The sequence below is a fragment of the Enhydra lutris genome, unplaced genomic scaffold (genome assembly GCF_002288905.1).
Source record: "Enhydra lutris kenyoni isolate GAN:26980312 unplaced genomic scaffold, ASM228890v2 scaffoldscaffold25, whole genome shotgun sequence".
Classification (NCBI taxonomy): Eukaryota; Metazoa; Chordata; class Mammalia; order Carnivora; family Mustelidae; genus Enhydra; species Enhydra lutris.
The window spans coordinates 196,588-268,676 of record NW_019154109.1 but is presented as its reverse complement, the minus strand read 5'-3'; the positions used below and the strand labels follow the sequence as shown (position 1 = coordinate 268,676).

The following is a 72,089-nucleotide window of genomic DNA, read 5'->3' as shown; positions in this document are numbered from 1 at the left end:
AGGTGTGCTGAGCAATAGGGAGCCCACTAGCCGTCCTGCAAGGCAGAGCTGGGATATGGGCAAGTGGCAGCTGGTGACCAGTGTACAGGCATGCAGATGGAGTGCTGGTATGGTAAGAGGCCTGAAAAAGCACCCCTGTCAGGAGAACCACAAGAAGGGGATGGCCAGACCACTTAAGGGCTGCAAGGCTGCCATGGGCCATGCATTATGGGCACATGACTGGGGCAGAGCGCCACTGGATAACCTTATCGTCACTGGGCTATCCTACCTCTCAGGAGCAGGAAGAGGTACGGAGAGTTCTTTCTTCCTACAGTGTCCCTCTAGCCCTCTCTGTTGAGAAAGCTTAACATCATGCTTACTGTAAAGGAGAAATGCTTAAATTCTTCTTGATTTCACTACCTCAGAGCTGTAATAAATGGTGAACTTGGAGCTAGAAGGCCATGTATCGATAACAGGTACAGCATGACAACTTACAGTTGCTAAACTAAAAACGCAAACTCAGAACCACTCAAGGATTGCTCAGAGTTAGACCTATGGGAGAAAAAATGCCAAAGAGTAGCAGCCAATGTATTAAAACTTAGATTGACTTATTTCACTCAGCATAATCTCTTCCAGTCCCATCCATGTTGCTACAAAAGGGCATCTTGGTTCTTTCCACAGTTTGGCGACCGCGGCCATTGCTGCTATAAACATTGGGGTACAGATGGCCCTTCTTTTCACTACATCTGTATCTTTGGGGTAAATACCCAGTAGTGCAATTGCAGGATCATAGGGAATATATACAATGGAATATTATTCAACCATCAGAAAGGAGGAATACTCACCATTCACATAAGCATGGATGGAACTGGAGGGGGTTATGCTAAGTAAATTAAGTCAAGAAGAGAAAGACAATTATCCTGTGTTTTTACTCATATGTGGAACATAAGCGATAGCACAGAAGACCATCGGGAAGGGAGGGAAATCTGAAGAGGGAGAAATCAGAGACGAAGATGAACCATGAGAACCTATGGACCCCAGGAAACAAACTGAGGGTTTCAGAGGGGAGGGGTGTCAGAGAAGGGAGTAACAGGGTGGTGAGTATTAAGGAGAGCACATGTTGTGATGAGCACTGGGTGTTATGTGTAATGGTGGATCTTTGAACACTACATCAAAAATTAATGATGTACTATAAGGTGGTCAATAAACATAATAAAAAAAGAAAAGAAAAAAAGGACTTTTTTAATATGAAAAAAATCGAATGTTAAATCTTCACAAAAGAATGTTTGTTCAACTACCTTGGATTGCAAATTCAATGCACTCTGGCTTTGAAATAATTTTCTTTCCATAAAATTCCAAAATTTTCTTTTTCATACTTTTGAACTGACTCAACATTATTGTTAATTGTATTGTTGGAAACATGTAAATATAGGAACAGTGAAGTATTATCTAGAGTAAAAATTGTATTAATATCTGGTTTCAAAATGTCAAAACTATAGTGAATAAATTTCCTCTGATGTCAATACCCATTGTATTATTTTAGCTGGCATTTTTAACAGAGTGGAAAATAAAATCCCAATAATATCTCAAAAAAAAACCAACTTAGATTTAGATATAATTTTGTTTGAGTTTACTTTCAGTCAAGGAAAAAATTGGAAAATATGATGATTATGTATTTTTATTGGTTGAGAAAAGAAACATAGTTCTGAGAAAGGACCTCATTTGGTTTTATTAAAATATATAATCTTAAAGGCGGAAGTGGGTGCAGCGCTGGGTCCAGTGGGGAAATGACAAGATCAAAGCTGCAGGAGAATGGACAGTGAGGCTCGGAGAATGGGAAGAATCTTGGATTTGATTGACAGTGCTCAGTGAGAAGACAAGCTGCCAAATGAGGCCGTTCAATATCACTGAATGAGCTTCCTGGACTGGAACAGGACGATGGTGGCACCACAGAACCTGTTAAAGAACAAGAAATGAAATGGACAGAGTTAGCCTTGCTACCTCTATGCGAATGTTCCCCCAAATGGCTCCTTTCTCATGGACGGATTTTTTAAAAATACAGAAATACAACATGTTTCCTTACAGTCCCCTATTTCAGAGCTGTAAGATAAATCCACACTCAAAAATGTACATCCACTGGGGCGCCTGGGTGGCTCAGTGGGTTAAAGCCTCTGCCTTCAGCTCAGGTCATGATCCCAGGGTCCTGGGATGGAGCCCTGCATCAGGCTCTCTGCTCAGCGGGGAGCCTGCTTCCTCCTCTCTGTGACTGCCTCTCTGCCTACTTGTAATCTCTGTCTGTCAAATAAATAAATAAAATCTTAAAAAAAATGTACATCCACTTAGTTTGTGGCTGCAAAATACAATGTAAAAATACTCACCAGAATGAGAAACTGATGGAGATTTCTCAGGAACGCAGACTATTTGGCCGTTTGAACCTGAAGTTCTTTAATTACTAGCTTGTTTGAACGTGACTGGTTCAACATTTTCCTAAAACTCTGATTGGCTTTACTATCAGTGTTTAACACTTCTTGCAACAACTTCTTTAACAACTACCTGCATGTGTCCTGTGACACAGGGGAATGAAGATACAGAAGGAAGGGCAGGGAAAGAGGAAGCCAGACAGAAGGAGACTGATACCTTCTCAGGTGCCCCCATTCTGAGAAGCCTTCTGTGTGACTGTGTATGGTGCCTGTGGGTATAATAAGTTTATAGATAACCCATTCACTGATTACCAGGATTCCTAATTATCACATAAACAGGAAAGAGCAGATGAAATTTTTCTGCCTTTTTGTCATTATTGTTGTTATTGTCATTAATCAACAAACATGCATTATCAAGATTCCTCACTGGGTTCATTGAACAGTGGAATAAAAGAGTTTTGATGGAAGAGGAAAATCATGGTCTACCTCTGTTCTAAAAGCCTTATGCTGAAGCATCGCTATCATTGTGTCCCAAGCTCTACAACTTGATGCTCGTTGTCATTTTAGTGTCCAAGCGATTGTCCTCCACCTGATTTTCCATTTGCTTCTCCAATAAACAAGGTGTATGAGACAGACTTCAAATCCAGAACTGCCCTGTCAGCCATCCTGGTTTTAGTAGAATCAGTTCAAGTTGAGTACTTGTAATGCCAGAGGCTCATAGGACCATAGTGTTTTTTGTGTCAGGATCAACATTTATTTTTCTCACTTGCACTTTTGTGGTATTTGGGGATGTTCTTTTAGGAACTTAATGAATCCTTCAATTCCAAAGAAAATCTTTGATCAAAACAGTCTTCAAAATCATTATCACCTATACTCTTTAGAAGAAGGCAGTTAGGAATTCACACTGAGATAGTTTTCTAACAGTAAGGATATTGAATAGATTTCCCCTTTTCTTGTTTCCCTGTGAGCAAGGGCATACATTTTTGAGAACTTACATTGGTATGAATAACTGGTCCATGTATCACACCCTTTATTATCACAGCGATCTAACTCTACGAAAAAATCTAAGTACATTTTTTTCTCTCATCTTAAAATGTATCAGACAAATGGGATAAATGTTTGCACTTATTTTTCCTCAGAGTAAAATTCATGAAGTCAGGATCAGAAATAAGCATTGAAAAAAAAATCTCTGCGTTCATCTAGAAGTAGTAATTCAAACTCTCCACCAGATTTTCCTTCTCATGTTATATTTTATAAGTAATTTTAATCACTAGTCATCATTTTAATTTTCCTCCTAGAGAAATCCAGAAATCCAGGAGACATAATCAATGGGAAACTGGAAGTGAAAGGCAGATTTTCTTTCTGGTTCAACTATAGAATTCAAGTATTCAGAGTGGTAAGTATAAGGCAACCCAGAAGAATACTATTCTTTTCAATTTTTATGAGTAGATTAATGCACTCTTATGTTTCAAAAATAAAAGTGATGTAAAAAGGTATTCAAATGCCTGCAATTAACTTCCTTGGTTTTTTGTTTGTTTGTTTGTTTGTTTGTTTGTTTTTTGTACCTTGAAAGAATGTAGGTCAGGAAATTCAAAATGTGTTTATACTGTTATCTTTGCCTGGATGACTTTACTCCACATTCCAACATATCTAAAACCTCCTACCTTTTCTTTACAGAAGAGGGCACAAAAGTCATCAAATTCTTAAAGTAAGCATACTTCTGTAACTAGAAACTAGGTGAGGGTGTGTAGGGAAAGAACATTGCCAAATTTGCAAAAGCCCTTGGCTGTCCCCTCCCAGTTAGTTACTAAACTACCCTTCTCCCCCTGTGAAGAATTCCACTATCCTCACTTTTAACGATATGGATTGGTTTTAAGTTATTTGACTTTATAGAAATGGAATCATACATTATGCATTCTTACTTCCATGTCTTTTAAATTTTTTTGCTAACCATAATATTTGTGCAATTTGTCCACGTTGTCTACAGTTGACATTCATTCATTTTAATTTCTAAGTATTCCACCGTTGTAGGAATCTACCACAATTCACTTACCCACTCTACTGTTAAAAAACATTGTGTTATTTTCGATTTGTTTTTGGCTATGAACATTTTTGCACATGTCTTTTGCTAAGCGTGTTTATTTTTTCAAATGATTTTATTGTTAAGTAATCTCTACACCCAACATGGGGCTTGAACTCACAACCCTGGGATCAAGAGTTGCATGCTCTACAGACTGAGCCAGCCAGGTGTCCCTGAGCACATCTCGTTTTGATGAACAAAAACCTAAGAATAGAATTGCTGGATCATAAGAGGGATATATGAGTCTGTTCAGCAGTTTTCCACTGTGGTTGTGCTGCAGGATATCCTCCCATCCTAATTGTGCAGAACATGCAAGTTCTTTATAATACTTGCTATGGTTTATTTATTTGAGAAATTCTGTTGGGTATGCAGTGGTATCACATCATGCTTTTTAAAATAATTTTTTTAAATTTTATTTATTTATTTGAGAGAGAGAAAGCACATGAGCAGGGGGTGTTGGGGGCCACTGAGGCCCTGATAGGTAGCCAAGCCTCTCAGGGTTAAGGCCTGGTTTGCACGGCTCTTGCCATCTCTGCTGACCTGATATCTCTCCCTTAGACTAGATACCCCTGACCCACTCTCATGGGCTAGAGACTTGGGGGCATAAAAACTGCAGGGCAATGACTCCACATGAAAAATCCTGGAAAAATCGTCAGTTATCTCCAGACTCCACGAAACAAAGACTAGATAATTTCAAAGAAAAACATCATATTCCTGCCTTCTCAGGACTCCAAGGACCTACTCGTATCTTGTAATCAGACCACAAAGTCCTTGCCTGTTTTATGGCTACATCAGAATGTAGTGTGCCTTATATATAAATTTTTCCTATTGTACTACTAAAGTTTAAGAACAATGATTAGCGCTACCCTTCCTCTATATATAACTACTCATTACTAATCTGGGTTTGTTCCCTTTTATTCCATTAGTCACTGTAAAATACCTTCTGTACTGATGTAACCCTAGACACTGCCTATGTAAGAAGTGTACTGATCAAATAAACGGGAGATGCCTGATTGCAAAAGTCAAACTGTTGAGTGGCTCTCTCATTCCTCTCGTGACACCGTCCATCTTTTGGGGACCCTTGGACCTGGCGAGGCCAGACCCTGGCACAGAGGGAAGGGCAGAGAAAGAGGGAGATGTATCCCCACAGAGCAGGGAGCCCGATATGGGGATCGATCCCAGGATCTCAGGATCATCACCTGAGCTGAAGGCAGACACTTAGCCAACTGAGCCACCCAGGTGCCCCTCACATCATGCTTTTAATTTGCACTACCCTCATGATTAATGAGGTTAAATAACTTTTCATAAATTTGTTGACCATTTGGATATTTATTTATTTATTTATTTATTTATATTTTTAATTAACATATGATGTATTATTTGTTTTGGGGGTACAAGTCTGTGAATCATCAGTCTTACACAATTCACAGCACTCACCATAGCACATACCCTCCTCAGTGTCCAACACCCAGCCACCCCATTCCTCCCACCCTAATCCACTCTGGATATTTTTTTTTAACGTGCCATGCTAGTTTAAGTCTTTTCCTATTGGATGGTCTAGCTAGTTCTAATTAGTTGTAAGAGTTTTTGACATAATCTGGAAAAAACATCCTTTGTGAGTTATGTATTGTAAACCCCTTTTTCTTGCTCAGTAGTTTGACTTTTGTTTTTTGTTTTTTGTTTTTTTTTTACTTTCATAAGGTGTCTATGGTAAACATAAATTCCTCATTTTAAGGGAGTACAATTTATCAAGTTTTTTCATTTGATTCGTGGTTTGGGTTTTTAAGGGAAATCTCTTTCATTTCATTTAGTGGTTTTTTAATTTGTTTTTGCAGGGTTTTTTTTTTTTTGTTATTTGTTTGTTTCATGTTTTGTTTGGGGGTTTTTGTTTGTTTGTTTTCTGTTTAAGAAATCTGGCCTGGGGCCTTGGTTTCTCTCTTTATCCCTTGCCTGGTGGCCTTGGCCTCTCTCTCCATTGCTTGGAGGCTCATGTGGCCAAGCCCACTGAGTGGGGCCCCCACATGGTCAGGCACAGGGCACATCCCAGGGAATGTGTGGGCTCATCCCTGAGGCTGGCCTACCTCAGGTAGTTATCCAAAGCTGAATGCTTAGCCCCTTGGGTCTCAATCTAGCCTGCTTGAACTACTGTTATAGCCAAATAGTTTTCTAGAATTTAGTTGTTCTGACCCCAATAATCAACATTCTTTGAGGGTCTGCTGTGTGCCAGGGACTGAGGGTACAGCAGGGAATAGACACAAACTCAGATTTTATTTTAGTTCTTCTTGATAAAACGAAGCAACCATGTGGTGCATTTATTTACTTTTCCTTTCTCTCCAGGAAGGAAATGAAATTGTGTTGCCATCAAGGCCCAGGCAGGAGCCAAACACTAAACATTAATTTTACAGATAAAATGCCCAAATAATGATTCTATTGTAAAGAAAGGGAGAGTCCTATGTTAGGGATGGAGTGGGATGGCCTGGAAGGAAGGGCCACTGGAATTATCAGTGTCCCAAATACTGAAGAATATTTTTTTTCCAGAGATCATCCTTACCACATAAAATGGGATTTCATAGTACAGAGATTCTCCTCTTTAATGTCTGCTTGTATTTGAAAACATTCTATCAGATTGTGACTTTAGAAACTTATCAAAACATGGTAGTAAGTGGAAACTATGCCACTGACTTCCATGAAGCCCAGCCTTTCAATTTTTCAGTCCTGGTGAGGCAGCAGAAGCAGAAGCAAACCAAGTGCTGAGCCAGCCAGTCCAGCCACTTGGCACTTGCAAAGCCCCCACAAAGGAAAGCAAGAGAGAATAACCTTATACAGATGGCAAGAGGTGGGCAACAAGGTGAGCAGGGATCAGAACTTTGTAGAAATGCTTGAAAAACAAGAGTTAAATTCAACAGAAGAAGAGAGACTCTGGTGAGGATGACGATTTTGGAATTTACAACGTTTAGAGACCAAATCTTCATGAAACAATTTTGGAATGGATAATACTTGGCAGAAGTTAAGATCAGAGTAAATGCTGGCTTTGTTTATTGCCTACATAGCTTTTAGAGAATAAACCTGTTGTGCCAGGAATATATAAATAAATAAAGAGGAAAAAAAGAGAAGAAATCTATGCCTGCCCCAAGGTCACAAATATATTTGCCCATCTTTTCTTTGAGGAGACTCATGGTTTTACGTTCACAGTGATACCCGTGACCATGACAAAATTGTCATGGTGTGAAGCAGAAAACCAAGATTCATTTTCTTCCATGCAGATAGCCAACTATATGGCACCTTTCACTAAAAGGAGCTTCCTTTCCCCCATTGCTCTGTAGCGTGTTAGTTTGTCATAAACCAATTGATGATGTATATCTGGGGCCTTTTCCATCACAGGAGAAGCAGAAGGTTCCAGGCATGCTGTCCTAAATAATGAGTTCAGGGTCCTGCATAAGAAACGTTTGTAGGCCCATCTCATTAAATGGACATTCGCTTGGCATTGTTGGATGGCAACACTCCTGGGAGCTTCCCAGCTGTAATTTGAAGCCACCCCCTCTATTTGGAAGGCAGGGAGAGACAGAAGAGAGAGAGGCAGGCCACTCCAGGTTGGTCGGTGGCCAGTGTAATAGGCAAAGGAAACTTACCTGTGAGGCTTGTCTTGGGCGGTGAGAAGACAAAGGGATGCCGATACTTGCCCATCTATAAAGAGGCCTAAGCTGGGCTCAGTCACATACACCGTGCAGGTGTTCTCAATACCACATCACTGTCTCAAAGATATGTCCTGGAAGCAGGCTGGGGGAGTGAGAAAGAGAGAGTGGAACCCACATTCCAAGGGCAAGGGGAGGAGTCAGGAGCCTTCGAGTGCCCAAGTCCAGCTCACAGGCCAACTAGTGGTCTCATCTTTTTGATGACATTCCCTAAAAGACCTAATGGAAAGAGCTTGGTATCTGAATCAGATTTGGGCTCAGAATCTGACATGGCTGCTGATGAGAAATGTTTGGGGAGGTATACTCAGTCTTTCTCAACTAGTTCCCTCATCTGTAAAATGTAATACCAACGTTAGAGTTTTGTTTGAGGAAATTAAATGCAATTAGAGTTAGAGTTTTGTTTGAAGAAATTTAATACAATGATTTATGTAAAAGTTGGGAAAATGGTTAATAAGCAGAAGGACTTTTTAAAAAAAGAAATCTTCTGTTAAACTATTTAAATGACCTCTTTTATCTGACATACTCAGATTGTATTTTAGTTCCTCTTGATAAAATGAAACAACCATGTGGTACATTTATTTACCTTCCTTTCTCTCTAGGAAGGAAATGAAATTGTGTTGTCATCAGTATTATAGGGGGATCCGCTCCCTTATTTCTGGGCAATGTTCCTCTTTATTTTTGAGAGCTAAGCACTTTGGCTGTTAAATGCTTCATACAGCTGTCACTAGAGTTCAGCTATGTGGTGTGGGTCATTTTCAGACATTTTCCAGTATTTACCATTCTCTATGGGTGAATATCGATATATCTTCAAGCAACAAATATCCATGGCTGGTCCAAGAGGGAAAACATGAAGGTCAAGTCAATATCTTTATCTATGCTCTTTGCAGAGACTAAAAGAAATAATCTGAGTGGAAGACAGATTAGTTATTAAGGGACCAGTTTTAACTCAGGTAGTTATTAATAAATGAAGTCTTGAAATTGACAAAGATGCCTTCTACAATTTATAATTTAGTGCTTTTGCCAGAAATATAATGCTGGGCTCAAGGTCCTTCACTCTGATCCAGTGCCACTGAGAAATTCTTGAATTTGTCATGAGCCCTTGTCCCTTTATGATGCTTGATCCTCTACCATTTAATTTTCCATGCACACTCTATCTGTGCTATAAACATCCCTCTGGGAAATTTCCCTTTACTCTCCAACTGGTATAATCCCAAAGTCAGTTAATTTAGCCTCACTGATACTCAAGGAAACTAAATATTGGCAGAATAATTGTGTTGGGACTATTTTTTTGTCTTTTCACAATATAGACTTGCATGCTTTCTCTATTCCAGTTAGGCTGTGATGTGTTTGGAAAGAAAATTTAACTACACATCTTTTTTATTCCTGCCTTCTTATTGGGAACTCACCCTAGTGAATGAAGACAGGGCATCCCTGGAAGATGGCAGAGAACATACCTCAGCACTGTGCCCTGATCCCAAAAGAAACTGCCACACACACACACTGTACCATTTTCCTACTTTTTCTCGAGTACTCAAAGAGAAATGATGTCTGTATGTGGACAAGAAGCTAACAAGTGCCCCCACAACAGTGAGAAGTTCTCAGGGTTATAATTGTGAATACAGAATTCCAGAGAGCTTTCACGTCAAGTTCATGTCATACTCCCAGGACTTGGAGCTTAATTGGAGAGCCTCATCAGACCTTGCCCCTCCCCTTTAGTGACTCGAATCTATGGCATTACCAAGACTTAGTTCCTTGGTTCAGATCTCGATTTACTACTGACTCAGAGCCTCTCTTCCGCCTGATTCAGAGTATCTGAGGACACAGAGTCCCAGTGCACTGTCTCTGAGATGCCCCACCATGTCCCCCACAGTGCAGAGAATTTTCCCTGCAATGTTCTTCCTCGGGCTCCTGTTTCTACTGCAATGCCCATCTATTCTGTGTGGTGAGTACACGAGTGGCAGGGGAGGGGAGAGTTTAAACCAAAGTATGGAAAAGAATTCCTGGTTAAGAATTAGTTAAATATAACCAAATGACGATAATTCAGTACAATTTTGGAGAAGTACAACGGGGTATTTATTAAGAAATATATTTAAATTAAAAAAAAGAAATATATTTAAATCATTTTAGTCCTTCCCATAAAGGATATAATGACTCAGAAATCAGAATATTAAAACCCATGAGGGGCTGATCTAGTCACAAAAAATCCTTTTCGTCTTTATATTAATGTATTATATTTAAATGGATGATTTCCAATTTTCAAAGAATAAATTCTTCCATAGGGTTCATGATTCTTCTATTGCTTTAATAACTGAGTAGAATTTTGCCATCTGGAAAGCAAAATTTTATATTATTATAAATAATGAGTGAATTTATCAGAGTAAGATTTCAAAGCATGTATAAACTGAAAACATTAAGTCTAAGGTATTATATTGCAAGTCAAGGAATAATTGTCCCACTGAAAGGGTTTGCAAGGACCTGCAGGCCACTAAGTTAGTGCTGATTATGAATGCAGACATGAGTACTTCTTTCCATTTATAAGTGGAAATATGCCAATGAAAGTAACATTTCTTATTCATCTGCTGATGTGATTTCTTCTGTAAAAGAAAGAATTTCTAAGACTATAAAAATTATTTACATATCTGTGCCTTAAACCATCTGTCAGAACATTTGACATAGAGCATTTTGCTCAGAATGGCAAAATCAGGGACGCCTGGGTGGCTCAGTTGGTTAAGCGACTGCCTTCAGCTCAGGTCATGATCCCAGCGTCCTGGGATCGAGTCCCACATCGGGCTCCTTACTCAGCAGGGAGCCTGCTTCTCCTTCTGCCTCTGCCTGCCACTCTGTCTGACTGTGCTCACTCTCTCTGACAAATAAATAAAAATCTTAAAAAAAATAAAATTAAAAAAAAAAGAATGGCAAAATCACTCGACAGAGAAGAGCTTTTTCCCAAGAGCTCTGTCTTTTTCAATGGAGATTTATGTATCCTACTCTTGCGATATTGGCTATTTCCCCAACTTCTGATGCTACAAGGATTCTATGGCAAGCAGAGAGAATGTGGAGGTCCAAGGGGCCATCTTGTAATCCTTCATTAAGATTATTTTTTGGGGTCCCAGAATGATCCCATCCTCTTCAAGCTTTATGAGTGTTCTTAATATCACAGAGTGACTTCAAAGTTGTTTTTCTTTTCTTTCTTTATTTGTTTGAGAGAGAGAGAGCAAGCATGAGAGGGGGAGGGTTAGGTGGAGAAGCAGACCTCCTGCTGGGCAGGGAGCCCAATGCAGGAGTCAGTCCTGGGACTCCAAGATCATAACCTAAGACTGAGGCAGTCACTTAACCAACTGAGTCACCCAGGTGCCCCAGAGTTGTTTTTCTAAGGGGAATACTAAAGTTTTTTACTTTGGAAGTTTTCTACATCATAATGATAGTTATTTGAAGGAAAGTTTTAATGTTAGGTTAAAAAAAAATCAAATATCCTGGGTGATTCTCCTCCATTGGGAATTGAAATGGCTGTTATTCTTCCAAAGCTTAACTGCACGGCAAAACTCTCATTGTCTTCCCGGAGCTCCATTAGCTCCTCTTCCTTTATGAGTCAGGGAGGGTAGATTATGTCCAAATCATAGAGACTTGTCACAATTCCTTCAGGTTTTTCTCTATTTATCCCCTTCTCTTCAATTCCTTCAAAAGCCCACCTGACTTCTGGTCCATGTTCAGGATAAGATACACTCCAATCTGTCTCACTTTGGTCTCCGAGGTTATCTCTTCTTCATCCTTAGTAATAGGAGCTGCTGCCCCTAAACCCTTGCTCACATCATCACTCCAACACAAAATGCCTGCCCGTATCTCATCCATCAAAGCAGCTTTTATCCAAACCTTAAGATAGTCTTCCAGTCTCTCTTAGAAAATGTTACTTTATTTTTTCTCTCTTGGTTTTCTCTCCTTTTTTTTTTCAAAAGGGAAAAAATGTGAATATGGATAGTATCAATTAACTTAAATAATTACTAGAGAGTATAGACTGAAACCATACAGAACATGGATTTTGAGCAAGCCAGATTTCAGTTCTATCTTTACCACTAAGTAGCTGCCTCATCTGAAACAAGAGACTTACCCTTTCCAAGGATCTGTTTTCTGCCATAAAAAATGGGAAGATAATAGCGTGTATCTCTTGGGGGATGTTGTGATGATTGGAAGATATAATAAAGGAAATGTCCAGATTATGTGTACATAGTATCATAATACATATACTATGTATACACTATGTATACATAGTGTACATTTTGGTATAGTATACATGTAACGTATACAGAGTGTCCAGATTATAGTAAAATCTCAGTAGGTAATTGGTTAAGATATATACTTTTTCCCTAATAACTGCTGTAGGACCTCAGAGATATAAATGATGACTATTTGCTGGGCCAGTAGAAGAAGCCTTCACAAGCAAATGGAACTGAATAGCAAATAGATAAGAAGAGTGTCATTCTAGGTAGGAGAGAGGACGTGGGGGCACCTGGGTAGCTCACCTTGGTTAAGTGTCTGCCTTTGGCTCAGGCCCTGACCCCAGGGTCCTGGGATCAAGTCCAATATCAGGCTCCTTGCTCAGTGGAGAGCCTGCTTCTCCCTTTCCTCTGCTGTCTCCCCTGCTTGTGTTCTATCTCTCTCTGTGTCCAATGAATAAATAAAATCTTTTAAAAAAAGAAAAAGGAGAGAGGATATGAGCACAGATACAGCTGTGGGAATGTCAGTGGCATGTTTGCCTAGATGGATTAATTAGCATACAGGAGAGCGTTCATATAAAAAAGTAACAGCAGTTAAGGTTAAAGGGTTGGTGGGAAAGGCCAGGAGGGTCTCCTAAATACACACGGTTAGCACATGTTCTTAAACTTTTGTTTCTAGAAAATATACAATTCTAAACTATCATGATTTGATTCCAGTCCCAGTGAGACCATAAGGAGACAGACTTTTTGTCATTGCTTTGGAGTACTTCTGAAAATCTACATTTTCATGCAAGTTTCATCCAACTTCTTAGTTTGGAGGCTCCTAATGAAATTATTTAGTTGGAGGGAATGACTGGGTTGGAGGACTTTAGCAATCAGGGGCAGGGAGAGCAGACCCAGAGTGTCCTTTGTTCCCCCCAATCTCTCTTCAGTGGTGAAATCTTGAAAAGCAGAAATGAGTTTATCATCCAAGGGAGTCTCAGTGCGGTGATTTTACTAACCATTTGTCTCACTTTTTATTTTTTCGAGCCGTGTTGCCCAGTACCAGAGCTGGAGAATGGTGAAATCATTTCACAACGCACTAGCTCTGTGAATAGCTGTGCTTATTTCTACAGAGATGTAGTTTATTATAAGTGTTATAAGAAACATCGGCTTGAAGCTAGATGCCAAGAAGATGGCACGTGGTACCCCAAAACACCAGCATGTGATGAGAGTAAGAGCTTATGAAATTAAGAAGCTTCTTAATTTAGAAGTTTCTTTGTATCAAAGTGATGGAGATTCTTAAGGGAAGGTTTCAAATTAGCTAAAAGAATGTGTATACCTTGCTGGTTCTTAGAGTGGATAGATTTGTGAAAAATCACTGCCCCAGAATTTGTTGCCAGTCTCTTGACCTTCCTGGTTTTCTTTTCCTTTCTGAATCAATGAAAATAGACCACATTTAATAAATCAGCTGTAGTTCTCAATTATTGCTTTCTATTTCTTGGTGTTTGCTCTGTCTTCTTCCCTTCCTTCAGTCCTTATGCATTAACCTGCAGTCCAAAATGCACACACATCTGTTTGAAACCACCTTTCTGAATTTACTTCCTTTCTTCCTTTTTTTTTTTTAAAGATTTTATTAATTTATTCGACAGAGACATGGTGAGAGAGGGAACACAAGCAAGGGGTGTGGGAGAGAGAGAAGCAGGTTTCCCGTTGAGCAAGAAGCCTGGTGCTGCTCTGATCCTTTGACCCAGGTCTCCAGGGATCATGATCTGAGGTGCAGGCAGCCCCTTAACCCCTGAGTCACCCAGGAAGCCCCATTCCCCTCTACACCCCTGCCCCGCTGTTTTTTTTTTTAAACCATGCGTACCATATAGCATTATCATGTTAGCTACTTTCTGCTAATTCAGTGCAATTAACATGAGACCATTGGCATACTGGATCAATGTGGATGTCCAGATAATCATAGTATCATCAAACTCTATTATGACAGGGACAAGTGAGTTATCAGACTCCAGGGCTAAAACTACAAATACGTGACTTGATCCTTCTGTGTGTATGCAAACTGTCTCTGACCCTCTTTTTGTATAGGGATGGAAAGACGGCATCTGCTAAACCAGTGGTCATCATTTCCCTGAAAATACAAAAATCTACTCTAGCAAAGATATCACATCTGAAATGAGAACGAAAATGTTGTTGAGTTTTTGAATAGTCGACTATAATTCCCCAGAATCCTAACTTCTCTTGTAGACTGGGGAAGTAAATGGCAATGGAATGGGGAGGCAGCTTCAGTTCTTTAAGAGTGGCACCAATTCCCCCATTTCCCCTGACACCTTGGTATATGATATGTTTTGTAATATGCTGTCTTTGCTTGAAGGGGGATGGGGATGAGCAAGATCAATGGCTTCTACTTGACTTCTTGGATATGACAGGTCTTACCCCAAAAGGCAAGAACTCAACGTGGGGGTTGAACAAAGTATTAATTTTAACCATTCCCATTATCCGTTTGAAGATATTAGATGACCACCAGGTGGTCTAATGATGGGGCCAGGATGGTTCCTCAGCCTGAGGCTTACAGGAGGGCAGCCCAGGTCTTGGGTTGGGCTGAGTGTTCCCCTGGGCAGAGAAGATGACAGGACAGAATGGAGCCTCCTACAAAACACACAAATTAAGGAATGAGTTATTTTTTACATTCGACAAGCTCATGCTTTCTCACTTTTATCTCTCACCGTCAAGACTGTGATTTCCCTCCTGAGGTTGCCCACGGATATTACGAAAAAATGAGAGGACTGCAGGCATTAATCAAAACTGAAGTGATATATAGATGTGACAAAGGATACACTCTGGTTGGAGAGGCCAAACTCTCCTGCAGTTCTTCACACTGGACCCCTGAAGCCCCTCAGTGTAAAGGTAACTCCAGCTCCCTTTTCAGTCGGGTGGGTGGAAGGGTCACAAAAGCATGGAAGCATTTGATTTGATTTGATTTGATTTGACTTGACTTGATTTATTTGAAATCATGACTGTGTTCGGGACACAAACAGTACAAAGGGAATACATAAACATCAACTTCCCTTCCTCTTTCTCCCAGTCACAAAATCCAGCCCCTATGCCCAATTTCCTGTATATTTCCAGAAAAATTCTGTACACGGCTCATTTCGTCTATGGCTTATGGCAAAATTTTCATGCAAGCTTGCTCTAGCATGAATGTGAGTTCTCATGGGCTAATTGCAAACATCACGAAGTGGCAAAGACTTCCATTACAGCCTCGTGCAAGGCCCCACCAGCACATGCTGCTGGCTGCAGTGGAGGAATCCTACTGTGTTGTGGGGACAGGACAAGTCAAGGTCAGGTCTGACTTTTACAGGCACACAGGTTAATAGCACGTTGCCATCAGCAACTCTGTGGATGACTGGCCACCATAGTCTCCATTCCACACAGAGGTCAATCGGCAGGAGGGAACATTTCATAGCTCATGTCTTGCTGGGATCGAGAGATGAGGGATACCTGCTTTGATAGCTGAGGACCGGGGGTCACATGCTTTTTAAAATATCCTATCATGTTCTTGAAAAGTATGAAAACCTTCGGCAAGTTTCTTAACCTGTCTGAATATCAACTTTCTCCCAGAAAAATGGGAGTGATAACTGTCCTTATCTCACAGAGCTGAATCACATAAAATGTTCATCCCGAGGGGCGCCTGGATGGCTCAGTGGGTTAAGCCGCTGCCTTCGGCTCAGGTCATGATCTCAGGGTCCTGGGATCAAGTCCCGCATCGGGCTCTCTGCTCAGCGGGGAGCCTGCTTCCCTCTCTCTCTCTGCCTGCCTCTCTGTCTACTTGTGATCTCTGTCTGTCAAATAAATAAATAAAATCTTTAAAAAAAAAAAAATGTTCAGCCCGAGTCTGGTATCTCAGTGTGGCCAATGCTCAACCAAAATGCTAACAAATATTACTGTTACCAAAACCAAAGATAAAACAATTCACAGCACCTGTGATAATTAATTCTTATGATCCTAGCCTGTTGTCATGTCTCTTTCCTTAGATTTACATATTGCTTAAAACTGTGTTTCCATTGTAGCTCTGTGTCCAAAACCAGAAATAGCCCATGCAAAGCTGTCTGTGGATAAGTATCAATATCTTCAATCTTCAAATGTCATCATCCAGTGTGACTCTGGCTATGAATTGGTTGGTCCCCAAAGTGTCACATGCTCAGAGAGCAGAACCTGGTACCCTGAGTTGCCCAAGTGCGAGTGGGTAAGTGACATGATTCAAGAAAAGCTCCTGTGTTAGCCAATCCTAAAATAGGGGCCTCCCTCTAAACACTGTCCCAGCCCGCAGTGGTGAGATCTGACTTGTCAGGAGTCAGTTCTGAGTCCTTCAGAGGAACTTTCTTCTTTCTTGAACACTGTGTTGGGTAGGAGTGGCAAGCTTTCCTCTCTCACTGGAGGAGAAGGAAAAACCAAGCCCCTTAAGGAGAAGAGGGTCTCAGGTACCCGGGACTTTTTCTAGACTATATAATACACTGTGTTCCATTTCTGGATGGTATCAGAAACATCTGGACATCTCTGTCCTCACAGAAGCCCCTACGAGCTGTCTCAGAACAGATCCCTATCCCTCCGGGAAGGACCATGTTGGGACCCAAGATGTTTTCTGGTTTTCCTGCTCACCAGGCAGTTCTGGGCTTGGTCTTGGCTCTGAGCTATAGTCCTGTCATTGCCAAGAGTCACTCCTCAGCCCTGCTCCTTCTTGATTTGGAGAGAAGCCACTCAACCACACCCATCCTCTACTTCTCTTTCAGGTGATCCCCGAAGACTGTGAACGTGTCCGCAAAGGCAGAAAGGTCATGCAGTGTCTCCTCAACCCAGGGGATGTGAAAATGGCCATGGAGCTGTATAAGTTGTCTTTGGAGATTGAACTACTGGAACTACAGAGAAACAAGGAAAAGAAATATACTATGGAGACAACACTGTAATTTCCCCCAAAAGAGAGAGAAAAATGTGCCACCTTCAATACAATACAGATCGCTCCAGGTCACCAGCTCTACTATGCCCTTTTCACCATCATTTATTGTAGTAAATGTCTAGAAAGGATAATTTGTTCACATTTAGTGCTTTGTGACTGTAGAATTATTGATGATCTTGTAGCTGATGGTTTTCCTTTTCTGGACACAGAGTGCACACTTTGTTTCAAGTAAAAAAATTATGTGTCAGAAACGATTTTACCTTCGTGGTCATTAGGACTCTGTCCACAATGAGGTCCCTAAACACACCCATTCCAGAAAGTTAATACATTTCCTGAGTGTAAGGGTCTTGGACATGGATATGGGCTCATTTCCCGGGTTGCCTCACTGCACACTTGCACACGTGCTATCCCTCAGCTCCTTTATTTAGATTCAATGTCAACACACCCCACGTTCCTAGTCCGTTCTCCCTATTTGAAGGGAGTCCTGCCCTTTACAAACTCCCATGCCCCCTGCCCTTTGCCTCACTAATGCTACGTCTCGACTTCTGCCTGACAGGAAAGGGATTCGTATTTGTGTCTGGACCTCCTTCTTCCATTTTGAGAAAACAAACAGACTGATGCACGAGGTCCACATGGCGGCCCCCTGTGTGTCCCCAAGTCCTCCCTTGTCATTAGCAAGAAAAGTGAAATGGCCTGAGCAGGTGTCCCACACATGAGGAGAAACCCCCATCCATCACCCATACATCCTGGGGTACCCTGGACACTGCTGTTCCTTCTACTCGCCACGTTGTCCAAGGGCTGCCTTCTCTGAAATCTCTCATTTGTGTCCCAGCCCTTTTGCTTGTCTCTTCTCTTTTTGTTCACAGGCCTCTTTGGGGGAGCATGGGCCTCTTTTGTTCTTATTTCCCCAAATATACTTTGCACAGGCCCTGGGGGCTCAGAGGCTTTCACTAAACTTTAGAGGCAACAGAAACTTAGAGAATCCGACCCAACAAAGAGGTCTCTGCTGATGGTCCTGAAAACCATTTGCCTGCTCCCGCTTCTAGGAAATCTGTAGATTTTGTTTGGGATTTCCTCTTCAACGAGGATTGGTGGGTCACTGGTTTCCTTGGAGGATGACCCCGGAAAGCAGTGTTTAGCGAGTAGATAGTGAGATGACCAGATGAGACAGTGAGGATTGCTGAAGGAAGGAGATTGACTGGGGTGATTATTGTGTTTGGTGACGGGGGCTCAGGGAGGCTGACTGTGCTCCAGGAGCGTGGGGGACACATTCTGCGTAGTCCTTCCAGGCGTGAGGACCTGGGGCATCTTTCCACCGATTCTGTCCTCTCAGGGGTGAAGCTTGGCTCCAGCAGCTTTGGCGGCCAACCCTGTAGCCCCGCTGAACACGCTCAGGAGGCAGGGCTCAAGGTCAGGTGCAGAGAGGCTGGTAGAGGAGGGCACCCTGGGCCCAGCAGAAGCATTCTGTGTAGGGACAGGAGCAGAGCACAGCTGGCCTGGGCCATACTTCCCTCTTCTCTGTGGCTCTCTTTCGACCTCTTTTCTGGCCTGTCCCTCTTTCTCTACTCAAAACTCCCCCTTCATCAGACCTCTGCATTATTTGGTATTAGTTGGCTCTAACAGAATTCTTTTCATTTTCTTAGAGAGTCATTTGACTTTCCACCTACCACTAGACTCCTGGCTTATAGATGTCTTTTGTTGTGTACAGTCTCACCAAATATTTACTAAAGCTGCCTGAAAAACAATTTGATTAGAATTTATAAAAAAATTAAAAATCCATTATGGCAAATGTCGGGTTTCCCTGTTGGTTTAGGGCGTGAGGGTGCATCATGAGCCCCTGGTCTGCCTCAGGCATTTTCTCATGGGTAGAAAATCTGCTACTGGTCATTTAAATTAGTGGGCATTTAATTTTATGTTTTATTTTATTTTATTTTATTTTACTTTTTATCTATTTATCTTGACAGAGAGAGAGCACAAGCAGGAGAGAGGGGCAGAAAGAGAAGTGGGGTCCCAGCTGAGCAGGTAGCCCAATATGGGGCTGGAGCCCGATGCGGGGCTCGATCCCAGGACCCTGGGATCATGACCTGAGCTGAAGGCAGACATTTAACCTACTGAGCCACCCATGAGCATTTTAAATATTATTTTCCACTTTATTTACTGAAAATCTGATCCATGAATGTAGAGAAGTCTGCTAAGTTTCTAGGTGAGACTGAGAGACACAGAAAAGCCTTATCAGAAGAATTTATAAGGAGGAATTTGTTCTGTCGAATGCTCACTGATGTTTTGAGGACGAGGAAGGGAAAGAGCCTGAATAATTTTATACCACACATTAAGAATAAATTTTAGGACATAAAGAAAAATAGTTGCCTTTGCCTTATCAGGAGGTGGGCAGATGTATCACAGAAAAACAAAAATGAGAACAAAACTGGGTTGTCAGCATGGTCTCCTGTTAGCAGGGGCTTTATAACTATAAACAAAGGAAACCCAAACAGATGGCCATTTTATTTTATTCTATTCCATTTCATTTCATTTCATTTTTGTTTTACACATCACTCTTTATTTTGATAGCATCACTGGAAGTTCCCACTACCAAAAGTAGTTGCCCATATTATATGTCAGGCACGGATTTAAGTCCCTTATACATAGTTTTCTCACTTAATCCTTGTAATGATCCTAAGAGGTTAGAATGATTAGTCCCTGAAACCGATGAGGGAACCAGAAAAGCTCAGGGGCTTAATGAGATGCACGATGGAGGGTGGGAAGGACATTAATGCGGGAATCCGAGAATCCGTTTCTTCCCCAGGAGTCCACTCACAGTTCATGCCCTTCTTTCTGGCTCTAGAACTTCCTGGACACGGACAAACGGACGTGAATCATTGCATTCATTCCCCCCAGCCTCGCTGAGGAGCCCCGGTGCAGCAGGGGCTCTTTGTTCTGTCCTCCAGCATGAATCTGGTTGGGTGCGTGGGGAATTTACTCATCATCCCAGCCATCCTCTTGGACCCTCCCCTCCACAGCCTCATGTACTTCTTCCTTGGCAACACGTCTCTTCTTGATATTTTTTTTTACCCTCCCCACCATCCCCAAGATGCTGGGGAACCCCTGGATGGGCACACCAACAGATGCCCATTCTATGTACCAAGCTTCCTGCCGTGGTGCTTCCTATGAACTTCCAAGGTCTGCGTGGCCCGGAAAAGAGGATGTTAATGTTCCTTAGGGTTAGGTATGGGTAACTATCTGCTTCATGGACTTGCTTTCGTGGATCTTCCCTCACCTCCTCCCCCTAGTGAAAGTGTCAATACCCTCCTCATCTCCCTCTTGTTGCCACCAAGCCTCACTCAGAAGTCTTCGATCATTAAACAATAATTTTTAAACACACCACTTCTGCTTTTCTTTGTTAAGTGCCATTTGAATTAGTTTTATGTCTTAAACAAGGTCATCCACTCTTCACTTACATTAGAATAAACATTTGGGTGGGGGATAGAACGGAAACCTAATTTACATTTTGTATTGTATCATATTGCGTTCTGCTTGCAAAAACTCATTCTTGAGTTCAGTGAGTGTTACATAATTAGATAATTGATATTTTAAGTGCATTATACACTCAGAATACTTGTTGAATTGTTCCATATGTGCTCAAACTGTTTTTATGAATATTTGAGAAATTGAGCAGAGCAGTGAGACAGAGGAGGGAAGGCAGCCAATAAGGGATGCATTGTCAAGCCACAGACCTCTGTGGGTGACTTGAACCCATGGGGACACTATGAAGGATGTCAAAGACATACCAGAGAGTTATCTTATTCAAAGGGCAAGGGAGCTGGGGTATTGATACAGTAACTTCTACGGATATTCAGGATATTAAGGTCTGCAACTGGAAAGTGTTAATTACCTAGTATTTTTGATCTGCTGTCAAGGTGTCAGAATAACCTTCAGCAGTTCTTGAAAAAGCCTGGACAAACAAAGCAGATACTGACCATCTCGAAATTGTCTCAGAGTGTGTAGTAGAGCCCGAGTGATATCAACAGAACTTGGCAGTGTCTGCTGCACACTTCAGTATGGGTGGGGGCTCTCACGCTCTCACATCTGTACACTGGTTTTCCTGCTCTGCTTTTGCTTCTTGGCCTCACGTTCTCCACTTTTTGGTTTATTTCCTCTATTTTTTGGAGAACATCCTCAATGAGCTGCCTAGGAAATGATTATCTAGAAAGCAAAACATGAGTTTCTGCATATTTGAAACTGTCTTTATTTGAATACTTGGCTGGTAATTTCACTGAGTGTAGAAAACTGGGTTAAAAAATAACTTTTTTAAAAAACTTTTAAAGAGTATCTTCTTTGTACCATAGTTTCCAATACTGCAACTGAAAAGTCAGAAGCCATTTTTATGACAGAGTCTACAGGATTTTTTTTTTCTTTCTCTCTTTCTTTCCAGAAGGAGACTCATTCTTCTTTCCTGAGAAATTTTCTTGAGTATAGTTTTCTCCGTAATTTTCTCATCTCTATTTTTTCCTTTTTCTTTATGGATATTCTACTAGTCACATGTTGGACCTCGTTGTCAATCCTATAACTTTCTCTCTCTCTCTCTCTCTCTTTTTTTTTTTTTCTGTTTCCTGTGCCATCATCTCTGTTTTGACCCTCCCGCATGTTCTTTGGGAATATTTCCTTGCTTTTGTATTTTAATTGTCTTATACATTTTACAAAATCTTCACAGCATTTTTTATAAAAAATGTTCTGTTCTTTATGGATATAGTGACTATTCACATACAGAATATTAATAATAGTTTCTTTGGAATTTCTAGTCTCTGGAAACGTCTATTGTTGATGATTCTAGGCTACATGTTCATTTGTTTTTGTTTTTATTTTTGTTTTAGGATTTTATTTATTTACTTGACAGAGAGAGAGAGAACACAAGCAGAAGGAGTGGCAGGAAGAGGGAGAGGGAAAAGCCCAACACAGGGCTCCCGGGACCCTGGGATCATGACCTGAGCTGAAGACAGGTGTTTAACACACTGAGCCACCCAGGTGCCCTTTATACGTTCATTCTTAAGGACAAGACCCACAGAAGCTAATCTAAATTATATGTATTTGGGGAGACTAATCAGTAAGCTAGTTTTTCTTTTTGGGAGCTATAGAGGGGCTGCTAATTGTTTCCGGGTATCCATTTTCAGGATTTACCTGCTTTAAGTAATAGAACTGCACTCACCCCTTTAAATATCAGCAGGGCACATGTGGAGCAACTGCCTAATGGGTGCAACTTCCTACTCAACTTTCTTAAAAAGGAAGCTGCTTACCTTCACTTCCTCTTTCACACTGAAATGCTGACAGGGTGTTGGCCAGCCAGTTTCCACTATGGTGATGAGGGCAACGCCCTGGGGGGATGTTAGAGAGGCAAAGAGGGAAGGGACCCTATCCCTGGATGACCTCATTGGGCAGAGCAGATAACCAACCCGAATATGTCTCTACTTCTGAATTATAGCATAAGAGAGATATAAACTTCTGCCTCTGTTTTAGCAATCTACTGATATCCCTACACATTCAGAGGATTTCCCAAATAGCAGTGTTTGTCGGTGTCTTCTGTATTGCTGTTCAGTTTCTTCTGAAGAAGATTCTCCAGTTTCCTGCCTGCTTCTTTACTAACTCGAATGTTTACCATGCAAAATGAGACTACTGCCTCTCTTCTTCTCCCTAAACCCCTCGGCCGTTTTCTAATGCAACATTCACCCTGTCAGCATTGATAACCTTTACTTTCCTTCTTGAAATGATTTCTCCCACCCCTAGAAAGTTGGGGAGAGGGCAGTTGGTAGATCAGAGATTTCAGATGAAAATTTATGTATAAAAAAGAGAATATATATGAATGGAGACTATGGATTGAGCTGCCATTTTCTTTTCTTTTCTAAGATTTATTTACTTATTTTAGAGAGACAAGAGAGAGTGTGCAAGTGACGGGGAGGAGCATACAGAGAGGGAGAAAGAATCTCAAGCAGACTCCATGCTGGGTGAGGAGCTGGACCCTGGGGCTGGATTTCAGGACGCTGAGATCCACAAGATCAGACCCGATGAAATCAATAGTCAGATGCTTGATGACTTAGCCACCCAGGTGCCCTAAGCTGCTGTTTTCTAATGAGGGATGCAAATGGTCAGAAAAGGAACACTGTTTTCCAAAAATTTCTGATTCACAAATAGTCCTGTGAAGAGCTCTTGATCCTGTACTCGCATCATTTTAACAGATCAGCAACTGATGCCAATATTTTTAGGCTTAAAAATAAGATTATCATCCATTATGAATATTTACACTTAAATGATGCAAGTTTATGTAACTGAAAATTTTTCTTGCTTAAGAGTTTTCTTAAGGAGTTTTTTTTTTTTCCTTTATGTTTAGCTCAGGAACCAGGAGAAACACAATAATGTCAAAAAAATTAGAATATAGCAGCTTATAGTAGATATGCATCACTTAAACTTGCTAAAAATACAAATAAAAATTAAGATCATGAGAGATAGAAGTTAATTTTCTAAAATTTAATTTATATAGTAATTTATTTTTTATTTTCAGTCAAACTAAAATGGATTAAATATTTACATTGGTAAAACCAAATCTTAGTTCTACAGGAGAAGCTTTTTTTCTGTTATGAAAATAGACTGTGGAATACATAGAGAAATAAATAAATACTGTCTCTTTTAAACTAGTAGTTCCCAAATTGGCTAGTTTTACATTTATATCTATGATACATTTTGAGTTAATTTTTGCACATGGTGAAGGGTAAGAGTTGCCAAAGTTTTTTCTTTCTTTCTTTTCTTTTCTTTTTTTTTTTTTTCTCATATGGATGACCAATTGTTCTGTTGAGAAATATTTGTTGAAAAGACTGTCTTTTTTCCACTTAATTACCTTGGCACCTCTGTCTAAAATGAACCGTATGTGTGTTAGTGTATTTCTGGACTTTATTTTTTTCATGGATCCGTAAGTCCATTCCTATGCCAATACCACAATGGGTTGATCATGTAGTTTCATAACAAGTCTTGAAATCAGGAAGTATGAGTCTTTTAAATTTTATTCTGCAAAATTTGTTTTGGCTATTTTAGGGCCTTGGCTTATTCGTATACCTTTTAGGAATAGCTCATCAGTTTCTACAAAACATCTGCTGGGATTTGGTTTGGAATGCTTTGACTCGCTAGGTCAATTTGAGGAGAACAGATATCTTAATAATATTGAGTCTTTCAATTCAATTCACGAACACTGTACATCACTCCATTTAATCAGGCTTTCTCTGCTTTCTTTCATGAATGCTTTGGAGTTTCCAGCTACCAGGCACCATATAGAGTTGCGTCATTTTAAAAACTTTTCATTTTGAAATAATTACGGATTCACAGAAAATCACAAGGCTAGTGCAGAGAGGTCCAATGTGCCGTTGACCTAGTTTCTCCTGATGGTTATCTCTTAGAGAACTAGAATGATATCGATAATAGCAGGACATTGACATTAGCTCAATGCGTGTGGAAATTCTACACTATTTACAGATTCTTTTTATTCCTTCATCATAAAGATCCTCCTTGAACTACCCCTCTATATTTATATTTACCCCTTTCCCCTGGCCCACCATTCCCATAAGGATAACTAGTAATCTCTTCTCCATTACTATCATTTTGTCACTTTGACAAAGTTTTACAAAATGGAAATCATACAGTATGTGATCTTTTGAAAATGGTTTTTGTCACCTAGCAAATTGCCCTTGAGATGGTAGTACTTTTTAAATTTTGATTTCCAAGTTTTCATTGCTATGGCTAGTATGTAGAAATACAACTAAGTTTTATATATTGGCCATGTCTGTTGTGACCTTATGAAATTCTTTCATAGGTACGAACAGGTTTTCTATAAATTCTTTGGCATTTACCAAATAAACAATCATGTCTGAAAATAAACACAATTTTGTTTCTGCCTTTCCAAACTGAGTGTCCTTTATTTATTTGTCTTACCTTATTGTACTAGCTAGGACCTCCAATATATTGCTGAATATGAATGATGGGGTAGATATCCGTGCTTTGATTCTTAATCTTAAGGGAAAATCATGCAGTGTGTCAGTATTAATATCATTTGTAGATCTTTTTACATGGGTTTTCTTACTTTGATAGCTCTTATTTCAAAGGTCAGAGAACTAATGTAAGGGTCCTGCAAACTGCCACAAACTGTGTACACTTGAGAGCCATAGAAATGACTGCCTTGTGGGTCCATAAACTCAATGAATCATGGTGAGATAAACATGAACTAGGGATCATTTTATTGCCTGGCTCCTGTAGCTCCTATTTTAACTGGGGTCGTGGTGGTACTTTTTGTTCGCAGGAATCACAGACAGCTCAGATCCAACACGTCTCTAGAGGTCCTAGTGCACATTCACTAAAGCAAATCACCGAAGTTTCCTTTGGTAAAGGATTGGAGAAATATTACTGTATATACTTGCTATCGTGTTACATGGTCCTTCTGCAAAGGAATCTGTCTTTGGGAATGAGTGAGAAAATTGCCAAGTTAAAAAAAAAAACATAATTGGGCAAAAGGTCATGACTTTTATTGGAGCAGCTTATCTCAGGAACACCATATTCTATTAACCTTTTCAGAGATTTCTATAGGTCAGGATGTTCTCTCCCCTGGCTGCCTCCCAACCTTGCAGCCATATATGCCTCACCATTAAAGAGGCACTCATTTTGAGGGTTTGTACCTGCACAACCCTGAGAATGAGTGTCTTCCTTGATTTTGCATCCTAGGCGTATTCTTACATAACTCAGTCATGGCCCTCCACTACTTTTCACCCAGTCCACTTCTGGAGGTAGAGTGCTGTTACTTAGCCTTCCTATCCTGGGGTTCTCTAATCCCCACTCCTATTAGATAGTCACATTTGATAATATCTACTGCCAAAAATGCAACCTACAGTTAGCTAGCCAGAATAGAGTTTCTCTATAATCTTGGTCCTTGCTGCTGGGGCGTTCCTTATTATCCTGGTAAATGGTCATCCTCAGGGTTCTTATGAAGAAAATAGCAGGTAGGTCTTCTGGTTTTTATAAAATAAATCATTCTTTTATTTTTATTTGAGAGAGAGAGAGAGAGAGAGAGAGCACGAGCAGGGGAGAGAGCCAAGGTAGAAGAAGTAGACTGCCCACAGAACAGGGAGCCCAGCGCAGGGCTGGATCCCAGGACTCTGGGATTATGACCTGAGCCAAAAGCAGATACTTAACCAACTGAGCTACCCAGGCACCCCTAAAATGGATCATTCTAACATGTCTACTTCTCTGAGTCTTTAATCATTTCCTACTTAGTCTGCCTTAGCAGTTCTGGCATCTTTATACCATTTTGGACCATCATTTTCCCCGAGCTCCCAAAAGCATCCCAGAAGCACACAAGAGCTGATTCCCAGGGCACTTGCATTGTTATCTTGTGTTATGGAACAGTGTCCCTATCCTGACAAACTCTCCCTTGTCCAGCTTTATGATCCCCTCCAAGGCATACTCTCCCAGCTCCTACTACATGCTAAGTCTTGCACATCCTGCATATGATTTATCTCCTCTCTTAGTAGGCTCAGCATGTCCTTAGTCAGTTCATACTGAGGTTTGATTTCAGCTCTTGGCCTGGAGGTAAGATGGGGCAGATCTTGAGGAAAGCAGTTATGACCTTAGAAGATACCCAATGTATTTGATTCCTCTGCTGGTCTTCAAGCAGCAGGGGCACTATCTTATAACAAGGGAAACTGGGCCAATTTTATAAGCTCTTTGGGTTTAGGTAAATCTGGAGTTGAAAGTTCTGTAGTGCATCTACCTGCATATCCTAACGCCAAGTCTAAGGGTGCCCCTCCCTCCATTAGGGTCCTGACTTTAAGTAGAGACTTGCCAAGGCTAAGAGTTTATTTTTTTCTGAAGTTTTACTATTGTTTTATGATTAAATCCTGACCCTGGTCCTTAGCACAGTCTCCAAGCTAGCTGGCATAAGAGTGTCTTTAAATACTAATGGGGGCAGGGGCGCCTGGGTGGCTCAGTGGGTTAAGGCCTCTGCCTTCAGCTCAGGTCATGATCCCAGGTCCTGGGATCGAGCCCCACATCGAGCTCTCTGCTCAGCAGGGAGCCTGCTTCCTCCCCTCTCTCTCTCTGCCTGCCTCTCTGCCTACTTGTGATCTCTCTCTGTCAAATAAATAAAATCTTAAAAAAAAATAAATAAATAAATAAATAAATACTAATGGGGGCATGGAGGGGCTCCTGGACTTCACAGTTGGATTTGAATTGTGATTGAGTGCCTTGAACTTTTACTTTCAGCTAAGAGGTTGCTGAGCTTGCATCAATAGTCCTCAGGCACCCAATTTCACAGTCCTATTTCCACGCAACTCTCAGATGTTAGAGGTATTTCACTGGCCAATATGTTTTTCTCCATCTATGCTTCATGACAGTTTACCAGGTGAAAATATTCATAGTTGCAATGCTACAGTAAGCCAGGGCTACTGATACTTCACCCCTCCCCAGTGAGGGAGTCTTGATTGTCAGTTGGCTAGTGGGTGATCCAATTCTAGAATCTCGTTCTTAGAGTTTGCTTCCTAGATCCACTTGTGGTATAAACTGTCTTCAGTCAACGTCTCTAGAAGGTATTCAGGTGCATATGAAGTTTTGATAGTGTGATTTCGGGGAGGGGGCGGGGAAGGAACTCTAAGGGAATGAAACAACAAGAGGAAAAAGAACTGAGCAAAAACCTACTCTCAGGTTAAGTGTAAACTTCACCTGATCCACAGTGGGCTCTAGGGCATCAACTGTATCACAGAGTTGTCCATATTTGAATCAAGGAATCAGGGCTTTGGTATCCCAAGCTCAGCCAGGCATTGGTTGCTCCTGAGGGAGCACGGTATAACTTTCTATATCAGGAGTCAGGCAGCTCCGATCATCACAGTACATGCTTTGGAGGTCATGGGTCTAAGCCATTAGTTGCAGTTCCAGCAGCATCTGGAGGGTGGGTGTACCATTGGGTAAAAGCCAATGATGTTGATATACTCCCATATGGCTGAATCAGTGTCCTGACAGGAAATCATTACTGGCCAAAAAAATACGAATTATTTTGGTTTAAAGAAAAAGCTTGGATTTTAATTATCAGTCTTGGGTCAAAATTTGGCTTAGCCACTAATTATCCGCGGAGTTTGGGGGACAATTTACTTAATTTATCTGAACCTGTTTCCTCATCTATGCAACAAGGTAGGCAAGAGCCATGTCACAGGAGTTTTTCAGAACTCATTATAATAATTTATGTAAAGTTCTGTTACAGACCTTAAAGATTAAAGGCAGGTTAACAAAACATGTTGATTAATCATTTAAATTACATGAATCTCTTTATTGTAGTTCCTCTTTTTATTTTTATTTTTTATTTATTTTTTTCAAAGATTTTATTTATTTGACAGAGATCACAAGTAGGCAGAGAGGCAGGCAGGAAGGGGTGGGGGGGGGGGGAAGCAGGCTCCCTGCTGAGCAGAGAGCCTGATGCAGGGCTCCATCCCAGGACCCTGAGATCATGATCCGAGCTGAAGGCAGAGGCTTAACCCACTGAGCCATCCAGGTGTCCCTGTGGTTCCTCTTTTTAAAGGAAGCAACTATTCAGTGAATTTACTTGCTTTCTTTTGTTGAATTTTAATTGTGCTTACCTTAATATTCCAAAGAATTTTGTTCAGCTATATTTGGTAACTCTTATTTCTGAGAGAGAAGCATTTTGGCTATTACCGGTATGTAGCAATCATTCCAGTTCAGCTGAGTAGTGAAGATCACTTGAGGACAATTTTCAGAATTTGCTCCTTTGCTTAGACAACCATCTTTGTCTCTTCAAGGAACAGATATTCCCAGTTGGTGGGCAAGATATAGAATCCAGGTTGATAGTTTCATCCATCCCACTTAACTCTTTAAGTTGAAGTTCCCAAAGTTTAATTTCCTAAATTTAGGAAGTGATCTGGATGAATAACCTGGCAATCCCAGATGGTTATGGAACACTTAGTCTAGAGGTTACCAGTCTAAGAATAACAAATGTGCCTTCCATCCAGTTTTGTTTACTGCTTAGAAGCAAAATGCTAGGTTCTCCAGGATCCAGCATCATTCAGATATTCTGAGAGTCATAATAAATCTTCCTTTCTCCTTAATTAATCATCTTCAACCACTTAACTTTCAATGCATGCTTTTTCTGTGTTGCAAACACAGGCTAGAATAGCTTCTACACTAGAACAGTCAGTTTCACGGAGTGAATCATTTGATGTTTTATGTACATTAAAAACCCCAGGAATTAGGGAAAAGAGGTTCCCCCTGAGGTAGTATAATAATTGTAATTGTAATTATAATTGTAATTGTGTGGACTGCATTCTTGAGATTTTCCACACTTAGAGATTCATACTACTCTGTTCTGCCTAGCCTATGTACTATCTAGGAAGAAATTTAATTTTCAAGCTTAAAAAAAAAATCCATTCTTCTATGGGCAAGTTACACCTACTTCTCATCACAGAAACCACTTCTCAAACAGGCACCCTTTGGCAGACATTCTATTTTCTCTCATGCTATGGGTTCAAATTCCTACAGAACCCACCACATACACTGGCCATCATGGGCTGCACTCCCCTGTGCTTTTTTGCTCTTGTTTACTCAGAGGAATCATGGATATATCCAGAAAGGAACTCACCATGTGCCCCATCTGAACAGCAAGGGAGTTTTAGGATAACAACAATAACTACATACAGAATCCCAGAGGGCTCTCCTAACAACCTCCAGACTCTTGTCTCCAAGAATGGGGCCTTATCAGCTGACCCCTGTTAGAGCTGTGCTCAGCACCTGGTCTTCTTGTCACTCCCCCTGTCCCTCCCCTTTAGTGACACAGAACTGAGACTTTGCCAAGGCTGGTTACACTGGCTCAGGCACCATTTCAATTGTTACTGAGAATTCTTTTCTTCGGATTAATTCAAGGGTCTGAGAACACTGAGCCCCAGTATAGCACCTCTGAGACCCATGGCCTCCAAGTTGCAGAGCAGTTTCCCAGCACTGTACGTCTTTGAGGTCTTGACTCTACTGCTGTGCCCTTCTGGCTTGTGTGGTGAATACAGTAGTTATAGGGAAAGGAGGGTAGTTTCTCTAAGATATGCAGGACAAATACCCAATTAAGAATTAACTGAATATAATCAAATAGTGGTAATTCATAATCTTTTTGAGAGAGTATAATGAACTATGTATTAATAAAAATGAAGAATTTTAGAATAAAAAGGAAATAGTTTTAATTCAGGTAGAAGCTATTATTATATATAGAATAAAAATGTGTTGATATGCAAAATTCCTCGTGAGGAGGCTTTAGCAAAAAATAATCTTGAATTTTCAAATCAGTTTCTGTATTTCAATGCTCCAAGATACGTAGAACAAATTTACTTTCCAAATAGGTTAATTATACCATCCATAATCTTAGTTATTTATTGATTAGGAATAATTTCCGTCTGAAAAGCAAAACTATTTTCTGTTGTCAGATGGAGCTAGAGAGGATAATACTAAGTCAAATAAGTCAGCCAGAGAAAGATAAGTGCCATATGATTTCACTCATATGTGGAATTTAAGAAGCAAAACAATGAAAGAAAGAATAAAAGAGACAAACCAAGAAAGAGATTCTTCACTATAGAGAACAAACTGATGGTTACAGGAGGGTAGGTGGGCAGTGATATGGATGAAGTAGGTGATGCGGATTAAGGAGTGGCCTTCTGGTGATGAGACCAGGTTTTGTATGGACATATTGAATCACTGTGTTGTACACCTGAAACTACTATTGCAATGTATGTTAACTATACTGGGATTAAAAACTAATGAGAAATAAAAATTCTAAAATACATTTTCTGTTATCAAATACTGAGTAAATTTTCTGAGGTAAAATTATAGAGTACTTTATGAATTGTAAACCATTATATAAATGTAAGACATTGTTATTGAAACATAGGGAAATTTTTGTCAGAATGAGAAACAAAAGTGTCTGAGAGAAGTTGCCAGAACCAACTGAAGGCTTGCTGCTGTGGAAATTTATTTGTTGTTCTGTTATTTAAATGGAAATGTCCTTTAACCAAAGTTATATTGTGTTATTTTGTTAGCTGACATTATTTTTTATCTGAGAGAATTAATTTTCATACCTAAAAATATTTATTAACATATCCTCTGAAACAGCTATCATGGCATGAAAGTTGAGGATTTGAGATAGTTTAGAGGGAAAAACCCCAACCCTAAAATAATAACTGACTGCTCCTAGGTGAGCTGGCCTGTTGATTTAAAAATGTGGAAGCCATGCTTTCTTCAACACTGAGAGTGGTCAGGGGAAAACATGGGTTAATTAAGGAAGCAATGTTTGGAAAAAGATTTTTCACATCAGATGCATGAAAATTATTGAGTGGCAGTGTAAATTTATTATTGAGTGGCAAGATAAAGGACTTCATGCTCAGGAGACTTTTCTCAACTTCATCTCTAAGTTCCCCTCTCACACAGTCTGGGGTGATAGAGGAAGACCTAATCAAATTTGTCATGTCTTTCAATTATTTCTTCATGATCCCATTTCCCTTCCCCTTTTTCCTTCTGTTCCCTCACTCTTCCCATTTCCCATGGCCCCAACCCTCTGAAATGATAATGTCTGTGTGCTCTGATCTGAAGGTCCTTTCCCTCTCCGTAAGGACTTCTGATGCCAGACTTTTCTCATGGCCCCAGTATTGCTCTGCCTCACCTATCTTACCAACCACTTAACTTCCACTCATCCTTTGAGACCTGTCTCCAGCTTACTCCTGGAGATCTTCCCTCCATCCTGCCAACACCTTCTCCTATAGAACTAATTTCCTGACCTAATCTGGCACTAGAGTGGACTGATACAGAGTTGTAGTACAACTATGTATGTGGCTGATGCGGGAAACAAAGGCAGAAGAAAAATCATTAAGTTTCCTTACTACCTACAGCCCACTGACAAGTCCTTAAGACAGGCAGAGTGAGACTTCTCTAGGGACTCAGCTGCCTTGATGTTGACACTTTGCCATGGGGAAAAGGTAATCCTAGATTGACACCCCCCCCCAATGCCCTGATCCCGTAAGCCTACTTTAACATATAAAAATTCTTCTGGAAACTTCCTTAATCTCCAAACCTCCCAAGATACATGTTGGCACTCATCCCCTAAGCATATGGGCCACCGATATACATATGAAGGGTCTCATAACTAAGGTTTTATTAGACAGTAATAAATGACATTTCCCAAAAATAGCTAGCCCCCTCAAGGTCCTGGAAACCTTGCTTCCATATTCCTTAGAGTCTTATATTATTCCTAACCCCTTCCAACTTGGAAGTATAAAATTAGTCACTCCTCATGACCCCAATGCAGCTCTTTCTGCCCATGGGTCCTGTCCCCATGCTTTCATAAAACCACTTTTTTGCACCAAAGACACCACAAGAACTCTTCCTTGGCCATTGGCTTCAAACCCTAACGTCTTTCCTACACCAGGGCTACATCTTATCTTTTTAAGTACATTGCAATTATGCCTCCTTGATATTGCCTGAGAAGCATAGTACAGAACTCTGCATGTGTGTTCGGTCATAAAAATTAAGAGCTTTTTTTTTTTATTTCTGTGGAGGGGCCTAATCTGCAGTTTAAGAAATGCTATATGGAAGCTGTTGACTCATGCACAGGTGAATTCCTTTTCCTTGATACTAAAGCAGAACTTACTTTGGGATTATTGTTCTTATGCCTTCTGGACCCTTCAGAGTTAAAGCTTTGGGAGAAGCAGAGGTAAGGGAAACAGTGCTTGACCTGAGCTGATTCTTTGCATCAAGAGTGTTTCAAGTTTGCTTTCTCTCTTGTGTTTTGTTGTTGTTGTTGTTGCTGTTTTTTGATGGGTCCTTCCTCATCACTGAGAATCTGCTAATTGCAATCCCCTGGTCTGCTAGATCCCAGGATCCATCTCTGATTCTGGATGATCTCTTTCTCTTTCCTATCTCCTAAAGACCTAGGGACTCCTAGGGATTTATTTTCACTGAAGCTTTCTTCCAACCTCAGGAGGTCCTTTTGCACAGGTCTGAAGACAACACCACCAGGCCTGTCTTTTTCATGCAACCTGTTTCTAACTCACTGGAAGTGCTACTCATCCTTTGTTCCAAATAATGTCAGGAGTACGGGCCAATCTCAAAGCAGCAGAAATATGTCCTTCACCCTCACCAACAGAGCCACTAGACAGCCCCCTTTTGCATTTTGGATTTCCCAGGCAGGAGCTCAATACTAGGCCACTGTATCTAATATCCCTGCAAAGTGAAAAGAGATATATTGGCCTTTCTCAGTGAGCTCCTTAGAGCCCCTCTGTCAGTCTGAAGGAGAAATGCACCCACATATTTGCCTTACCTGGGACCAATTTGAATTTAAAAGATTAAATTCCTAACCTTTTAGTGCTTTTGATTTGGGCAAAGGAGTTAGGAGTTTTCTAAGGGATGCTGAGCTGCCTACTTCATCAATTATGGGATGTTACTTGACTGTGCAAGAGTACTGTTCTTTAACCAAAACTTCCATTTTATGGCCTTTGGATATCTATTGATGCCTCTATAAAGTAAGCATCCAATGATCGCTACAGACAGCAGAAGATAGCAGGATTCCAGAAAGTACCAGTTGAGTTTGATACAAACCTGAGCTTAATCCCTGAGGTTGATTCATGTTACTGACACCTCCTAGCTGTGACCTTATGTGCAACATCTGACCCCTCTAAGGTTAAGTTTCCTTTTCTCTAGAATGGGAATGATGATCGTACTGCCTCAGAGAGTTATTGTGAGGATTAATTGATTTAACATATCTAAAATGATTAACACAGTGCCTAGCAAGTAGCTAAGTTCTCAGTAAACCATTCCTACTGATTTTGTTAAGGAATTGAAATATACCTCTGCAGTGTAATTTAATTACTTCATTTGACAAAATAAGAAGAGTCCCTCACTCTGAGTTGTTAATTAAATTAAACCCTAGCTCATTGTCCCCCACCCTTCTCTTTTACCATTCAAGATTGCAGAATATTTCCGAGCATTGCCCATGGATCCCATAAAGACGTGAGTTCATTTTTCTCCTATACTACTGTCGTAAAATATGAATGTGATAAAGGATATGTTCTGGTTGGAGAGTCCAAAATCACCTGCAGGAACTCCCACTGGTCGCTTCCAGCACCTCAATGTAAAGGTAATTTCAACCTCACTGATGACCTTGATTAGAAATGTAGAACCTCTGTGATTGTTCTGACTCTAGTCTCTTTCCAGCCAGGGGAAACATTTAAAAAAATTTTATTGTACTATTTATTCATTTCGTGTAGTTAACACATGCATATGGTACACTATTTTCGAAGTTTGAACCATCACCCAGCTCATCAGTCTTGGAAGTAACCATTGTTACAGCGTGTATGTTTTCAGAGGTAATCTAGAGGACCACTTTTTGCTTTTTTTAAATAAAAGTTTTAATTCATGGTTTGTCTTCCTCCCAATCCCAAATGTAACATACTGCAGAACAGTGTACAAATCTTAAGGGTGAAGGTCAACAATTATCACAACGTGAACCTACCCTTGAAGCATCTCATGTCTTCCCTCAGTTACTCCCGACTCTCTCCCCAAAGAAGGTCATTCTACCAACACCATGTGTAGGAGCGCTGAAAATACTGGCTCTATCTTTGGCCCTCCATCTTGTTCATGTTCGCTTGATGACTTCTTTTGTGGTTATGTGCTCCAGACCCATTGGAGAGTAACATACATACCTCAGAAACGCCCACCAAGGCCGGTCGGTGTAGGGGAAGGTTCGCTTTGGCCTCGCATGAATCGGAGATAAAATAGTCCTCCCTCTTTTTGAGGTATAGATGGCGGCACAAGATCTAAATAAAGGTCAGCTGTCAATTAGGTACATGTGAGCCCCTCAGTCTCCCTGCAGTGTCCTGGAATACAGTGTCCCCTCGCTCTAAAAAATCTGTGAACTGAAGTCTAGACTTTTTGGAGAAGAGCTGTAGAGGGCCTGGGTCCTTGTCGGCCTGACTCTTCCCCTTCCCCCATCAGTAAGTTACTCTGAAGAAAACTCTGTGTAAACTGCATGGTGGGCCCTGCTTTTGTTTTTGGGTCTCAAAATGCCTTTTCAGCTTGGGGGGTACTTTATTGTCCCTCTTCCACCTTCTAACACCATGGATAAGTTTTGCCAACTTTTTAACTTTGTATCAAGGAAGTCATGCTTGCACTCTGTGCCTGGCTTCTTTCTTCATCTATGTCCTTGCACATTGTGATAGTTTATTTATTTTCATGGTTTTATAATATTCTTCTGGATATATAGATCACATTTTGTGTATTTTATAAGAGTTCACGTTTTTCGTGTTTCAGGCTATTATGAATAATGCTCTTATGAACACTTGTGTGTAGGTCTCTTGGTATTCATGTGCAAACATTTGTGTTAGGAATAAGCTCAGCAGTAGAACTGTTCTGCAGAGTGTACACGTTGTCATCTTTCGTAGATGATGCCAAATTTTGTTCAAAAGTGGTCATAACAAATTCTGTTTCTACAAGTAGAGTATGAGTGTTCTAGTTTTTTTTTTTTAAAAGATTTTATTTATTTATTTGACAGAGAGAGATCACAAGTCAGGCAGAGAGAGAGGGGGAAGCAGGCTCCCCACTGTGGGGCTCCATCCCAGGACCCTGAGATCATGACCTGAGCCGAAGGCAGAGGCTTTAATCCACTGAACCATCCAGGCGACCCAAGTGTTCTAGTTTTGACAAACATAAGTTCTAAATTCCAATTTATTTCAAATTACTAATATTGTCCTTGATGTTGGAAACTGTTTTGTCTTATTTAAGAAATATTTGCCTACTGCAAGGCAGTATTCTATGCAACAACAAAATACAACAAACATGTTCTCCTATGTTTCTTACAGAGCTTTATTGTTTTATCTTTTACAATGATATCGCGAACCCACTTGAAATTCCTTTGTATGTATGGTAGAAAGTGGGCATCAATGTTTGGTTTTCCCCAGTGGACAATCAACTAATTGTGTACCACTTACTAAATGGGTTGTAGTTCCCACTGCTTCCTTTGGCACAATTTGAGTGCCCATGTATGTATGGTTCTGTTTCTACACAGAGATAGCAATCTTTAATTTGGGACTGTCAGCGAGGGTTTAGCAACATTTTAGTAAGCACCTGCTTCATTTTAAATGACTGCAGTTATGGATAAATTCCAAACCTCCTTGAGGTGTCTGACATCTCCATTAGAGCCACATGCATACCATTCATATTCTCATGATGAAGTTGCCCTAATAAAAGATTTAGGGTTGACTACCAAGATTAGGTGTGCCTTTTTAAAATCATAGTTGCTATCAACTCAAGAGGTTAATTTCCCACCATTAACTCCATTTAACACAGGAAGACGTTAAGGGTATGTGAATAAAAATTATATACTTAGGATCATAGAAAGAGTGAGGTTTTAAAACATAGCAGTTTTAAAAACTTGGATTCTAGGACTATAATCCTTAGGTTAATATTATAATCATGTCACCTAAAAGTTATACATCCTTAGACAAGTCACATAAACCATCTGTACCTCATTTTTCTCTCTAGCCAAATGGAGATAATTATAGCATTTTATGGGGTGCTAGGGTGGCTCAGTTGGTTAAGCATCCAACTCTTGGTTTCAGCTCAGGTCATGATCTCGGGGTCATGAGATCAAGCCTTGTCTCAGGGTCCATGATCAGTGCAGAGTCTGCTTGAAATTCTCTCTCCCTCCCCCCTGACCTTTCCCCTGCTTGTGCTCTTTCTCTAAAATAAATAAATAAATAAATAAATAAATAAATAAATAAATAAATAAAACCTTTGGGAAAATAATAGTGTTTTATCTTGGGAATAGTTATGTAAAATAACATTATTGTTATTAATTTTATCATTACGATCATACAATCAATGGAGGTAGAGAACAACTCTCAGCATGCAAATATAATTTATTATCAGTGTTTCTCATCCCCTCAGGACTCTTCACTTTTGTAAGATTTTATTCTGAGAATCACAGCATGATCCAAACTGCGTTTCCATTACAGCTCTGTGTCTGAAACCAGAGATCAAAAATGGAGATCTGTCTGTGGATAAGGACCAGTAGGTTGAGCCTGAGAGTGTTACTGTCCAGTGTGACGATGGTTATGGTGTGATTGGCTCTCAAAAAATCACCTGCTCAGAGAACGGCATCTGGTTCCCAGCAGTGCCCAAGTGTAAGTGGGTAAGTGCCACACATTTCAGGATGTCCTGTCATGTTCTAAAAATTGTAGCTGGTATCAGAGCCCTGTCAACCAACATTAATGAAATCAGGCTTGTATCAGGACCCACGCACGAGTTGTTTAAATCACGTTGGAAATCAGCCTCAAAGCACTTGGTGAGCTCTTTTTTTTTTTTTTTTAAGATTTTATTTATTTATTTGACAGAGAGAGAGAGGGATCACAAACAGGCAGAGAGGCAGGCAGAGAGAGAGGAGGAAACAGGCTCCCTGCTGAGCAGAGAGCCCGATGCGGGGCTCGATCACAGGATCCTGGGATCATGACCTGAGCTGAAGGCAGAGGCTTTAACCCACTGAGCCACCCAGGAGCCCCACACTTAGTGAGCTCTTTAAAGCGAGTTCTAATTCTCTCATTTTATACTAAGAAGAACCAAGCCTCTAGAGAGGAGGGCTCCCTAGATCTAGGTGACCTGGCCCCTGGCCCTGTGTTTTCTATAATACGCGCTATGCTTTTGCACAGCCATCAGAACTGTTCCTTCACTTGTCCCTGAAGGAACCCCCTGGGTGTCTTCTGCAACCTTCCTCCTTCCCTGCTTCCACAGTGATCCGCCACACGTGAGGAGAGCTGGTGTAGCGCTGGGCACGCCGCTGACACAGAGTATCTTTGGGTTTCCTCCACCAGTCCTGAGGATGGGCAGGATCCTCTAATTTTCCTGTCATCGCTGAGGCATCCTGAAGACACCCTATACTTTCACAGCTGGAGAGGTCTCTACCTCTATCCTTTTATGTCTTGTAGGAATTCCAGATGGGCTGTGAGCAAGTGCTAGTTGGCAGTAAATTCTTCCAGTGTCTCCCCTACCCAGATGACGTGAAAAAGGCCCTGGAGATCTATAAGTTGTCTCTGGAGATTGGACAACTGAGCAAGAGTGAGAGTTGAAGAGAGCACCATTTTGAAACGAGCACATCCACCCTCCCCCACCTTCGCAAAAATAGAGAATTAGGTACATTTCTCTCATTAGCAACTCTACTAATCCTTTCTTAAGTACTGTTTATTGGGAAAAAAAAAAAACCGTGTTAGGAGAATCTGTTGATACCCTTAGTGCCACCGATACTGTGGAGCTGTTGATTTGTACCTTCGCTTAGCCTGTGCTTCTGCCGTCCTGGCCAAGGTACAATGACAGAAATAAATAATGACAAAAATCCAGTGTTTTAGGAAGCCTGTTTCCCTTCCTCTCTCTCTGCCTGCCTCTCTGCCTACTTGTGATCTCTGTCTGTCAAATAAATACATAAAATCTTTTTTAAAAAATCCAGTGTCTTTGTTTTCACTTTGATGCCGGTATAATGGAAAACTAGGGCCCTATACCAGTCACTTCCTGATGTTTCTCTAATTAACTTCTTTTTCTATTTTACTGTATCACAAGGTGAATGTAGTCCTTGCAAATGTAAACTTGTGCCTTGTCTAAGGTGTCTTTACCCCACATCTTCACGTCCTACCTGTCCCTCACTGCCTTGGCCAAATATCACATCTTCCTCCAAGTCTCTTGCTTGCTTGCTTTTTTTTTTTTTCTTTTTTAAATGTTTTATTTATTTATTTGACAGAAAGAAAGAGACAGTGAGAGAAAGAACACAAGCAGGAGGAGTAGGAGAGGGAGAAGCAGGCCTCCCACCGAGCAGGGAGCTGGAATCATAGACCCAGGACCCTGGAATCATGACCTGAGCCAGAGGCAGATGCTTACCAGACTGAGCCACCTAGGCGCCCCTCCTGCTTTCTCTATGTGATCACCAGTATTTCTCTGGAACAACTTCTTACTTCTTTACATTTGGTTTTGCCCAATATCCCTTCCACCCAATATTAACTACATCAAAAGTCTTTGAAAGCCTAATCTTTGTGTCACCCAACCCTTGAGTATGGCCAAGTCTTCCAACTCTTTTCTTCATATTTCAATTAAAACGACTTTAGTGTCTCTCTTAGACCAGATTCTCCAGAAGCAGACCCTGAGGAAAGGGTTCATGTGCAAGTAATTTATTAAAGAAGTGTTCTAAAGAGAAACAGGAAAAGGAGTGTGGTGAGAGGACAGGACAGGGAAGGAGCCTAGGACCATGATGGGGCCAAGTCCTAAAGGAAGTGGCTTAGCCTTGTCCCCAAAGGGGACTTTGGACTATGAATTTGCTTACATTTTGTCCCAATTCCAGGTAAAGGAACTGGGTGAAGAGCTACGTGGGGGGAGGGACACACAAGTTCCTAGGGCATCCAGCTCTCTCTGGGGGACAAAACTGTCTAGCAGCCTGAGAAGGCTAGACCAACAGAAGAGAAGGTAGGACCATGAGAAACCGGAACCCATGGAAACCAGCAGAGGAACACACAAAAATGGTAGAAGGGACTGAGGGGCCTGGGTGGGGCTCCTCAGGGCTTATCCCTCATGTGTCCCTCTTATAGCTCTGGATAGTCTTGGAAAACTTGTCTTTCTGACAGTCACCTCTTCTTCTAAACCTTCACCTCCTCTGAATTCTCATTTCTGTTCATGCTGACTTATACTGGCCTCTGCTTCTCCACTACACCTTGATCTATAATAGAGAAAATGGCCACTTTTCTTTGATTTCTTTAAAACAGTCATCACATGAGAAAGCTTCACAGCTGACTTATACTAAAGCTTTGGAGTTAACAGGGGGGCGATACGGCTAGGTACGCAAGACAGGACTTCCACATTGAATGTTCCAGAACTGTGATCTTAAAAGACCATTGCCTTGGGGCTCCTGGGTGGCTCAGTGGGTTAAGCCTCTGCCTTCAGCTCAGGTCATGATCTCAGGGTCCTGGGATTGAGCCCCACATCGGGCTCTCTGCTCAGCAGGAAACCTGCCTGCCCCCCAAACCCTCTGCCTACTTGTGATCTCTCTCTCTGACAAATAAATAAAAATAAAAATCTTAAAAAAAAAAAAGACCATTGCCTTTCCCTACCACCAGGAATATCTTCTGGCTGACTTTCTTTGCATGACCTTGTCAGTCTCCAGGCTTTTCCAGTCTGCCATTTTCCCTTCTCAAATCTCTCCTTGTCAGACTTCATCTGTTGTTGCTCCCGCTGCCCCAGAAACTCATTTCCCCTCACTTTATTAGGGAAGGCATTTTAACTCATCATCTTTCCCTAGTCTCAGGAATTTTATATCCAAAAATTCATTAATGTACTCAAATAAGCCAAACGCCATCCATTCCAGATCTGGACACCAAGCCATAGAGAAGATTCAGGAGAATCTCTGCAACATGAGTCTTTCCATATTTCCTGCCCTGCAGTTTCTGGAGGGCGGTGTGGAGACACTTTCGCACTGATGTGAATTATGCCATAATCTTTATATTCGTTAATTCTAGTTAATTACACATAATTATAATTATAGAAGTGATATATATGTATATATGAACAAGAATCCAAGCCTTACAAAGGTATATATAAAAAATGAAAATGAAATTCTTCTCTTCTTCTGCCTAAGTCCTATTGTTTTGAGTTTTTCTACTGGCTAGCTTAATCATTCTGAAGAGGAAGCACACACTATATCATTTGACTTTTTCTCTCTAAAGAATGTATTTTGATTTCCTGCTACACAATGATCAATCTAGCTCTTTTTCTCCACCTCTCTCTCTCCATTGGTCAGTCTCATGTAATTTTATTTTCTCTTATTGATGACTTATCTTTTTGGCTTTATTTTTTTTATCTTTATGGCTTTAAATAACTTACTTAAATCTCTACTATTTATGCAACTCTAATTTTTAGTAATTTGCTATTTTCCTAAAGTAATACAAGCAAATAATTAAAAAGGGTCAAATAATCCAAAAAGACTTGTAATGAAAACTCCAATAGTTTGACACACTCAATCCATCCCTTGGCCTTATGCCTCCAAAATAACCACTTTCAACTCTTTAAGGTCTTTCTTAGGATATTTATCTACAGATTTCCAAATGGCATTCTCACCCTTCTTATGTTTATTTATTATTTTTCAACATTATGTATCAACTTACTATCCAGAAAAAATCGAGTTTAGGTCCTTTGCAGTACCATCTTTCCTCAGTGTCATTGTTTCCCACTCTTGATTAAATTAACCTTCAGTGTTTGCCTCATTATGACTGAGCAAATCGCAATCATTGCTAACAGTGATTACTAACACAGTAAGCCAAGTAATGACTTCTGAATCTATTTCGTTATAAGCGAAGGCTTTAATTTTTATGACTTGAATATTTTATCTTGCTTTTGGCTTAGTTTCCTGCTCCTGTTGCTGACTCTTGCTACATGCCCCAATAGATCTGGCAATATATTTCTGAATATGCTGAGACATGTCAGATACGATTTCAGTTCCACTCCTCCCTGTGCCACCCCTCCTGGAGATTTCCTTTCCAGGCCCTCTAGTTAGTGGTTCTGAAATGAATTGTTGTTTACTTTTAAAATCTTAAGTCTTCCCTTGGCTGCACTTTTCATTAATTTGGTTCCAAGTTTTCATGTATTTTGGCTTATTTCCTCATCTTTTTTAGTGCTAAGAAAAGGTGCCTGGGAAGTAACATCTTTACAAGTGTTAAAATTTTTTTTTATTTTTTTTTTTCTACCCTCACAGTTAATTGATAGATTACTTTAATGTAGAAGTCAGGGTTCTTTCAGAATTTTGAAGGTATTTCTCCACTGTCCCTCACCTTCTGGTGCTGTTATGCAACAGTCCATGATATTCCAATCCTTAATACAGTGTTATTGACACCCTTCCCACCCCCTCAGTGATTTTAGTACCTTCTCTTTATCTCTGTGGCTTTACTGTGGGGTGCTTTTTATGCATTCACATGGGTACCTTCTGGGATTTTTTTTTTATCTGGAAACACATGTACTTCAGAATTTAGAAATTTTTTCCATTATTTTTTGGTTTTATTTTGTCTTGCCTTCTTTTTTTCCTTCCACCTCCTACCCCTGGAACTCACTTCAGTAAAATATTGTTTTCACCTTTTCTACCTTACTTCCAGTATCATTTTCTTTATGTTCTACTTTCTGGGAGATTTTCTTGACTTTGTACGTTAAGACCTATGTTGAAGTTTAAAATCTATTATTTCATTTTAATTTCCAATAGCCTGTAGTTGTCTCTACATGTTCCTTTTAAATGGTATCCTGTTCTTTCCTTATGGATACAATACAATTTTTTTCTGTCTCTGAAAATATTACATATAGTGTGGAGTTTTTTTATATTCTCTGCTTTCTGCTCATAAGAAGGAATGAGACCCTAACATACTGGCTAATGTTTCTGTATGAATGAGCAAGGTTTCTCTAATGGTGAACTTCTTTGTAGCAAGATGGGCAACAAGTTTTAACTATTTGTATGTTTGTTTTATTTTTAAATGAGACATGTCTTTTCTTTGGGGATGCTTAGTGTCTCCTGAGATTTCTGTAATCCCCTCTGGATTGATCTATCAAACTCACTCTTTTCTCTTGAGTTTCTTTCTTCCTTCCTTTCTTTCTTTCTTTCTTTTTCTAAGATTTTATTTATTTGAGAGAGAGAGCGTGAGCAGAGGGGAGGCGTAGAGGGAGAGCGAGAAGGAGACTCCCTGCTGAGCAGGGAGCCCAATGTGGGACTTGATCCCAGGACCCTGGGATCATGACCTGAGCTGAAGGCAGACTCTTAATTGACAGAATCACCCAGGTGTCCTTGAGTTTCCACTACTTATGTGTACCATGTAAAATAAAGAAATGAGTGCTTCTAAGTTTGTATCCAATTGCATTGGATACAACTTCTATCTACATACTATTATTTTTATACTGCTCATTTATAGCTCATTGATTCTTTTGAACATCTTTGACCACTACCTACTGAAGACAGAACTAACTTTTGCCATATAGTACACTTAATATTTCATTGTGGGCTTTGTTCACAATAAGTGTCCAATAATCATTTCATACAAGGATGTTTGAAGTTCCATGAGCTAAGACCTAGTACGAAAGATCAGTTCTAAAAATTTTCTGCTGAATGTAATTCCTTCTATGGGACCAAAAACAAGTGATCTCCTTCTTTACTGGGTTTAATAGGGAAATCCAGAGCCATGAAAGGGCCAGTAGTTAAGATAAACAAAACAAACAAAACAAAGCTGGAAGACTAATACTGGTAGATTTCAAGACTGGTTATAAAGCTAGATTAAGACAGTGTGGTGTTGGTACAAATAGAATCAAGTGAATTATGCAGTTGAATAAAAAAATCGAAAATGAAATATATTAAGGCAAATATAAATTATATATATTATTTAATATAATATTAAATTGTGACAAATTTGACCCTTCAGTGTGCTGGGAAAAGATTTTTTTCAATACATATTTTCTAGGTCAGTTGGAAAGCTGTATGGAAAAATTGTATCTTGATCCTTATCTTACCGCTACTTAAAAGAAATCCAAAGTGGATTATAGATCTACATGTGAAAGGTAACATATAGAAGATGTGATCTTAAAGTAGGCAAATACTTCTTATATACAGAAATATAAAAAGCATTATGAAAAAAGTTATAAATTATCCAATATTAAAGTAAGCATCTCTGTTAATTTAAAGACATCATTAAGGTTCTCTAAAGAAGACATAAAAATGGCCAAAAAAACACATGAAAAGCTACTCAGCATCATTAGTCATTAGGGAAACATAAATCAAAACCACAATGACACACCACCTCCCACCCTCCAGGATGACTTTCATACTTTGTTGGGAAGAATGGAAAATACTGTAACTGATAGGAAAAAGGTTTGGCAGTTCCTCAAAAAAATTAGAGTTAGTATATTCACTTCTAGCTATGAACCCAAGAGAATTGAAAGCATATCTTCATACGAACATAAACACACCAACGTTCATAACAGCATTATTCATAATAATAAAAAAGTGGAAACAACTCATGATGAGAGGATAAACAAAATGTGGTCTATCCATGCAATGGAGTACTATTCAGCCATAAAAAGGAATGAAGTATCACCAGCTACAACACAGATGAACCTTGAAAACATGATGCTAAGTCAAAGGGACCAGACACAAAGGTAACGATTCAATTTCTCTGAAATGTCCAAAACAGGCAAATCTACAGAAACAGAAAGGAGATTAGCTGTTACCAGGGACTGGGGGGAGAGAATGAAGAGGAACTACTAAGGGGCCTGGGGTTTCTTCTTGAGGTGAAGAAAATGTTCTGGAATTAGATAGTCTTGATGGTCACACAACCATATGAATTATACACTTTAAAATAGTGAATTTGTGAAATGTTAATTTGATCTCAAAAAAACAAAAACAAAAACAAAAACCAACCAATGAATTGGGCTAAATTGTCTCCCCCATCCCCCCCGAGGGGGGATGTATATTCAAGCCTGAGTTACTCTAATACCTCAGAACGAAACTGTATGCAGAGAAAAGGTTTTTGAATAGGTGATTAAGTTAAAATGAGGTATTTAGAGTGGGCCCTAGTCCAATATGTTTGGTGTCCTCATTAGAAGAGGATTTGGACCCATATACACAGAGCTTGGGCATGTGTGCATGCAGACAGAGAACTATATCCTGGAACAGAATTCTCCCTTCCAGCTCTCATAAGAAACCAAACCTGCTAAAACTTTGATCTCAGACTTCTAGCCTTCAGAACTGTGAGAAAATAAGTCTCTGTTGTTTAAGACACCCAATGTGTGACAGTTTGCTAGGGCAGTACTAGCACATTGGTATAGATACCAAAAGGCAAGCCACAGAATGGCAAGTGGTATTTGTACCCATGTCCAACCAAGGGCTTACATCCAAAATATATAAAGAATTCTTACAAATCAATAAGAAAAATATACTAGAATGGAACCCACTAGAGGAATGGAAAAAAGATCTGAAGAGCCTTCACAACAAAGGATATTCTACTGGCCCACAGACATATAAAAAGATGATCAATTTCATTAATGGTCAGGGAAATTACAATTAAAACAACAGTGTATGGTTGGGCTACCACCTGGATGATCGTGTGGCCATTAGCCCAAGTGAAATAAGTAAGACAGAGAAACACAAATACTGTATAATCTCTCTTATATGTGGAATCTAATATATACATAAGCTCAAGATGCAGAGAACGGTTTGATGATTCACAGGGGTAAAGGGCGGGGGTGAGAAATGGGTAAACTGGTATTTTTTTTTTAAGTTTTAAACCAATTGAATAAATTTTTTTAAAAAATAAAACAAAAGTTCTTTAATATGAAAGCATAAACATCATAAACTGATGAAACCCATAAATGTGCATGTAATCAGCAAAAGAACAGTATTTCAATGTACTACAAGGCATAAGAATTCCAGAAAACAAATTAACTGTCTAGAAATGCATTTGCTTATTAGACTATGAACTTTAAGTGTAATATAACTTTGCAGAAGTAAAGAAGCTGCAGCCGAATTTTGTTTCTTGGTTTGGATGATTTAAGTGGTTGTTGATTTCCCTAAGATTTAAAGTTGGTCAAGGAAACGCACACACACACACACACACACACACACACACACACACCACAGAGACAAACACACGCATGCATCCTCCTCACAAATACACTAGGGATCAGGCTTTTTCATGAGAACTTTCAAGTATAGATACAGTGGTTATGTACAGAGAAACAGTAAAAGAGCAACTATATAAAACAAAACAAAACAAAACAAAACAACCCCTCCCCCAAAAAAAGCCACAGAGCAATTTCAGGATATCCCCAGAAGAACTGCTAAAATGAGAAAACACCAAGTGTTAGCAGAAACGTATGGCGACCCCAAATCTGGAAAAAACTGTTGGTGAAAGTGCAAATTTGTCCAACTGCCTTGGGAAATTCTTTGGTTGAACGTGAGCCCATTCTGTGATCTAGCATTCCACCCTTACTCACTGCCCTTCAGATGTGCATGCATCTGTTCAACCACACACAAGTGTTACAGTGTTTGTAGCAGCCCTATCTGTAACAGCTCAAAACTAACCACCAAAATGCTCACGTGCAGAAGAGAGGATGAATCAACTGTGGGACATCACATGATGAAATATACAACAATGGAATGAAAGGTTATATGGATGGATTTCAAAATATAAAATGTTTACGGGAAGATGCCAGACACAGAAGAGCACCTACTGCTTTATTGAACTTATGTAATGTATGAAAGCAGGCAAAAGTAATCCATGGTGTTTGAAGTCAGAATAGAAATCCCTCTGAGGAAGGGGACTTGAGGAGGGCCGTGAAGATTCTGGTAATGTTTTGTTTCTTCACTGGGGTAGTGATACGTGGGCGTGACTCCGTGTATAAAAAGTCAACTAGCTCTATAAGATATTGCACTTTTTTTTGCATGGAAAATATATTTCAATAGAAATTAGAGACTGAGAAAAGAGTGGATTTTCCCTATCCTAGTGATCTGGGAGGTAATGGCAGATTTTCCCATTTACTTAGAATATTCTTAATAGTGCATTCTGATACTGGAGAAATTGCCATTTTCCTCACAATGGAGTTCGTATTTTCAAAGTTTATTGGCTGCCACTCTTTGCCACTTTACAGCTACACCTGATATCCAAGGTTACTATGCCACCAGTTTTGTGGGAACCCCAAGTCCCAGTATCCAGAAGTTTCATCTGTGCTGTTTTGGCTCCCCCTACTGGCTCATTGATTTTCACTAGTCCGGTAAACAATAGCCAGCATTTAGGTTTTGTTGTTAGTATTCTCCAGATTATTCCACCAGACCAGATCCTTAGGAGCTAGGTGTATAGTTTTTATGCCCTACTGGTAAGTTCTACCTCCCTTTATACACCTCAAGACCTTAGGTATCTCAAACGATGGATGGTAAAATAATCTGGGTGCACAATATTATACCACTACATTGTCTCAACTTTTTTTTCACGGAGATTTTGACCTACTAGAGGTGACAACTCTGAATCACCCCTACTGTTACCACTGATCTACTCAGTGAGAGCATTTACAGTATTGACAATTGTTAAGAGGAAGTCTAGATTGATGGGAAGGTCAAATACTTAAATAATCAAATCACGTGGTTTTAGAAAAGATACAGATATACAGAAGGAAGGCATCAAGATCAAGACATAGGGCAGAGAGGTCAGTTACATTTTCCAACTCAGGCAGAGGTCAAGTTTCCAGACTTCAAAACCATCACGGTGAGTGTACTGTTGAGATAATTTCATCTGAGTAGGATCTCATGAGAATTTCTGAGGATGAGGGACATTCTGGAAATGTTCCTTTCTGAGCATAGGGGAGACATTATAACATTGGAACAGTTCTCCCCACCATGGCTGCTTTTTTTTTTTTTTTTTTGTCAGAGAACAAGAGTGAGAAAGTGAGTGAGCACAAGCAGGGGGAGCAGCAGGCAGAGGGAGAAGCAGGCTCCCGGCTGAGCAGGGAGTCCAATCCAAGACTCGATCCCAGGACTCTGGGATCATGACCTGAGCCGAAGGCAGACATTTAACTAACTGAGCCACCCAGGTGTCCCTTCCCGACTTGATTTTAAGTTGAGGCATCTTTTCTCTCTCCAGTTTGGGATTGTTACACATTGCAGGTGGAAAGTCCCTGACTGAGGAAGAGTGGTGTGTTCAGTTGCTTTCCTTTTCTTTTCTTTTTAAAATTATTATTATTTTTTTATTTTTAAATTTTTTAATAAACATATAATGTGTTTTTATCCCCAGGGGTACAGGTCTGTGACTCGCCAGGTTTACACATTTCACAGCACTCATCACAGCACATACCCTCCCCAATGTCCGTGGTTGCTTTTGATAAATGCTGAACCTGCTCATTTGGGCCAGGTGCATCTCCTCAGTATACAACGCGACCACAGGTATAAAGACGGAGACGGCTTCCTTGGCTAACAGAGCCCTGCCTAGTACATTCCTGGATGGGAACAAAGGTTACTTACTGAGACCTCTTGAAATCAAAGGAAGAGGCCATTAGGGCCTATCCTGATATTCTCTGCCATCAAGTCATTATATTTCTCTTGTACAGTACCATTCTCTCCATGGCTAAAGATCACTGGTTGCTTGACCTCTTCTCTTATTCTTGCCCTCTACATCTCACCAGCCATGTGATTTGGTTGCTTCTTCCTTCCTTCTTCCTTCTTCCTTTGTTTTATGAGAAAATGGAAAAAAAAAACGTATGTTAGGATTATGGGAATTTTTCTATAATATGGATTTATTGATTATTTGTTATTTGCTTATTTGACTCAGGTTTCATAGTTTCTTTATATGTCGAGTAGTTTTGGATTGTATCCTGGACATTGGGAATGGATTCTCTTACATCCCCCTAAAAGGAAGGGGTTTGTTTGTTTGTTTGTTTAAGCAAACAATTAACTTATTTGAATCCACACTGAAAATTCTGTATTAAACAGCAGCTCAAATCTGAGTTCTGCTCTTTTTCCTCAGCAGGGTTGTTTTCAGTCTGTCCTGCTAATGAGCAATTCAGAAAGCAGTAGACATTTGGGCAGAGTTCCTAAACAGTAGGGTCGCCACTCCACCCAGCCCTCCTCCTGCCCACCGCGTCTTTAATTTCCAGATGTCCCTTCATTTTGCAGTAGCTGTTGTTGTCCCAAACTCTGTTTCTGTTTCTTCAGGACAAAAAGACCGCCGGTCTTTCATTAAATTTTAGCTGTTCCCCACCACACCAAATAGAATCTTCTCTCAGGTTGGCAGCCATAACAAATGGGAAACACACTTTGCTTTTGTCCACTCTCTGGTCCCTTCAGGTAGGCTTCCCCCTCACCTTCTATCTTTTCGAGAATTTATAATAGTTATCTGTGAGAGGATAAAGCCACAGAAACTTACACTGCTATATTCTCCACACTCTTACACACACACACAGTCTTTTTTTATTTATTTTTATTTTTATTTATTTTTTTAAAGATTTTATTTATTTATTTGACAGAGATCACAAGTAGGCAGAGAGGCAGGCAGAGAGAGAGGAGGAAGCAGGTTCCCCACTGAGCAGAGAACCCAATGCGGGGCTCAATCCCAGGACCCTGAGACCATGACCTGAGCTGAAGGCAGAGGCTTTAACCCACTGAACAACCCAGGCGCCCCCACACACGTAGTCTTTTAAGCTTGCAAGACATGTTGTGTTCTCTTCAGGTAAAATTTTCCCCTGGTTATTTGCATGGTTTGCTCCCATATTAATTTAAGTCTTTGCTCAGATGGCAATTATTCAGAGAAGTCTTCTTTGACCATATTATTTCATATAGGCCTCCCACCCCACCTCACACATGACTGTCTACCACTTTCTGCTATTTCCATAGTATTTCTTTTTCTGACTTTATGGTACATGCTAATTTATATTTTTGTTTAGATTTATCTTTCCCACTAGCCTATAAGCTCTATGAGTACAGGAATTTTTTGTCTGCTTGGGATCGTGTTGCATCTTCAGCACCTAGAATTCTTGGCTTGTAGTAGGAGCTCCATAAATACTCATTAAATTAGTACCCCATGCTAGACAATTAAAAATAAATCTACACACATATATGTTCAACTGATTTTTGACAAATATAAAAGCAGATCAATGGAGAAAAGTTAGCTTTTTTGGGCAAATAATGGTACAGCAACTGGATACTTAGGGGCAAAAACTAAGCCTTGGTCTAAACATCACATCTCATATAAAAATTAACTCAAAATGAATCTTGGACTGAAATGTAAAACATAAAATAAAAAGAAAAACTTTTAGAATAAAGCTCAGAAGAAACATTATGGAATCTAAAACTTAAATGGAAATTTTAAAACTATAACACATATTTATTTTTAATTGCTTTTTTAAGATTTTATTTATTTACTTATTTATTTGAGAGAGAGAGAGAGAGAGAGAATGAGCAGTGGGGAGGGGCAGAGGGGGAGAAAGAGAGAAAGAGAGAGAGAAGCAGACTCCCTGCTGAGCAGAGAGCCTGACACAAAGCTGGATCCCTGGGCTCAATCCCCGGGATTGATACCAGGGCCTGGAGATCATGACTTGAGCCGAAAGCAGACATTTAGCCAACTGAGCCACCCAAGCACCCCAAAACTATAACGCTTTTAGAAAAAGAACATAGAAGACGACCTTAGGATATATGGCTGAGCAAAGAGTTTTTAGACTTGACACCAAAAACACAATTCACAAATGGAAAAATTGACCAGTTGGACCCCATTAAAATGAAAACCTTTTTATCTGCAAAATACCATGTGAAAGGGGTAAAAGATAAGCTACAGTCTAGGAGAAAATATTCTCAAACCATATATCTGACTAAAGACTAGTATTTAGCATAGATAGAGAACTCTCAAAACTCATCAGTAATAAAAAACCCAAACAATCCGATTCGAAAATGGGCAAAAATCATGAATAGACATTTCACTGAAGAGAATATATAAATGGCAAATAAGCACATGAAAAGATGTCCCACATTATTAACCATCAAAGACACGCAAATGAAGACCCCAAGACACCACTACACACCTATCAGAATGGCTAAAAATAAAAATGGTGACAAGATCAAATGATGGCAAGGATGTAGAGAAACTGGGTCATTTGCACATCTTCATAGTAATGTAAAATGGTACAGCCACTCTTGAAACAGTCCAACAGTCTTTTAAAAACATAAACATACAACTACCACATGATCCACCAATTGCATTTCTTTTATTTATCCCAGAGAAAGGAAGACTTATGTTCACTCCAAAACCTGTACATGAATGTTCTTATTACCTTTATTCCTATGAAACAGTCCAGATGTCCTTTAGTAGGTGAATGCTTAAACACACTGTGGTACATCCATACTGTGGAATACTACTCAGCAGTTAAAAGGAACGGATGATTGACCCATAAAATAACTTGAATGGATGTCAAAGGAATTATGCTAAGTGCAAAGAACCTAATCCCAAAAGATTATGTACTGCATCCCTCTATATCTGTACACTTTTGAAATGACAAAATTTTAGAGAAGGAAACCAGGTTCGTGGTTGCCTGGGGTTAGGGCTGGGGAGATGGCCAGGAGGGAAGTGGACATGGTCATAAAAAGGCAACATGATGGACCTTTGTGGTCATGGAACTGTTCTGTCTCTTGACTGTGATGGTGGATACACAAACCTACGCACATGATAAAGCTGCACAGAATAGAACACACCCCCACACTGAGTGTAAATCTTTGAATAGTATCAGTAGATTTTATCAATGTCAACCTTCGTTCACTCAATAGCTCTTGATTAAGTCCTTTTGTGGTTTGGAGGAGGGAGAAATTGTTTCTGTGTTCTGGATCTTAACTGCATTTTCTTATGTTCCTTGTCTCTACCTTGTCTCTAAATAGTTACCTATTTTTTGACCATCATTTATATTATTTTAGAAGTACTAGGTTATAGTGGAAAGCATGGATCCAGTTCAGATTCTGACTCAGCCACTTATTGTTTGTAAATTTCTTGGCAGGTGTTCCTTAACCCTTTTTGAGAAGAGGATTTAAAAAATCACAGGATTGAGGTACCTGGGTGGCTCAGTCAGTTAAGCATCTGACTCATAATCTCAGCTCAGGTGTTGCTCTCCAGGTGGTGGGTTCAAGCCTCACATTGGGGACCACGTTGGGTGTGGAGCCTACTTTAAAAACAAACCCAGGATTGTTGTAAGATTAAATGAAAGCATTTATGGAAGATGCTTAGTACATAGTAGGTGCTTAACAGATAGAAGGAATAATTTAAAATAGTCTTCTGGTGAATATTTTTATTTGCTTGCTTTTTTCTTTTTTAAAGATTTTATTTATTTATTTGACAGAGATCACAAGTAGGCAGAGAGGCAGGCAGAGAGAGAGGAGGAAGCAGGCTCCCTGCCGAGCAGAGAGCCCGATGTTGGGCTCGATCCCAGGACCCTGGGACCCTGGGACCCTGGGACTCTGGGACCATGACCTGAGCCGAAGACAGAGGCTTTAACCCACTGAGCCACCCAGATGCCCCTGCTTGCTTTTTTCTAACTAATGTTTAGGATTGTCTTGAATTCTTTTGCTAACGAATCACCCTGTGGTGCTTCCCCCACTCTCTTTCTGCCTGCCTCTCTGCCTACTTGTGATCTCTGTCTGTCAAATAAATAAATAAAATCTTAAAAAAAAAAAAAAAACACCTCATTGTCTTCTTTGAATACAGATGAGCCTATCTTCAAATCTTACTTCCCATGAAACATAAGGATTGTGCATGTAAACACTTGTCATTTGCTGTTTTAGCCAGAGACATAACACAGGACTGGGTATATCTAGTCTCATGGAACTTTCCTCTTTTCTCAGTTCACCACTCCCAACCCCTTCAATGTCTGGGGCTTGCTTTCTCAATACTTCAGATACCACGGTTCTTTTTTCTGTTAGAAAAAAGAAGGGCACCAGAGTGTGATTCATTAGGTGTCTTAGGAAACTCAGGAATAACAAAAATGAATGTCCCACTCAAATACTGTCTGAGGAATTTTCTTCAGGCCCATCCGTATCCCTGATCCTTTTCTGACTTCTCTCTCCCCACTAGGCTTTCAAACTTGAGGAAGGAGATTTAACTTTCTCTAACATTTTTTGTTTTGTCTGTTTTTGTTTGTTTGTTTGTTTGTTTTAATTTCATTCTGCTGTTGCCAGGCCACACTCCTCACCAAAGTGCCAACTTTTCCTAATAGGTAATGCTTCTCAGGAACAGCTTTCTCGCACACTCGTTTTCAGACTCCACTGGGCTCAGCACTCAGCTTTATTTTTACCCTGCTCAAGTTTTGCTTTGAAGGTGGCTGAGGTTGCCCACTCTGAACCAAAGTGCTCTTTTACCGTCCACTGTTTGTTTACACAGAAGTCAATTATTTACATTTCTAGATAGCAATTTCCCGCTCCTACCATGAAAAGAAAAGTTAGGGTCACCCTTCTAAATACTCTCATGTCGAGTTGCACAAATCTGCACCTGGCATCCAACCACTGGCGCTGGAAGAGAAGTTTCAAGTGCCCTTTGCTGCATTGGTTCCTGGAGCCCTAATTCCAGCCTCTTCTGCTCAGCTTCCCCCTAATCCAGAGCCCAGTGTTGGTTTGGACTTTTCCCTCGGGCTTTGCTGACCATGGCACAGCTCAACTCCAGTCTGGCATGTGTGGCTGCGAGTCAACTCTCCCAGAAATTTCCAGGTGAATTCTGAGACCTTTGAGCTTCTGCTGGTGCAGGGTCAGCAGGAACCATGAGGCCTCTCCCACGGAGCCACTCCCCAGCTCTGTGTCTCCTTAGGGTTCTGCTAGTGCTCCTATGCCCAGCCCGCCTACCGGGGAGTAAGGCTGTTAGGTGCTTAGGGCCCAAGGCAAACAAGGGAGAAGTGTTCAATTAGTGAAGAGAAAGTAGTTAGACCAATTCATTGCAAATGTATTCCTTACTGGGAATTCTAAAAGTGTGATCAGATTGCGGTATGTCAAACTTTTTTTAATGTTGATGAATTTATGAAAATTACTTACCAAACTGCAAAAAATAAAACTGCATTTACAAAATGTCTGATAGTTTACATAAGACTTTTACACACCTAACTCATGAGTTTAGACTTCAGTGAATTTTCTAATGATTAGTGATAACTACAAGTTCACTTTTGCTTTATAGATGGTAAAAATATGACAAGCAATTAGAAACAAAGGTATCTGGAATAAAAAATTTTTTTAAAAATAAAGGAACTTTCAAAATTTGTGAACTTGTAAAGGTGAAGTTACTTGCAACTTATTCTTATCTGTTTATAGGAGGAGAGCCCTAGGAATGTATACCAAAAAACTGTTTTCTCTGGTCATGGTAACAGCATATGCCTAAAATTATTAAAACCTTTAGAAACTATTTTGGAATTTAATCTTTCCATTAATAAAGTGGAAATTAATAAACAATGTATTATAGCATGGATAAAACAATTTCATTGTTAATACGAATTAACATTAATAAAACAAGTTATACCTCCCACAAAAAAAGTTAATTTATTAATTAAGTTAAATTAATCAACATTAAAAATATTCATACCCATAGGACTCCATGAGGAAATATGGTGACTGGAATATTTCATTGAGTTTTATACAAATGATTATCTATGCATTAAAGGTGATTTTTTAAAAGTTAGGCAATAACAATTACATTCCCCCCCCACCCCCGCTTAAAACATACAAAGCTCCATGAACTCATCATTTGACTTAAAAAATTATCAACTTGTCGGGCCTGGGTGGCTCAGTTGGTTGAGTGACTGATTCTTGACTTCACCTCAGGTCATGATCTCAGGGTCATGAGATAGAGCCCCTCCTCAGGCTCCTTGCTGAGTGTGGAGCCTGCTTGTGATTCTCTCTCTCCACCTTCCTCTGTCCCCCACAAAAGTATCAAATCATGGTCAATCTTCCTTTATCCATATCTACACCCACTTTGCCCATTCTAAGTTATTTATTTATTTATTTATTTATTTGTTTCCTTTTAACTTATTTATTTGACAGAAAGGCAGAGAGAGAGAGGCGGGGGAGGTGGGGGGAGGGAAGCAGGCTCTCCGCTGAGCAGAGAGCCCGATGCGGAGCTTGATCCCACGACCTGAGATCATGACCTGAGCCGAAGGCAGAGCTTTAACCCACTGAGCCACCCAGGTGCACCCATTGTAAGTTATTTAAAAGGAAATCTTAGACACAGTAGTTCAGTTCTAAGTATTTTAATAAGTATCTCTAAAAGATAAGCATTTATCTTTAAAAACATAACCACAAACCATTATCATACCTAAAGTTAAATAAAAATTCTATAAAATCAAATATCTATTTAGTGTTCAAATTTTTCTGATGATCTCATAAAAATTTTTGTAACAGTTTATGTGTTCATATTAGAATCCAAATAGTGTCTGTACATTGCAATTGTTGGACACATCTCTTAAGTCCTTTTGAACTTATAAATCCCTCCCTTTCTTTATGTGATTTTTTGTGAGTTAATTTTTAACCTGAATTTAAAAATATTTATTCAAGAGATTCCCATACCAGCACTTATAACATTAAAATACAAGATATTAAATACGAGGGAAGATGAACAAATTGATTTCTATGGGCCTGAAGAAATTAAAGTGCAACTCTTCTTTTTTAGACTTTTTGAAATGCCTTAATACCCTGGTGACATTGAGGCAGTTTTTTCTAAAAAGGGTATGGAGCCATCTTTCTTTTGAAAATTTCTTTTACAACAAAAAAAAAAAATCATCAAGAGAAGTCTGAAATGTAGGCAAAAGAGCCAATGTGAGATTGTGAATCTCTTCATGTTTTTGGCTAAGAATTGAATCTGGAGATTTTTTACCGGTTTAATAGGTAGTCAAATTCTCTTTCTTCTTTTTGCGTGTGTGTGTGTGTGTGTGTGTGTGTATGTGTGTGTGTGTTGTGATGTATTTATTCTATCAATCTTCATGTCCATTGTTTCTTATTCCATGTTGACTAAGTCAATGAAGGAAAGCCATACACCACTAGCCAGCAAGTCTTGTGAATTATTCCATTAATTTTTGAATAAATTCTTTCCTTTTCATTCCCTTAGAAATTCCTCCATTGTTTATGGAATTATGTCTTTTACTCAGTGTGTTGTTCAAAACCTGCTGTACTCTAATCTCAACTTACTTCACTTCTGCCCCATATGGCTCTCTAGTCAAGTTCATCTTTTAACTCACCATGAATATTTCCATGCATTTCATTCCTTCCCCCTCTTACTAATATAAATCTCCCCTAATATAAAATGCCTTCCACCAATGCAGCTACCTATCCAATTCCAATTCCTGATACGAGGAGGCATTTTCCTGACCTATTTAACTCTTGGAATTCTTTCTCTCTTCCTATATTACTTATTGTCTGCTCTCTTTTGACATTTGTCAGACTCTGCCTGGTATTTTGACTAAACTATTCGTGTGTTATGCTTTAGGAGCCCAACAAGTTGCAAGCATGGGCCTTAATATGTTCCATGAAGTTTATTGCAACAAGCTTGTGTCCATTGCGTTAATAGAAATTTATTTTGTATGAAGCTCAGAAAATGCCATATTTCTGCTCTAGACTTCCTGTATAGGTAGCAATATTACCTTCACACAAGTGTGTATTGGGGAACTACTCTTTTCAGAGAAACAGGTAAAGTGCCTGTGGCATGGGGAGGTATGAAATGTGCTCTTTGCTCTCAAAATGCAAAAATTTTAATAAAAATCTGTCCACTTATCTATCCATAGACATAGATACATACACACACACATACATCATAATATAATTGCCAGATCAGTGGAACAAAGGACAGAATCTGGTTAAGAGCACAGATTATGGTGGCAAATAGACCTGAATGGTACTCCATTCATGGAGTGACCTTGGGTGACTTATTTACTTAACTCTTTTTATTTATACTTTATTTATTCTGTTAATCTACAGAGTAAATCTACAATCTCATCTACAAAGGAGGATAATAATAATACTTAATAAGGTTACTCTGAGGATTCAATGGAATATTGTAAGTGCTTAACACAGTGCTAGCTACATAGATAAACATTCCTGTTTTTACTAACAAGCAATACGTAGTTCAGAGAAACCAAAGATTGTTGTGTGCCGAAAGCAGTCAAGGAGTTTACAGATGTGATATTGTGATTTATAAGAAAAACATATATTTTGGTCATTCAGATGACCATTGTTCCTGACTCACAACTCAGCAAACCCTGGGAGTTATCCTAAGTGAGAACATCAAAGGTGTCGTTTGTTAAGTAATGACTTTTTTAAAGTACCTAGGGATAGTTCCCAGGGGAACCAGTCTTGTGATGAGAGGGTTGGAACTTTCTCAGGCCCACCCTCCTGACCTCTGGGGAAGGGAGAGGGGCTAGAGATGGACTCAATCTCAATGACCAATAATTTAATATATCGTGCCTACACAATGAATCTGCCATAAAAACCCAACATGACAGAGTTCAGAGAGCTTCTGGGTTGGCAAACATATAGAGACGTGAAAAGTGGCATTTCTGGAGACAGCATGGAATTTTCTCCCCTTCCCACAGACCTTGTCCATCTGGCTGTTCCTGAGTTATTTCTTTTTACAATTAACTGGTGATAAAGTAAGTGAAATGTTTCTCTGAGTTCTGTGAGCTTCTCTAGCAAATTAATTAACCTGAGGAGGGAGTTTTGTGGAAACCTGATTTATCCAGTCGGTCAGAAGTACAGGTGACCCCCTGGGCTTGAGACTGGTGTCTATAAAGCTGGGGGCAGATGCAGTCTGGTAGGACTGAACCCTTCGCTTGCGGCATCTGACACTATCTGTGGTCAGGCACCGGCTGCTGTCTGGAGGATTGCCTGCGGGAGGTATGGAGAATGGGCCCTCACCCCACCCCCTGCTGCTCCACACACATGTTGAAATTGGGTCCAAGAACACCAAAAAGAATAGGGAAGGTGGGAGTTGAATTAGTTGATGGGGAAAAGGATCAGGGAGACAGTAGGGAGAAAGGATTGCATAAGTAAAGTTACAGAGGTAGGAATCCAGAGCGTGAGGGCAGAAGGCTGAGCATGCATTTTCAATGAGCGAAACCGGGAAAAAGTTTTTCTAAAAACCCCAGGATTGCTAAATGGTTTCAATATTTTATTTACATAAAATATACAATTATGAAAGCTTTCTCAATTCCAATACGACACCGTCCCTAAAACCTCTTTCTTTAAAAGTATCTGTATTGGGGCGCCTGGGTATCTCAGTGGGTTAAAGCCTCTGCCTTCAGCTCAGGTCATGATCCCAGGGTCCTGGGATTGAGCCCCACATCAGGATCTCTGCTCGGCAGGGAGCCTGCTTCCCCCCATCTCTCTGCCTGCCTCTCTGCCTACTTGTGATCTCTCTCTCTGTCAAATAAATAAATAAAATCTTTTTTAAAAAAGTATCTGTATTTACCAATACACTAAAATATACTATTAAAGGCTCTAACAAGGGTTTATGAAATTTTATACAATGTCTTTTCATATGAAGTAGTTCTTATTTCACCACTCAAACAATTAAGAAAAATTTTCCCCTAAGATTCTTTTCTATAAAAGATTCAAAACCAGAGAGTATTGGTGGCAGTGATGGGGAGGAAGGGATGGATGTGGGGATTCTGGATGGACAGTCCTTACCGGGACTCACAGAACAATATCTTCTTGTCACAGATGTTTCTTGAGTAACTCCAGTTTCAAAAAAAAGAAAAAAAGAAAAAAAGGGACTCCTCAGATGCTGACCCTAAGCCTGATGATCTCTCTGTCCCCAAGAAGCTGTTCTCTCAGCTGAGGCAGCGTATTTGCCAAGAGCACAGGGGCAAAAGGGCACCGTCTTTCCTCCTGCCTAGTCCACCTCTGTTTTCACTGTTTGTAAAATGGGGATAATGATAATACTTGCCTCAAGGGTTGTTTGGGGGGATTAAATGAGTTAGCATTTGTTAAATGCTTAAAACGTACACACTACAGTAAACACGTGCACATTTTGTTGAAGACTTAAATTTATTCAAAAAATTTGCTCTGTACAAGGTGAGGAGTCCGTCCCCTTTCCCAGATACCCATCCATGCATACATATGCCCACTTAATTCACAACCACATGGTAATATGGCGCACCCCCCTACTCTGTGAATGATTCCAAGTTGTCCTATGGGCATTAACATGGATTGGGAAGGATAAAAGTCTTCCAATAAATCCCCTTACTTCTGTGCTATTTTCTTCAATAAGTCATAAAACAAAAAACAACTCTCTCTTCCTCTGTCTCTCAATCATCCAGGTTGCTGCACCACCCAGAATTCAACAAGGTCACTGTAAAGATAATCGTAGATCACGATCACTCACTACCGTGACGGAGTACGGGTACAAGGGAGGTTGCGTGTGCTCTGGTCCGATTGGCTAAAACATCGTCTACATTTTCACGGTGGTCATCACGGCACCTTGATGAAAAGATCCAAGCCCTGCGCGCTCCCCGCGCACCCCCTTCCCGCCCCCGCCCCCGGCTCCCTGGGCGGAATGGTGCTAAGCAGGTAGGACTACTGGAGAGTGGCTCCAAAGCGAATCCGAAACAGTCCTCCCAGCCAGAGGCAGATCTGTCTCCTCAGGCACGTGCTTGAGCCTGAGCCGGTCAATCACCGTTTAATTCTAGATATCTAAGGAATAGCATCCTCAGCTTCTGATGCATTCCAGAGCCTTTCATGAGAGAGTTGGCCTGTGGGGTTGACCTCCCTCTTCTCAAGCAGCTGCTATGGCAGGATATGGAAGATGTTCCTAAGCAGGTTATTTAGGTCATTTTACTCACAATGATTCCGGGAGCTGAGTCCCTGTCATTGTTTTCATTTTACACAGGAGAAAATCGAAGCAAGAAGAGATGTCCTGTAGTGCCAAGGAGCTCAGAATCTGGAATTAATTAGCAATCCTACATTCACACTCTGGCTCTGCCACTTAAAAGTTGCTATGTGGTTTGGGACAAGGCATTTAGCTTCCCTGTTCCTCAGTTTCCTCGTCTCTACAATGGAATAACCCAGAGCCTTGACTTCCTCATGGAGTCCCTGAAGGCTTTCATGAAATCATGCATGTAATGTGCAAAGAGCATAGTGCTCAGTAAATACTAGCCAGCCCTAGTGTTGGTAGAGGTGTTATTGTTGGGGGAAGGAGTGTTGGATCAGTAGGGCAGGAAAAATAAAGTAGAAGCCAGCAATAGTTCTTACCCCTTTTATTATAACATCATCAGTATTAAAAAATGTGTTTTCTCTGAGATACTCAAGATGCTAAGAAAATGTGTTTTGATTAGATCTCTGTGCCTAAAGCTAGAAATATCAAATGGAAATCTGTCTGTGGAGAAGGATCAGAAACTGTCACGATCCAGTGTGACCCTGGCTGTAGGATGGTTGTCTGGCTCCCAGAGTGTCTTTTGCTCATGAGAACAAAACTTGGAGGCTGAGAGGGTGCCTTATACTCATTCAATGAATTTTATGTCCTATGACACATTGAAATAAATTACAGGAAAATAGGATGGTTCAGAAAATAGGAATAGTAATAATATGTCTTACAGGACTATCTCTATTGTTGGGGTTAGTTTATAAGATGTTTACTGGCTCTTTCCATCTTGAAGCATTATGATGAGTCTGTAGCTGCCCCAAAGTATATTGCATGGATCTTATCACAGGTCAGCCTGGGTCAGTGGACGGGAAAGTCTACTGACCAGATATCCTGGCCCTTAGTGTTTTCTCCGATGCGTGATGTGCTTTTGTTTCATTTCTGGTTGGTCAAGTGATATGCCGGTGGTTGTTTCATTTATTTTCGGGGGGTTCTCTCACCCTCTCTGCTTGAGCTCATTCTGATTATTACCTAAGAACAGATACAGCTTCAGCTCTTAGGGAAATATTTTACCAGGATCCAAAATAGTTTTCTGGAGTGCCCTGCCCATGAATCCGTCCTGTGATCATTCTTTATCTTCAGTCTTCCTCCTATCAAAAGACTTGCTGAGGAAGCACAACCTTTTACAAGATGGAGAAATTTTGAGAAATCACTCCTTTGATTTTCCTTTTCAGGAAGTCCCTAAAAGCAAAAACAAAAACAAAAACACCCATATATATACGGCTATTTACAGTATATAAATATATATATTTATATGCTGGCTATTACTGGCTATATGTGCGTATGTGTATGTGTATAGGCTATGTTTATATTTATGTACTGGCTATTACTGGCTAGCCAGTAAATAAGTAGCCAGACACTATTAAAAAAATATATATATATATATATATATATATATATATATATATATCTTAAGTCCCCAGCACTCAAAGGTGGTCTTGGAGTTACATAAGCTATCTATGTAGCTATGAAGATTGTAAACCTGGAGCAAGAGAGAGAAAGTTATTTAAATCATACTATACCTCTTTCCCCAAGAAAATGGAGAAAAGATTTGCTTTTGTCTATGGCTCTAGAAAGAAAACCTTAGTTTATCAACACTGTTGAAACATCATTTTTTATTGTAATATATAACTTTGGTAAAACTCGCTAATACACATAGGGATTGTGGAACTATGGATATTTTATACCACTCACTTAGATTGTTTTACTTTTTGGGATTTGGCAGGCTAGCTGAAATAAAGGTAATAAAATTACCTATAAAAATTAGTTTTTTCTAATTCTCCTTTTTTTTTTGCCTTAATTTTCATTTGGATATCTATGTCGTATAACATAAGTGCCCTGCACAAATCCACTCCCTAAAGTGACTAAAGTCTTCTTTTTCATTTTATTATATCCCAATGGTTGTGAAGGGCAATGAGTTTACATAATAGTGTTCATGAGATTGTTTTTCTCTTTCTGGACACCAGGTACATATTCCTTAGTTCATAAGATATTGTGATCTTAAAACAGTCTGTGCTCATTGTAAACATCCCTCTGTCCTTTCTTATCTCTTGGTTGCCATTTCCCATTTCCCATTCTCCACCTTCCAGGAACTCACTTTAATTTGAGATAGATGCCTTTAACTATGCATGCAGGTTTGGGATATGAATATGTTCCTCAGGTTCCTTGCTCCTGAGTGCTGCAGAATATTCCATACCATGTATCTCCTATATTTGCCTTTCATGTCCTTTGTGGTGAACACTTGGTTGCCTCCAACTCTCCTTTACCCCATGCAACTCAGTAGTGAATATTTTTGTACATGTCTCTGATACCATTTGAGACTTTCTTTTGGATATATGCTCAGCAAAGGAGTCGCAGGTCAGTTTACTTCACTGTGCGGGAGAGTGCCTTTCTGTCCACACTCACACAACATACAAAGTATTGACTTTACTAATTTTCATAATAGTGATTTTCCTATCTTTTTATTAGCTGCAGGATCTGTAGTGATGCTAATTCTTGATATAGATAATTCATAGCTTCTCTCTCTCTTTTTTCTTTCTGACCCATCTGGCTATAGGTTTATCAGTTTTGTTGATCTCAAAGAACCAGCTTTTGGTTTCATTGCTTTATTCTTCTGTTTACCTTTTCATTGGTTTCTGCTTTGATCTTTATTTCTTCTGCTTACTTTGGGTTTAATAGGGCCTTCTAATTTTTTTTTTAAGATTTTATCTTTAAGCAATCTCTGTGCCCACCCTGAGGCTTGAACTTACAATGCCAAGATCAAGAGTTGCATGGTCTCTAAACTGAGGCAGCCAGACACCCCTTGGATGTCTTCTGATTCTAATTGGGTCTTCTGATTCTAGTTTCTTAAGGTAGAAACTGAAGTCATTGACATAGAATCTTAAGCAGGGTCCACACTCAGCACAGAGCCCAACATGGATCTTGATCTCATGATCACGACCTAAGCCAAAATTGAGAGTGGTGCTTAACTGACTGTGCCACCCAGGCACCCCTCTTCTTTTCTAATATAAGCAGTTAGTACTACACATTTCTCTATGAGAACCCAAGTACTGGCATTCCACAAATTTCCATACGTTATACTACAAATTCATTTTGTACAAAATACTTCCTAATTTCCTTTTCAAGCTCTTCTTTGATCCTTGGGTTATTTAGAAGTGTGTTATTTAATTTCCAAGTATTGGAAGGTCTTTTCCAAGTATACTTTTGTTATGGATGTCTAACTTAATTCCAGTGTGAACAGACAACCTGTTCTGTGTGATCTGAATACTTTCAAAATGTATACATGTTTTGTAGCTCAGAATGTGGTATCTTGCTGAATGTTCCATGTACACTTGAAAAATACTTGTGTGTTTCGTTGCTATTGAGAGGCTGTTTCCTATATATGTCAGTTAGGTCAAGTTGGCTGCTAGTATTGTTTCAGTCTTCTCTGGCCTTGTTAATTTTCTATCTACTAGTTCTATCAATTATTGATAGAGGGGTATAAAAATTCCCAACTCTAATGGTGGATTCATCTATTTTTCCATGCAGCTTTCGGTTTTTGCTTCATGTACTCTGAAGCTCTATTATTAGGGGCATCAATGTTTAGAATTTGTATGTTTTCTTGATGAATTGACCCCCTATCATTATGTAATAATCTTTATCTTTGATAACGTTCTGTTCTCAAATCTAATTTGTCTGATATTAATATAACCACTTCCCCCTTATTTTTCCTAGATTGAATTCTAAAACAAATTCTGAGAACCCGTGAGCCACTTTGTATAATTTTTCAGCAGTTACGTTAAGAAAAGTGAAAATAAACAAGTGAAATTAACTTTAATAATATATTTTCTTGGGGCGCCTGGGTGGCTCAGTGGTTAAAGCCTTTGCCTTCGGCTCGGGTCATGGTCTCAGGGTCCTGGGCACTCTGCTCAGTGGGGAGCCTGCCTCCTCCTCCTCTCTCTCTCTGCCTGCCTCTCTGCCTACTTGTGATCTGTCTGTCAAGTAAATAAAAAAAAAAATCTTAAAAAAAAATAATATTTTTTTTAACCCAAGATTTGAAAAATGTTCTCATTTTAACATGTAATCAATATAAAAGTTATTAATGTGTTATTTAACATTCTTTTCTTTCTATCTTCAAAATTCAGTGAATTTTTTAATTTATAACATGTCTAAATTCGAACTAGCCACACTTCACGTGTTCAATAGTCACATATGGCTAATGGCTGCTGTATTATATAATGTAATTCTAGGCTTTCTACAATGTAAATGTTAACAAATATTAAAATATGTGTTAGTGTTTTCATATGTCTAGGGGTACACTTGACTTTTTTAAGTGTACCTCGTAATCTGGAAGACATAAAGGAGAAATGTGCAGAACGTTATGCCAGGTAGAAGACAGGAGGACATTTATCTACAAGTAGGATATGAAATATTACAAGTATTCCAGTACTGTAAGTGAAGAGGTAATAGAAATGAAAATTACTCACTGCTCTAATTCCTCCAAACTTTTAAAAATGCACATAGTAATGATGAGTTACCAAAACTTTAAATACTGAATTCCTGATTTAGAATGTTGATAACTGTGAGTGATGGACTCTTAACCCAGTCATACAGAACAGCTGTCTAGTGCTACAGACACCAGGGCAGATTTGTGGACCTAGATATGAGGCAGGAGTGATTTTGGCCTCTGAAGGCTCGTTGTGGGAGTGGAATGAGTATATTGAGTGGGTTCACCATCTCGGATCAGGAAACTCTTCAGAGTAAGCCTGAGGCCTGAGATGGAGACCACCCTCTTGCCGCAGATGGCAGAAAACAACAAAACGATGGCCATGGATGCTTTCTGTGCCTGTATTCACATCCTTAATAATCCCTCCCATTAGAGGAAGGGTCTTTTTCATCCCTTGAGGGTTTGGGCTGCCTTTGATATGATTTGGCCAATGGGACAAAAATAGCAAATAGGATGCAAGCAGTCTCGCAAGTCATTGTGCATTAGGACTTGCCCTTCTGCTGCTCTGAGAACCCCACGTTCTAAAAATTGTCTCTATCCACTGCTACTTCCCTTCAAAACATTGTTACCTCAACAGGTTTCTTACATTTCTCTTTCTCAGAGAAATTGAAAAAAGAGAAAATATAATAGTTATTTTGAGGCTTATTCCTCTCTCCCTCATTGCCCTCACCCTGAGCAATAGTTCTTCCAGGGGCACTGAACAGAACGTCTCAAAAACCCTTTGTTTCCTGCTCCCGCACTTGGCCTGCTTTGTCACAACCACGGGGAAATCCACACTCACATGGGGAGCTCTTGTCACGCTTGGTACAGAGAGAAGCTTCTTGGTATCAGAGGTTCTGAAGCAGCACTCGGAGTACAGACCTTCCATCACACTTCCTTTCCAACCCCACTCACATCCGGAGAGCAGGTTTACCTCCCTGTGACTGGGAAGAATGTGTTGGGTGAGTTCCTCTTCAAGGTCTGTCAGTTTTGCCTGAGTAGTCTCCCACAAAGGCCACCCCAGCCATCACCCCAACAAAACAATGAAAAGAAAATTAGTTCATGGGTCAAAAACCCTGATCAGTTACTTGTAAGCTGAATGTGTCCCATATTTAATGAGCCCCACGAGATGCCTGGGCTTCACACTTGATAATTGCCAAGTTGAGAACTGCAGTCCTTTCTGTGCTTTTGCTTAACAAACTGCTAGCAAATGGCAAGGATATTTTGATGCGCCTTTGTGGCAAAGCAATCCTAACATTTAGTTCCCTAAAACAACTCTTTATAAATAAGGATTCTTCTGGGTAGTCTTCCTGGTATGGCTCAGGCTCTACCAGTCTTGGTTAAACTAGCTCAAATGTCTGTGGTCAGTCTGTGATTTAGCTGGGGTCTGCCTAGTCCCAGGGGCTGCGCTCACTTGCCTGGCAATTGGTAAGCTATCAGCTGAGCAAAGAAGGAGCACCTGTTTTTCCTCTCTGCAGGTTATCAGTAGAGGACTGTTCTCAAATATGCTGTGCTTATAAGCAGTGGAATTTATTCACTTATTCACCAATATTCATAGAGTGCCTACTATGGGCTGTTCTAGTCACTGAAGATAGCATCATGAATATTAAAAAAAAATAAAATTTACTGCAGATATTAACAATAATGAGGTGTATTTATATGTACTGATGTGAAAAGAGATCTAAAATATGTAAAAGAAAAAAAGTGTGTTGCAGAACATCATGTATTATAATTCCATTCGTGTAAGAAATTCTTGCATTTATTTATCTATTTATTTATTTGAGAGAGAGAGTGTGTGTGTGCACGCATGTGCATGCACGGTAGTTGGTGGGGGGCAGAGGGAGACAATCTTCAAGCCGACTCCCCACTGATCACAGAACCCAACATGGGCTTGATCCCAGGACCCATGAGATCATGACCTGAACCAAAACCAAGAATTGGATGCTCAACCAACTGAGCCACCCAAGCGTGCCCTGTGTAAGAAATTCTTATGAACCTATGTACATTGGTGCATACATACACAATTTCACAGTGAATATCTCTGGGATTTGTATTTAGGGGGTGTCTAGGAAGAGAAAGTATTTATTTGGCATTTTATACTCATGTAATATGAGTGTGTTTTTATATCTAATTACTGTAATTTTATATATATTATAGAAAATACTAGTGTAATTTTAAAGACTAACAAAAATTGTATTTGGCTGCTAAAGAGAGCAAAGACAGAGGGCAGTAGTTGGAGTGGCACCTCAGGTCAAGGGGTAGGTTGGTTGCAGTAGATGGGGGGGCGAGGGGTAGCATAGAGGAGATTGGCATGGGAGAGCCACACTGGTTTCCTGATAAAGCCATAGTGGATATGATTCCGAACTTAGTTGCGGGAAATGACCTCTGATGGGAGGATGGGCATCTCCACTTTACAGGGTAAAAGGAAAGAACAGGTATGGAGGCTGTTTGGTTGTATATCAGGTGTCTGTTCTGGCTTCTGTTTTCCCACTTAAGTAGGAGGTAAGAACATATCCTCAGAGAGAGGGAAGAAGTAAAGAGGCCTGCATTTCAAGAAAGGAAAAGAAAGGTTGAAAATGTCACAGAAAGTCTTAAGAGCAACCAAGTCTAGGATGGCCATTGGAAAGGGTGCTGAGTGAGGAGAAGGTCACTGGAGATATGGAGCTCAAGGAAATGAGAGGTCAGGCCTTAGCTGGAGTCGTTTCCTGACCCTACGCCTCCCTGTTAGGAAGCCAGGCCAGCAGAGCAGGGGAGGGGATAGAGTGATGATGGAGAAGTTGGAGTATGTTTGAGAAAGCATAATTCAGGTATACCTGAGTCCCTTGGGCGTATGGCTATTTATTGCCATCCAGATCCCCATGTGGTCTCTAATAATGACATCCCTGGCCCTCTGGAGATCAGGACTCTCTGCCTCTGCTCCTGCCTCCTGGGTCCTGAAATTCCATCACTGGCCTAGTTGATGAGTGCACCAGGTCCTCCAAAGGGGGTGGAGGGGAGCTCAGATATTTTGCTGTAATTCTATGTTTCCTTTATCATGCCATTTACTAGGTTTTGTTTGTGGCCACATTCTATTCCCTGCTCCCCCCACCCACCCAAAATATGGTCCCAAGAGAGGATCAAGCCTACTGACTCCAAAAGGTAGCAACCCTTGAGGGCTAATTAGGCGAGGTTCTGCTGGAGATGTTTTCCCTCTTATGAGTCCTGTCTCTACAGTCTCCCAACCCTCCCAGGGTAGCCCCTATTCCAAATTTCAGAGTTTATAGGGGAGGGAAATCTAAAGTCATTGTAAAGGTTCTCATGCAATATCTATCATTTATGAGTAATATGGATTCTTGGAATGATTGGAAGAGATGGTATTTTTAGCATCCTGACAGAAGGGGAAGGTGGAAGAAATTAGTAGGAACCTAACATTCTGCTCCCAGACGTCACAGGTGGTTCTGAACACCCCCTGGGCACATGACTGCTTACCTAGAACCTGTCAACGGATAATCCAAGCATTCAGGGTGCACTTCCAAAATGCCTAGCCAGGCACAATGAGTCTCTGGTGATGTGCCTACAACTGACATCCTTCAATTTCATCACTACCATTGACAATGCACACAGACCAAGAATGCTTGTACCTACCCCCTCCCATGCATCTCAGAAAAACGATCACATTCGATCTCCAATAGAGCAACCCCCCTCCAGCCCCATAATGCCATTTTCATAGTGCAGAGAGCAGAGATGCACCTAGTAGCCTCTGTATTTGACCACAATTTGCAATTCAGCTTTGTCCTGTGGAAGGCCACATATCTGAATGTGTCTTACAGTGGTGATTTCTGGCATCCTTCGAGGCCATATCTAATCACATCTAATCTGAGTAACAGTGATGATAATGTATAAAAAGAATGTCATCAAAATGTATAGTCCCTACTGAACCTTCTCTTTTAAATATGGAGAGCAGGTATTCTAAATGCAATTCAGTGAAAAGTCTCCTTATGTGCCTTATATCAGGATTCCATCAGTCAGTTGAAGGATATATACTACACATGTATTATTACAAATATCCCTTATATGTATTACTGCAATAAAACACTGTTAAACCTATTGAGTGTATGTACAAAAAAATTAAATATTTAAATAAATAGGGAAATCATTTGACCGTTAATATTAAATATTGACAGTGCATTATGAGGACAACTTGAAGGAAAACATAACTCTTCAGTCAACAAACAACTAATAAAATTAAATAATTGCACAAGGCAAAACAAGAGTTTATATCAAAGTGATACTATTCATGGAATTACTTGATACAGTAGCACTCGTCGTGTTAAACAAAATGATCTTGCATAGCTCTGTTGTTATTTTATTTCCTTTAGGCCACAATGTTTTTACACAAGTCCTCTAGGAACTCACCAAACCAGAACAGAAAGGAGAACATCAATGCTGCCACTTTGAATATGACAAAAAGAGAAAAAAACTTCTAAATCACATGTGATATTCATGATGAAGTGTCCTCAACCATAATGTGATAAACTATTATAAGACATATGAAAAAAGGAAGAAATGGTTAAGAAAAAATGTCATAGTTCCCAAGTATCTTGCTCTTCTAACGTCCATGGAAAGGGAAGATCTGGGAAGTTCACAAAGAACCAATACAGTAACCATGGGAACAGCCTTGCGGCTGACAATGCTGAGAAATTCTTGATAAATTCTTGTTCCTGCATGAGAATAGAAACATTAAAAGTTCAACTCTTAAATTTTCATTAACATTTGCAATAATTGTTCAACTCTCTTGGTTTACCCAAGATATCTAATTTTTCTCCCTCCAACACCCAAATGCATTCCACGATCCTCATAATAAGCTTTGGCCTCCATGATTTTTGTCAACCATTGTACTCTGATACTTGGCCTTTTGGCATCAGGACAAAATGGATATTTGATGGACCCTTGGAGACGCCCTCTCCAGAGTGGTACACTTCTAATCTTAAAGCCAAACTTCAAGCTTTCCCAGACCTGGCTCATTCCGCTTCCAGGGGCCACCTTACCATTTTGCATGGCTTCACTTCCCAGGGCTCAACATTTATATGACGATCCCTTTCAAAAGCTCTCCTCAGGGCTCTGCACACCTGTGTTCCCTGAACACGGTCAGGCACAGTATATAAATTAGTGCTGGCATAATTTCTTGCGGTTACTAAGAAAGCAGACAATGATAACTGGGTTATGGATTTGCCAGCACAGTGGTTCTTTTCTACTGTGGGGTGGGAAATTTCAGCACTGCCCCCCACACACACCTCGGGGGAGAAGAGTGCGGTTAGAGACTGAGTTCAATCACCAGTGGTCAATGATCTAATCAATTGTGCCTCTGTAACGGAGCGGCCATAAAAACCAAACAGACAAACAAAGGACTGGGTTTAAGAGCATCCTGGGTGGTGAACATGGGGAGATGCAGGGAGATGGTGCCCGAGAAGTCACCGCCCCTCCTCACCCCTTCCTATGTACCTTCCATTTGGCTGTTTCTGACTTACATCCTTTGAAAATAAACAGGTAATCTCATAAGTAAAATGTTTTCCTGAGTTCTACATGCCAATCTAACAAATTAATGGAACCCGAAGAGCTTGTGCTAGGAACCTCCAATTTATACCCCTCCATCAGAAAGGTGACAAGGTGGACTTGTGATTGGCATATTGGCATCTAAGTGGGGGTGGGGAGCAGTCTGGTAGGACTCACCCCTTGATGTGTGGGAGCTAAACGATCACCAGTACTGACCTGGATTGTCGGGTGTCCAGCTGGTGTTGCAGAATGGCTTGGTGTATGGAAACACCACACATCAGGTGTCAGAAGTAAATGGTGTCGGGCGCCTGGGTGGCTTAGTGGGTTAAGCCTCTACCTTTGGCTCAGGTTATGATCTCAGGGTCCTGGAATTGAGCCCCGAGTCGGGCTCTCTGCTCAGCGGGGAGCCTTCTTCCCTTGGTCTCTCTGCCTGCCTCTCTGCTTACTTGTGATCTCTATCTGTCAAATAAATAAAATCTTAAAAAAAAAAAGTGAATGGTGTCATGGTGAAGCATTGAGAATAGAGGAGACACAAGAGGACTGTGTTTTTCTTTAGTAGAAAAAAAAATGCGTATTAGTTTCATCCCTGTGCACATATATGCTGACGTCCTTTAGAAAAAATGGACTCACCAGCCCTTGCTGGTTGCGTCGTGTCTCTGTGGAGCTACTCGTGAGATGGGAAAGCAGGCTGCTGAAAGCCGTGACTCCAGCCGTCAGAAAGAACCATCTGGCTGACAAGCCCTTGTATTTGGCAGTCAGCATTCTGAAACCACACACAGCATGACACTGTTGCCCGAAAGAAGTAATTCAGCTTATTATCTAAATTTAAACGCCCTAAATATACTTCCAAAGTCGTTTCCTGGGTTGGAAAATTACTACCACAACTGATACAAATAAAACCTAAAGAGAGAATATAAACAATGTCCTGGAAGGAAACACTTTTTGGAACATAAATACCAGAAATAAAGTCTCTTAAACTATATTTGATGTCTTCAAGAGTTTTCAAACAGTATTCAATGACTGTATCTGTAAAAGGGACTGCGAGCCTTTGTGAGCAAGACTGATGATACTTTTTAAAAGAAAGATAATTCCAAATAAATTGCTATGTTACTTGCCATGTAATGTTAAGAAAGCAGACTCTGGAATCCACTGGCCATTCAAATTCTTGTCCTCCATCTCCCCGCTGTATGTGTTAACCTCTTTGTGTCTCCATTTCCTTATTTGTAAAATGAGAATTTAAAAATATTATTTATTTCATAGAGCTTTGGCTACTTATGAAACAAATATTTATAGAACACCTACTATGTACTTCTATAATCAGATAGAATTTGTTTTAAAAGTTTGATGCCTTGTGGAATTTATATTCTGCGAAGAAAAGACAGAAAAGGAGCAGTAGTCATAATAAACAGGTAAATTGGACCTTAGAAGGCGAACGTTGCTGTGGGAAAGAAGAAGTGTAGCAGGTTAGGGTGATTAGAAATAGTAGAAGTGGGTGAGGGTGTGATTGATGTAAGATGATAAAAGTAGAATTAAATACTTTGAGGAACAAATGAAATAATGGCAATAATGTACTTATCATAGTATGGGATATATTGCAAACTATATCAGCTGTGATGACGAGAATGCTAACGACGGTATCATGAATCCTGCATTATAAGTTTTAACATACTGTAACATACATTTTTTTTATGACTAAAGGTCATCTTCTTTCCATTTTACCAAATAAATAGCGAACCGTAGTTTCAATCACATCAGCTAAAGGTGAGCCAATTACTAAAACACCCACATGTCACAGTCTGGTCCAGGATGCTCAGAAAACTCATGGCTCTGAGATAGTTCTGCCTCTCCCCTTGGTCAGATCACATATGGTTGAGAAGCAGTGACACAGCTGTCCATCCCCAGATATACTCGGTTCTTGCCGCGGTTATACTGGCATTTTCGTGGCATGACACACACAGTAGAAAATACTTATGCCTCCTAAAAAGTGAAAAGCAGGCTTCCTGGGTGTGTCTGTGGACATGTAGGGGTTTGTCAATGACCCTGGAAGATGGTGGGCCGAGGCAGGCACCTTGTACGTATCTGTAGGGGGACAGCAGTTTGGCACGGCTGGAACGAGAGCTATGAAAATGTGGGGGTGGGACATGGCAGAAAGTATAGTTAGAACGATGCCGTAATAAGAGATTTCCAAGCATGGGAGCGGTTTGGAATTTACCCAATAGACTATAGAGAATCACGAAACAATCTAAAAGTGGAAAATAATATAACCAG

At 40.1% G+C, this 72,089-nt stretch overlaps 2 protein-coding genes and 1 pseudogene across 2 annotated transcripts in view; all 3 read left to right on the top strand.

Moving 5' to 3' along the window:
* Positions 1-17,557, top strand: part of LOC111151046 (complement component 4 binding protein alpha) — a 63,643-nt gene extending 46,086 nt beyond the window's left edge. The window contains exons 12-13 of the mRNA XM_022508768.1: positions 16,435-16,610; positions 17,155-17,557. Of these exons, the coding sequence (XP_022364476.1) occupies positions 16,435-16,610; positions 17,155-17,328 (350 nt within the window). The 3' untranslated portion in view covers positions 17,329-17,557. The remainder of the gene's footprint in view (positions 1-16,434; positions 16,611-17,154) is intronic.
* LOC111151126 lies at positions 1,792-2,085 on the top strand (annotated as a pseudogene).
* Positions 17,558-30,231: 12,674 nt separating the features above from the next.
* Positions 30,232-37,547, top strand: LOC111150931 (apolipoprotein R-like). The gene is made up of 3 exons (XM_022508621.1): positions 30,232-30,390; positions 34,339-34,509; positions 37,385-37,547. Exons 1-3 carry the CDS (start codon positions 30,306-30,308, stop codon positions 37,441-37,443), a joined length of 315 nt encoding a protein of 104 aa, XP_022364329.1. The 5' UTR covers positions 30,232-30,305; the 3' UTR covers positions 37,444-37,547.
* Positions 37,548-72,089: the final 34,542 nt, after the last annotated feature.

Excerpts from the sequence above, each read along its gene's own strand:
- LOC111150931 (XM_022508621.1), top strand. The coding sequence starts at position 30,306 with ATGGCCTCCAAGTTGCAGAGCAGTTTCCCAGCACTGTACGTCTTTGAG. Across the intron at positions 30,391-34,338 it reads GTGCCCTTCTGGCTTGTGTG|ATTGCAGAATATTTCCGAGC; the intron begins GTGAATACAGTA and ends TTACCATTCAAG. Across the intron at positions 34,510-37,384 it reads TCCAGCACCTCAATGTAAAG|CTCTGTGTCTGAAACCAGAG; the intron begins GTAATTTCAACC and ends TTTCCATTACAG.